The sequence below is a fragment of the Triturus cristatus genome, chromosome 4_1 (assembly GCF_964204655.1).
Source record: "Triturus cristatus chromosome 4_1, aTriCri1.1, whole genome shotgun sequence".
Lineage (NCBI taxonomy): Eukaryota > Metazoa > Chordata > Amphibia > Caudata > Salamandridae > Triturus > Triturus cristatus.
This window is the reverse complement of record NC_140585.1, coordinates 83126439-83197773: the sequence shown is the minus strand read 5'-3', so window position 1 is coordinate 83197773 and position 71335 is coordinate 83126439. Positions and strand designations below refer to the sequence as shown.

Below are 71335 nucleotides of genomic sequence, written 5' to 3'. Positions count from 1 at the left end.
AGAGTAAGGCAGAGCACGGCATGTTGGGTGACTCGATGGAGACTGGAGGAGGTGCACTTGGCGGTTGAAGGCAGGGAGAGGTGGGGGAGCGGGAGGGGAGTAGGGGTATAGGGTTCAGAGGTGGGGAAGGGAAGAGGTGGTCAAAGAGAGAGAGACAGGTGTCTTTGGCTTGGATCATGACAGTACCGTTGTTATAGAGTGAAATAGTGAGGGAGCCATTGAAACACGCAGAGGGGGAAATTTTTAGCTGTTTCCCATGAGGGATAGAGGAGGAGGATGTGACGTTAAGGGAATTGTAAAAACTGGTGGACCAAGAGGGGATGTCGTACGTGAAAAAAATGAGGTCGTTTTTGAGCCCCCCATAACGACCATTGTAAAACTGATCAACAAAAAGGGAATCAGGGAAACATTCAATGGTGTTATGCTTAAAACGTTTTGCTGCAGCTTTAGTCAGGTTAGAAAGGTAAATGATTTTGTAGCAATTAATTCCAGACTTAATTCGAGTGGTGGACATGTTGGGAAATTGTGGAGGAGGAGGGTGGTGGGGATATGAGAAGGGTGTTAAGGGATCTGAGCTATTGTGGAGTCAGGAAGGTGAGGCGATTAGGAACAGGTTGTTACATCAGAACAGGACTGATTCAACAAGATAGGGCTGTAGATGGAGTGGTGTAGGAGGAAAATCACTGTACTTAGCATCATCCTGTGACATAAACCACATTATGCATAATATCACAATAGGTGCCAAACGCAATCTACACTCAAGATAACAACAGTCTAATATTAGACACATACCTCCTAAGTATCTCCGACATTAGGGGCAAAAAGCCCAGGGTGGAACATAATCTGACTAGCATAAACCAAAGTATGCAAGACAACCTCCAAATCATAAAGAAAAACACAGTTAGAGGTAGCCAGAGCAGGGTCTGAGAATCATATTACATGAAATACATTTCCTAGCACCACAAATACACATTAGGGCCTGGCGCCCTACAGATCTCCCGGTCCCCCTGGTCAACTGGCCATCTCAAAGAGGTTCGAATGCCCTGTGTCCAGAATGTCTGGGCTGCTGCCAATGCAGCAAAAGACCAGGGTGCGTGCTTGCGCAAATCTAAACGTTGCAGCTGGCACTAAGTGCTGCGCAGCTGTGAAGAAATGGGGCAGGGAGTGCATCTCACTTCAAACTCAGACAGACTTACCCCCCAAACTAGGAGACAGGAGGAGGACAACTTTAGTCGTTTCACCTGTTGGGAGAGGATTTATCTGCCCTTAATGTCCCTTCAGGGCCCCAGTCTTGTGGTTGCTCCTTGCACGCCGTCTCTGTCACCTACGCCCCTCTTTCTTGCTAATGCAGGGTGGCTGACAGTGTTGATCCTCAGCGTTAGTTTTTGAGCTCTATTCTCCTCCGTTGGCTACTGGATCTTGGGTAGTGTTAGACGGACCGGGAGGGTCGGCCGAGGACAAGGGGAGAGGTCTCCGGGGAGAGCCGTCTCCAGCGATCGTACAGATGAGTAACTTCCCCCCCACAGATATACACCACACAAGGATAGGATTTAACGTTCTTTATAGGTGATTTCTTAAGGTACGATGAAATGGTACAAGGAGGTCTGGACTCAGGGATCCCCTCGATTCTAGTCTCTTGGTTTGGGAAAAGGGGGTAGCGGGACAGTCTGGTTACCAATCTGGTAGCTGAGATGGTATGGTGGATAGCTCACAATCCTCGAGCTCGGTGTTCTAGCTTGGACGGGCCGCGGCAGCGCCAGCAGGTCCCGGTGAAGGTGGTCGTTACACGGTCCGCGGCAGCGCCAGCAGGTCCCGATGAAGGTGGTCGTTACAACGGTCCGCGGCAGCGCCAGCAGGTCCCGATGAAGGTGGTCGTTACAACGGTCCGCGGCAGCGCCAGCAGGTCCCGACGAGGATGGATGATGCAGAAGGCCGCGGCAGCGCCAGCAGGCAGGACGATAATTCACAAGGCAGAGCTACGGCAGCGCCAGTAGTCCGTCAAGGTTGAGTTCTTCTCGGTGTCTCTCGACTCCAGGATACAACTGCCTTCCTGCTCTGGAGCTGCCCTAGTTATAGGTCTGGCGCCCTTTGATGTCCGGACCCTCGCACTTGGAGGTCGGGGATGAGGGAGTCCAGACACCCAGCAGGGGGTGGAGCCAGCGCCTGGGGGAGCTGAAGGGCGATCGGCACCTGGCGGGGGAGAGCCATCGACACTTCTTTCTCCCATTGACCTGCCAAGTGGTCCGTTCACCTCCTGGGTGGATGGTGGTGCCGGGATGTCGGGGCCGGGCCAGGCCCAGGGTTAGGGTCGAGCTGAGGCCACGCGGCCTCGTGGCGCAGTGTCCAAGATGGCGGCTGATCCGGCCGGGGGAGCCGGTAGTGGTTCGGCCCCATGATACATGGATGTCCGGGGGCAGGAGTTCCGTTGGGAGACGGGGTGCGGGTTGCCCTTGTGGGTAACACCTGGGAGTCCGGGGCTTGGGCCTTGTCATGCGGGGAGGGAGCAAGCCCTTCATGTGGCCTGTCCAACATGCGTCCCCCCCAGCTGAAGGCGGGGAGAGTCACCCATCCTCTTGGGGACTCTCCTCGTCGAGGCGGAAAAAGCGTGACAGGCCATCTGCGTTGGCGTGGTCTTGGCCCGGTCGATGTTCCACAGTGAAGTCCATCCCCTGCAGGGAGATGGACCAGCGCAATAGTTTTGGGTTTTCCCCCCGCATCTGCATTAGCCACTGCAGGGGTCGATGATCGGTTTGCACCCGGAAGTGGGTACCGAAGAGATAGGGCCGGAGCTTTTTGAGGGCCCACACTACTGCGAAGGCCTCCCTCTCGATTGTGCTCCAGCGCTGTTCTCGGGCCAGGAGGCGTCTGCTGATGAAGGCCACCGGCTGGACAAGACCCTCGGGGTTCAGCTGGGAGAGAACCGCCCCGATGCCGTGGTCGGAGGCGTCCGTTTGCACAATTAATTCCCGACTGTAATCGGGGGCCTGGAGCACAGGGGCGGTGCACAGGGCGGCTTTCAGCTTCTCGAAGGCCGCTTGACAGTCGGGGGTCCAGTTAATCTTCTTCGGGTGGTTTTTGGACGTGAGACCCGTGAGGGGCCCCACAATGCTGCCATAGTCCCTCACGAACCGCCGGTAGTAGCCGGTGAGGCCCAAGAAGGCTCGGACCTCGGTCTGCGTGACTGGGGGTTGCCAGGACTGGATGGCAGCGATTTTGAGTTGCAGAGGCGCCACCAGACCGCTTCCCACCTGGTGTCCGAGGTAGGTCACGGACCCCTGACCAATTTGGCACTTGCCGGCCTTGATTGTGAGGCCGGCCCGTTGGAGGGCTTGCAGGACCTCTCGGAGGTGGTGGAGGTGGTCGGACCAGTGGTGGCTGTATACAGCGATGTCGTCCAGGTAGGCGGCGCTGAACTCTTCGAGCCCCGCCAAGACCTGGTTCACTAGTCGCTGAAAAGTAGCTGGGGCATTCTTCATGCCGAAGGGCATGACCTTGAAGTGGTAGTGGCCATCGGGGGTAGAAAAGGCGGACCGTTCTTGGGCCCGGGGTGTGAGACCGATCTGCCAGTAGCCCGCTGTCAGGTCGAAGATGCTGAGGTAGCGGGCAGCCCCCATGCGGTCGATCAATTCATCCGCTCGGGGGATGGGATGAGCGTCGGTCCTGGTGACAGCATTCAAGCCCCAATAGTCGACGCAGAATCGGAGTTCAGGAGTGGTGCCGGGGGCAGCGGCTTTGGGGACCAGCACGACCGGGCTGGCCCAGGGGCTGTCCGAGGGCTCGATGACCCCGAGCGTGAGCATCTTGGACACTTCCTCTTGGATGCAGGCCCGCACCCGATCTGGTACGCGGTAGGCCCGGTGTCGGATAGGGGGACTGTCCCCAGTGTCCACGTCGTGCAAGCACCAGGGGGTGACCCCTGGGGTGAGGGAAAACAGAGTAGCAAACTGCAGCAGGAGGTCCCGGCAGCCTTGGCGTTGCTCTGGGGTGAGGGCATCGGAGAGCCGGACCCCGTCCACGGAACCGTCTTTCTCCTGAGTCTTCAGGAGATCAGGGAGAGGCTCGGAGTCTTCTTCCGCCCCACTGTCTGTAGCCATCAGGAGGCTGAGTTCCGAGCGCACAAAGTGGGGTTTGAGTCTGTTGGTGTGGAGGACCCGGAGGGGGTTCCGGGGAGACTCCATATCGATGAGATAGGTGACGGGGCTCTTGCGTTCGACCACTTTGAAGGGCCCCGTCCACTTGTCCTGCAAGGCACATGGTTCGGTGGGGGACATCACCCACACTTGTTGACCAGGTTCGAATTCGACGGAGGAGGCATTTTGATCGTACCATTTTTTCATGTCCTCCTGACTGGCCTCAAGATTCGCTTTTGCCATTTCCCTGAATCGCCGGGTCTGATTGCGTAGTGCCAGGAGGTACTTGAAGACGTCTGGAGGGGTCTTTAGGGGGGCCATCTCCCAACCTTCTTTGACTAGGCTGAGGGGCCCTCGCACAGGGTGCCCGTACAGGAGTTCGAAAGGGCTAAAACCGAGGGACTTCTGGGGAACTTCTCGATAGGCGAAGAGGAGGCACGGAAGTAGTACATCCCACTGGCGACGGAGGGGCTCTTCCAATCCCCCAATCATTCCCTTGAGTGTGCGGTTGAATCGCTCAACTAGTCCGTTCCCTTGAGGATGATAGGGGGTCGTGAATCGGTAGGTGACCCCGCACTGTTGCCAGAGGGACTTCATATATTTCGAGATAAAGTTTGTGCCTCGGTCGCTGACGACTTCTCGGGGGAAGCCCACCCGGGAGAAGATCCTCATTAAGGCCCGGCCGACCACCGGAGCTGTTACAGTTCGCAGGGGCACAGCCTCGGGGTAGCGGGTGGCGTGGTCCACCAGTACCAGGATGAACCGATGTCCTTGTGCTGTGCGGGGGTCCAGGGGCCCCACAATGTCTATTCCTACCCTCTCGAACGGGGTGGTGACCACTGGGAAGGGTTGCAGAGGTGCTTTGAGCTTGCGGCCGCTCTTCCCGCTGGCCTGGCACGTGGGGCAGGACCGGCAGTGGTTGAGGACGTCGTTTCGCATCCTCGGCCAGAAAAAGTGGGTCACCAGGCGACTGTAGGTTTTGTCCTGGCCCAGGTGTCCAGCCAGGGGGACATCGTGGGCCAAATTTAGCAGGAAGTCTCTGAAACGGAGGGGCACCACCAGCACTCGACTGGCCCCTAACTCCGCGATTCTCTGTTCACTGTATAACAGGTCGTTATCCCAATAGACCCAATGGGCTCCGGTGGAGTCCCCTGCGCTCTGGGCGATGGCTTGCTGGCGGAGTCCCTCGAGGGAGGGACAGGTCTTCTGCTCCTGGCGGAACTGTTCCTGGGTGGGCCCCCCTTCTTGACGCCACTGAGCCAGGCCGGGAAGGTCCTGGGGCTGGGCGACCCCTTCGGGGGTTGGCTCTGGGGGGTCGGTATAGTCGGTGTCCTCTACTGGAGCGATCGGGGGAGGAGGTGCAGGCCATTCTGGTTCTTCTGGTCAGGGGATGGCACGGGCGGCCATGGACCGGGTGGTTACGCACGCCCAGTCCGGGAGGCCCAGCATCCCCAGGTGCTCTCTTCTTTCGACGGCGGCCCACGGGGAACTCTCAAGATCATTCCCCAGGAGACAGTCCACGGGGGCATCATCCCGGACCGTCACCTTCAACATGCCGGAGACCCCTCCCCATTCGAAGGGGACGCAGGCCATCCGACATAGACTCTCAGAATTGTCGGCTGAGCGGACGGGGCAGAGAATGTTCGGCAGGATCTGCTCTGGTTTTACCAGGTGACAGCGGACGGCCGTCACACTGGCCCCTGTGTCACGTAGGGCTTCGGCCCGGCGCCCATTAATGTTCACCCACTGGCTATATTTTCTGGTGTTGGCGGGTAGGGGAGCCCGCGGGACCATGTCTTTTCCCCCTAGGCACGCTAGAACCATGGCGGCCGGTTCCCACTCTTGTTGGGCCTGCTCATATTCTTCTTGTTCCTCGGAGATTTGTTCTCCCCCCAGGGCGGCGGCAGCTACCTGGCGGGGTTTTGGCGTTTGGTTCTGCGGGCAGTTCGGGTCATTGGCGCAGTGGCCGACTCGCTGGCATCGGTGACACGTGACGTTGGCTAGGAACCCCGGGCGCATCGGGGGGTTGCCCCGGCCGGCCGGGGGCGGGGTGCTGGCCGCGGGAGTGGCCGGGACGGTGTCGCTCCCTCGCCCCTGGCCTCCTGCTCCTCCTCGGGGACGGTGCTGACCTTGGTTGTTCCGGTTTTGCTCGTGTGGCCCTCTCCGGCCCACTCGGGTGCTTTCCCACCGGTCAGCTTCGGCGGCGAGTTGCCGTGGGTCAGTCAATTTACTGTCGAGGAGGTGCTGCCTGAGCTCGACGAAGCAGTTGTTAGACAGGTGCTCCCACACCATGAGATTAAAAAGTTGCTCGTAGGTCGCTACGTGGCTTCCCTTGATCCAACCCTTGAAGGCTCGGCTGAAATAGTTGACATATTCCACCCACGTCGTACCCGGGATCCGGGTGCAGTCCCGAAACCTCTGGCGGTACATTTCGGGTGTGAGCCCATATCGGGTGAGGAGGGCAGCCTTCATGTGGTCATAGGATGACATCTGATGGTCTGGGAGCTGCAGTAGGGCATCGCGGCCTTCGTTGACGAACCTCCCCCATAGGCCGGCTCCCCAGTCACTCCGATCGATCCGGTGGGAGGTCATGGCGATCTCGTAGGCTTTGAACCACTGTTGTATGTCGTCCTCTCGGACATACTCTCGGACAACATCCTTGGGGATGTGGACTTTCTTTTCGGTTGCTCCCGGGGTGCGCGGTCGCTCGGGCACCTCCGGTTCTTTGTTCTGCTTCCGTAGTTCTATTTCTGCCAGTTTGCGCTCGTGTTCGAATGTTAGTCTTTTTTCTTCGAGCTCTCTCTGCCTCTGTTTTTCTTCCCGTTCTTCTCGGAGCCGCAGATGTTCTAGGTTCAGTTTTTGCTCGGCTAATTTTAGTTCACCGTCCATTTTGAGTCGTGCCATTTCCAACTCATGTAATCTGTTTTTTTCTCTTTCTTGGATCTCTTCCTGCGAGAGGCCCGTTCCTCGCTCCTCGGGAGCCGTGGCGTTCCTCTCCGATGCTGCACCGTTTTGGTCTGGGGATCCGGCGACCCCGGTTTCTGCCCCCGACTCAATGGCGTGCTTAAAATCGTCTTTGGTACTCAGGCCGGTGGTAGCAATGCCTAGTTCCATGCAGAATTGTTTCAGTTCACGATGGCTATACTCTTCCAATTTATCGATCTGGAATTTCTCGGTGGATCCGCTCTCTTTGGTTGACATCGTGGTTTTGTCGTGGGGTGAGCTACTCTCTGTACGATTACGCGTTGATTCGGATCGCGCCGCTGGCCACCAATGTTAGACGGACCGGGAGGGTCGGCCGAGGACAAGGGGAGAGGTCTCCGGGGAGAGCCGTCTCCAGCGATCGTACAGATGAGTAACTTCCCCCCCACAGATATACACCACACAAGGATAGGATTTAACGTTCTTTATAGGTGATTTCTTAAGGTACGATGAAATGGTACAAGGAGGTCTGGACTCAGGGGTCCCCTCGATTCTAGTCTCTTGGTTTGGGAAAAGGGGGTAGCGGGACAGTCTGGTTACCAATCTGGTAGCTGAGATGGTATGGTGGATAGCTCACAATCCTCGAGCTCGGTGTTCTAGCTTGGACGGGCCGCGGCAGCGCCAGCAGGTCCCGGTGAAGGTGGTCGTTACACGGTCCGCGGCAGCGCCAGCAGGTCCCGATGAAGGTGGTCGTTACAACGGTCCGCGGCAGCGCCAGCAGGTCCCGATGAAGGTGGTCGTTACAACGGTCCGCGGCAGCGCCAGCAGGTCCCGACGAGGATGGATGATGCAGAAGGCCGCGGCAGCGCCAGCAGGCAGGACGATAATTCACAAGGCAGAGCTACGGCAGCGCCAGTAGTCCGTCAAGGTTGAGTTCTTCTCGGTGTCTCTCGACTCCAGGATACAACTGCCTTCCTGCTCTGGAGCTGCCCTAGTTATAGGTCTGGCGCCCTTTGATGTCCGGACCCTCGCACTTGGAGGCCGGGGGGTCCGGGATGAGGGAGTCCAGACACCCAGCAGGGGGTGGAGCCAGCGCCTGGGGGAGCTGGAGGGCGATCGGCACCTGGCGGGGGAGAGCCATCGACACTTCTTTCTCCCATTGACCTGCCAAGTGGTCCGTTCACCTCCTGGGTGGATGGTGGTGCCGGGATGTCGGGGCCGGGCCAGGCCCAGGGTTAGGGTCGAGCTGAGGCCACGCGGCCTCGTGGCGCAGTGTCCAAGATGGCGGCTGATCCGGCTGGGGGAGCCGGTAGTGGTTCGGCCCCATGATACATGGATGTCCGGGGGCAGGAGTTCCGTTGGGAGACGGGGTGCGGGTTGCCCTTGTGGGTAACACCTGGGAGTCCGGGGCTTGGGCCTTGTCATGCGGGGAGGGAGCAAGCCCTTCATGTGGCCTGTCCAACAGGTAGATTAAGGGTGCTGCCCGGTTGAGGATTTGCTGCGCTCCTCTTTATACTGAGGGGTCTGACGCCCTAAGGGTCTTGGCGGCTTTCACTACCTCGTGTGTTTATCATCTTTTGGTTTGCGGCTTTTATGTAAACTCTTCGTTACCTCTGCTCCCAGCTGAACCGACCCTACATTAGTTTGCAGTGGATGGTTGCCGAGAGTAGCGCCGGCCTCTAGGCGCCCGTCGGCGCTGCTCATAATCCCAACAGTCAAAGGTAGGGATCCGGACTTGGTCCGACTTCTAAATCTGGATCCAGCCACTAACTCTACGAGCACGAGCTGCCGAAGGCGCTCCTGCAGCTGAAAACACCGCTTGAGAAGACCCCAGGGACACCATGTGCAGAAGAGGAGGATTGGAAAACCAGCTGCACTCCTCCGTTTGTAAAGCATGGATTGGGGTCAAAGGGAGGGAAGTTCAGCCCTCGGCTCCTTCCAGGTCGTGGAGAAGAGGAGGTCTGTGAATTCAGGGTACTCCTGAAAAACACACAGATCCCCCAGTAACAGTCTGCACCCCACAGATCTGATGACATCATTCGACCTCCCCTTCTCTAAACAGCTGTCATCTGTCCCTTCAGATGCGAGTTGGGGGACAGTTGATTCCTGATGTCTGTTCCAGACTTCTCAGGTGGAACATCAAGCATTGCTGGCGGCTGGTCTATCAAATCTGCTTCAGATGTGGGACCAGAGACACTTGAACCCAGCTGTCTCTTCCAGCAAGTGTGGTTGTGTGTGGCATACATGTCTCAAGCGGCACATGCCAGTGGCGGTGTCCTTACTGTGACGTCAGTGCCAGATGTCTGTTCCAAAATACCTGGGTTCCAGATGTCTGAGCTGTAATATCTCAGCAGTGATGTCAGTGAAATGATATTAAATTCCTGGCGTCTATACCAGAACTGTCTAGCGCGGTGTCTGATGTGGCGTACTGGATTAGTAAGGGCGGTTCTGGCCAATTCAGCGGCAGCCTCGGTTCTGTGGCCTCTAGTGTCTGACATCTGCCACAGAAGTGCCGTTCTTAGTTGCTGCTCGGATAAATGCCTGTGCTGTCATATTGTGCAATAAGTGAGCCCTGGTGTGGGTTGTAAAAGCCTTGTGGTGGGTGTGTGATGTAGAAGGGTGATTTGCGGGTATCTTTTGTTAAACATTTCCCATTTGATGCAGTTTCTAATGGGCCTGGTTTGCGGGGGACCATGTGCGCGCTGCAGCTGCGCATAAAAGACGCTACAAGTGTGGTGTGTTTGGTAGCGCTGTCCCAACTACCGCCGCTGGACCCTGCCCCTTTATTTTATATAGACGCATTACGTCATGCGCCAAAGTTCAGGGGTACGCCATGTGCGTAGGTGAACTGGACCGTCACCCCGCATGGCGAACATTACATTCCTCTTCACCTTAATTAAACACAACAACATCAAAAACAATCTGTTACCAGTTCAGGTTGAGTCCACTTCCGGATCCATGACGCAGATATCGGTCGCAGCCCCATACATGACTTGGGCTCTTCACACAAAGAAACCTGCAAGACGGTAGGAGGGGGCAGTATTACTCTGCAGATGGTATCGGGAGCGTTCTTCTCGGGCGGGAGCCAGAGAGGGGAAGCCCTCTTCCGGGACGCAGCCAGCCGGGGACCTCGGTGGGGAGCTGGATGGTTCTTCTTCAGGGCCTCTCCGTGGAGATGAGGGATCCCGGTCGGGCACTCTCGAGACAGCCACAGGGGCCGTCCCTTGGCGGGTTCCACCATCCTCCACCATCATCGGACTTGAACTTGCCTCCCCACTTCCCTGGACTGGGAGGGTAGGCGTTCCGGCATGAACTTTTTTGAAGAAAGATATATTCCTTGTAAGTTCTTCTGTTCCCCTCCGGGCAGTGATCGCCGTGCCTCTCCGGCGAGTTACTGTCCACAGGAACCGTTCAAACGGGAGGCAGAATTTGCTCCCTGGGTATCGGTCTTTGATGTACACCCTGTCTCCTTCACGGATGTTTGATGCTCTTGCTTTTTTGTTGAAGCTGGATTGGTCGTTAGTGTGGGTCCTTTTGGCTAGGACCTGAGCTCTGTCAATGGGGGAAAGAACCCAGTTCGGTTGATGGGGACTAGTGTCTGGTACTACTCGGCCCATGCTCGCAGGCCCCAGTGCTCGTTCTGTCGTGAGATGGGGAGTCAATCGGTATTCCCTCAGGAAGCTATATATGGCTCACTCTAGAGGCGCTTCTACTGCATGAGCAATGCGAATGACTTTGTTGAGGGTGCGCATGAACCGCTCAACTTCTCCGTTTGCTTGAGGCAGCACGGTGTCACTTTCCGATGGTGGATGCCCCAAGACTTGAGGTAGTCAGCAAACCCTTGGCCTTGAAATGTCGGCCCATTATCCGTCTTTACCACTTCAAAGATCCCATGGGTGGCAATGATCTTCTCCACTTTGGTGATCACTTCTACGGCGGTTTGGCCTCCTACGATTTCCACTTCAGGGTACTTTGTGTAATCATCTAGGACTACAGTGGAGAAGTGTGGCTCAATGGTTAGAGCGGCAGACCCTGATGCAGAGATCTGGCCCGGAACCAGGGTTCAATTCCCGCCTTGGCGGGTCTTGGGCTCAATTTCCTCAGACCTGACAATTCTCGCCTTGGTGACTACTCTAATTTATTTATTTATTTTGCGATTTGTAAAGCGCCTGGTGACCCGTAGGCATCCCCGCGCTGTAAATCTGTGGAGACCGAGAGAGGGGGAGAGGGGAAAAACTATTTGGGGAAAAGGAAGGTTTTTAGTTTTTTTCGAAAGAGGGCGTGACAGGGTTCCATACGCAAGCTGCGTGGAAGTGAGTTCCATCCTGCGGAAGCTTTGACCGAGAAGCGTCGACCACCGGTGCGAGCCTTCCTGAACTTAGGGACCGTGGCCAGATGTTCGCCGTCAGAGCGAAGGGGTCTGGGGGCTTTGTAGGGGACGACCATGTCTTTCAGGGCGGCTGGGCCAACACCGTTGACGAGTGTCTACTCTCTGGCGAACAGGAAGCCAGTGCAGAGCCATAAGAGCAGGCCTGGCTGAGGCTCTGGGTGGAAGGTTCATAATGAGCCTCGCCGCCGCATTTTGGATGCGTTGGAGTTTTGCCAAGGTGAATTCAGGTGCACCGAGGTAGATGGCGTTGCTATAGTCGAGCCGGGCTAAGATGAGCCCCTGAACCAGTAGTTTCCTGAATAGGGGGGGAGGAGTGGGAGGATCTTGCGAATAGATCGCAGGAGGCCAAAGCATGTTCCAGCTGTTTTGGCTGCCTGAGTCTTCATAGTGAGGTCAGGTTCCAGCCATACTCCTAGTGTTTTAATTTCTTTTTTTGGTGTAGGGATGTCACCAAAAGCGTCCGGCCAGACTGATGATGGGCTCGAAGTCCATTTATTGCCCAAGAGCATGATTTCGGTTTTTGCACCATTCAGCTTCAGGGAGGATTCGCACATCCAGGTGTGAATATCCTGGAGACAGTTCAATAGGCTGTCTGGGTGGTTATCCAGGTGGGAAAGAGAGACAACGAGTTGAGTGTCGTCTGCATAATTTACTATTTTTATCCCGTACGGGGTCACGACATCTTCAAGGGGGGCCATGTAAACATTAAACAGGGTGGGACTCATGGGTCCAACTCTGGGCAATAGCTTGCTTAATCTCCACAACGGCCCCAACAGTGCTGGGGATGCCTGGCTTCACCTTGGGGGTGCCCAGGAGTGGACATTTCACAGGGAAAGTCAGGAAGGGTTGCACAGCGGTATGAGTACAAGCGCCAGGACGCCCCATTGCTGGGGCAACAGTGCGCTATACAAGTACAAAATTTCTACAAGGGCGTAGCGTCCGTCTGGCAAATGCCCAAAATCAATGCTTACACACGTCCAAGGTCGTTGTGGATTGGCTTCTGTAATGACAGGTGTGGGTCGCTCTGGCTGGCCTGAGACCTAGCACCACTGGCATGTTCTGACAGCCTGCTCGACCATCGTGTCCATCTTTGGGAACCGCACTTTTGCTCTCAGACGACTTTTCATCTTCACAACGCCTTGGTGCCCTTGATGTGCTAGTTCCACTGCTTGCTGTGCCAGGCTTGACGGGATGACTAGTCGCGGACCTCTCAGGAGACATCCACTGCTGTCAGTGGACAGTTCTTCTTTGGCTCTCATTAGTGCCTCCAACGTGTCATTCGCTTATGATGTCCGTCTGGTCATGCTGGTCTGGATGGATCGCCAGTCATTTGCTCGAACTGCTGCGATGGCCAATTGCAAACACTCGTCATTTCTGGTGGCTTCAACTAGTGTTTCGATCGTCATTGGCATCGGCCGGGACCGTTCGTCCACAAAGCTGACATATTCCTCAGTGTCTTCGGCCTCCTCTTCTTCTGCTTTGGTCGCCACCCTCGGGTGCCTCGAGAGATAGCCTGCTGGGTTGTATGAACCGGGTTTGTAATCTACCCGGTAATCATATCCTTGCAGTTGGAGTATCCATTTTTCTATTCTCGGGGAGGGAGGGTTCGATGCGGACCCCTGAAAGGGAGGGATGAGAGGCTTGTGATCTGTGGAAACTGTAAATCGGTGGCCGTACACGTAGACGTGACAATGCCGACAGGCCCAGTGGATGGCGATAGCTTCCCTTTCAGTCTGCGAATAGCGCTGCTCGTTTTCCGTCAGGGAGCGGCTTGCATAGGCTACTGGGGTCCATTCTTCATTGCGTTGCTGTTGAGAGAGCACCGCTCCTAGCTCGTAGGGGCTGGCATCAACGGCAATGTTGGTAGGCCGGACTGGGTCAAAATATGACAGCGTAGTGTCTGCTGAGAGGGCTGCCTTGGTGTCTTTGAAAGCTCTGTCTTGGTCGGGACCCCATTGCCACGAGGTGGTAGTCTTCGTCAGTTCCCAGAGCGGCTTCGTGACGTTGGTCAGATCCGGGATTGAGTGTCCAGAGAAGTTCACCATCCCCAAGAAACTCCGAATCTCAGAGACGTTGGAGGGTGCTGGGGCGTCTTGAATGTCAGTATCTGGGGCGACTCCTTTGTCTGAGAACATGTATCTGAAGAAGCTGATTTTCTTCTACAGGAATTGGCACTTCTCTATATGCAACGTGAGACCTGCTTCTCGGATCCTTTGAAGGATGCTGCGGAGCCTTCTGTGGTGATCCTCCAGGGACGTGGCATAGACCAGCAGGTCATCGCTGACGTTGAGGACTTCCCTAATGGTGTTCTGAAACACCTCGGTGGCGCTCGAAATCCCAAAGTTGAGGAACTTGTATCTTCTCAGGCCTACGTGTCTGTCTGAGGTGGAATGCTATGCGTCGGTGTCTCAGCGCCACCGGTTGAACTGATTGGTCGATGTAGAGAGAGACCTCCTTCCCTTTTAGGCATCCTTTCCCTTGGATGACATAATCAAACTCTTCCATGATGGCCGATAATTCTTCTTCCTGGATGGCGAGGGCAAATGAGATTAGCCGCAGCTCTTCCGTTGCATAGCCACTGACCAGCATTCCGCTCCTCTTCTGTCATATACACCATGGTGGGGATGCTCATGTCTTGATGTCGAAGTTCGGTTTTGAAGCACCCCAGGAGCGGTATGGGCGTCTTCTGCCTATACGCAAAGACGCGGATCTTGGCCTCGCGTAACTGTGGACTTAGGTTTCTGTACACGTTGGCGGCAATTAGCTCTATTGAGACTCCGGTGTCTATAGTGGCCCGCACTTCTTGGTTGTGGATCTGGATGCGGCATTTTGGAAGCCTGCGCCTTTTCTGTGATGGTTGGTCCACTGCGAACACATAGTGAACAGGATAGTCTCCCGTATCGTCATCCATGTCTTCACTATCGGGCGTTACGCCTACTGCCTGAGCCGTTTCTTTCTGTTGCTTCGACGACCTGCACACAGCCGCAAAATGGTTTATCCTGCCACAGGCCGTGCACCTCTTCCCTTTCGCCGGGCAGTCTTGCATGCGGTGGGGTGTGCCTCTGCAGTATCTGCATTCTCTCCCCTTGTCCTGCAGACGCTTGCTTGGGGATCGGCGTGGTTTGGCCTTCACGACATTCGCCTGCTCAGTCTTGATCGGGCGGTGGAGCGCAGCCTCCATGTGCGATGCTCTGGCCTTCGCCAACTCCTTGGACCTTCCCATTGTGAGGATGTCAGCCAAGGGTTTGCCTGACTCCTGGAGAATGTTTTCTCTGAGCTTCAAGGAGAAACAGCCCGTATGATCTGGGCCCTGATTTCTTCCAGTTCATCCTGGAGGCCGCACGTGCTGGCCAGTTCCTTAAGGCGACCATGAAACGCATCTAACGACTCCTCCGCTTCTTGTTTAGCCTGGCGAAAGATGAACCTCTTGTAGTCCTTGTTCGCCATAGGCTCGAAGTGTGCATTTAGAGCGTTCAGCAATGCCACGTACGTGTTGGGTGTGGCCTATACTAGAGTCTTGTAAATTAGATGAATGTCCTTACCCCCTAAGCGTAGGAGCAGCGCCCGGCGCCTCTCGCAGGCGGTGCCCGCCCCTTCGAAGTAGAATTGAAGGCGCTCCGTCCAGTCCTTCCATTTCTGGGCCAGTGACGATGGAGCACCGTCCACCACAAATGGCTCGATGGCCGGGATCATCGCCATCAGGATGCGCTAAGTAGTGCGCCTCGCGGCACATGCACTGCCTCACCCCAGCAGAATAGGCAGCCACCTGACCGAGGGCAGAAGTGGCCTGATCCCACAAAGGCAACTCTGCCGTGTCACCTGCCAGGAAACACCTGCGGTGGACGCTCTCCAGGGGGCACACAGGACTGATCCGGCACGTGAGAAATGGCGTGGAGCCGGGGCCTTGGACTCTTGCAGCACCAGCATCGGGTGGCCTCCAGGGGGCGCACAGGGCCGAGGTGACGCCTGGGATGAGGCGTGGAGCCGGGGTAGCAGAACCCCTCTGTGTGGCAGCAGTCGTCACACCGTTGTGGCGCGCCGAGTAGTCAAACGCCAAGCGGCGAAGTAGCGTGCTTTTGCTACCGCCTAGTCACCAGTGTAATGGGACTGGTTTGCGGGGAACCATGTGCACGCTGCAGCTGTGCATAAAAGACGCTACACATGTGGTGTGTTCGGTAGCTCGGTCCCAACTACCGCCGCTGGGACCCGCCTCTTTATTTTATATAGACACATTACGTCATGCGTCAAAGTTCAGGAGTACGCCATGTGCGTAGGTGAACTGGACCGTCACCCTGCACGGCGAACATTACACAGTTCTCGCCCATCTGATGTCTGTTAAGGACACCTGTACTACAGAGCCTGTTGTGATAAACGTCAGATAAGAGACGTGTTGTGAACTCTTCCTGTAGCGTGACGTCACAACTAGCCTCCAGAGCATTGTCCCCACAGCTGACTCCCAGCTGTCAGGATGGCCGAGCGGTCTAAGGCGCCAGACTCAAGAGCTGTCTCTTCCCACCAGCTGGGTGTTCTGGTCACCGATTGGAGGCGTGGGTTCAAATCCCACTTCTGACAATATTACTGTCGGCGTGTGGGTATTGCGGGCCGGAAAGTCAGACGAGGAGGCCAAATATAGTGGGCTATAGTGTAGTTTTATTGAACAGAAGTTCCGTTTACACGGGGTGAGGGTGTAGAGGTAGCTGGGGAAGAGTCCCTCGTCGGGGTCGTCGGGGTCGGTACTTCCGGGACGTCTCCGTTCTTGATTGCAATCGGCGACAGTGAACAGGGCGGGTGCTCCTCGGAGGACCGAAAGAGAAAGAAAGAGGAGCCGTTAGTCCTGCAGGGACTCAGATGAAGATATTGTCCCCGAGACCAAAAGGTGAAGAGGAGGAAGCAGACCGTGTGGGAAAAGGGGCCAGAAGGGGGAAAGGCCAGGGGTTGGTACAGGAAGAAGGCTCGGAAAGGTACGTGAGACAAAGCTAGGTACACGGTGCAGGGTGCTATACACAATTTACAAGGTGGCTGAATGTGATTGTGAAGAGAGAGGGACGTTATATACAAGGGAGGGTTTCGTATGTACAAAGAGTACTTTAACAGACTGAGGGTTTGGTGGACGGTACTCACGCACTCTGCCGTAACTCTCCTCCGAGTTACGGCCGCTCTTCAGCTACCTCCGTGGGACTCCACCAGTCTTCCGACCACTCCTCGAGTTCTCCGCTTCCGTCTTCGTTTTCCGCGTTATCGCCAGCCGAGAGTTCCTGCCACGATCTTTCGACCCCTCCAGTCTCTTCGGATCCGCCTTTTCTGTGGGCGTCTGGTTGTAGGTGGGCGGGACTTCCGGGGCACCGGGCGACTCCTTCCGCTCCTTCGTCACTCCTGATTGGACCCTGAAAGAGAGAGAGGGGCGGGGATTCTGTTGTCACGGACGCTTTGGAGATCCTTCGGGTTTGTGGGTCCTGGAAGGGATAGCGCTGGAGAGGAGGCAATCCGGGCGGTGGGCGTGAGGGATCGGGGACCGGGGGGAAGGATCCGTCACAATTACCTTAGCAACTTGTTAATATTTGGGCAACATTTAGTTCCCATGTGCGTTTGTGTGGCATTCACTTGGGAGTAGTGCGCAGCAGCGGAGTCAGAGGAGTAAGAGCGTCTCCTAAAAATTAAGAAACAAGGCTAATACACCCAGGAGGTGAACCCTTGAACCTTTACTACTACCAAACCTATGATATAGAACGTCTGGTATACTTCATGTGGGGGAGGGCTGGGGCGGACATGAAATAGGGCATTTCATGATTGCTTAAGTGTGTCCGTAAGAAAGGAATTGGCCTGGGTGAAGACTCTAGTCTGCCAGAAGGGTTTGAAAATCTAGTAGCTCGCCTTTAACAAACAAATACCCCAATTTTGAGAGGCCTTCAACGTGCCCCTGACTAACCTGCCCTGAGCAAAACCATACTGTCTGAGTGGGGCTTGGATCCTCAAAACATAGACCCAGAAGTCTCCCCTGATTACAAGGACCAGCCCTTGACTAGGTGTAGTTCACTGGTTCCTATATATATTTATACATATATGAACACAGCGTTATGACCCACAGGTCAAAAGGTACCCCCATGGACAATAATCCGTTAGAACATAAAACCTTGAAGTATTAGACTAAGTAGTTACTCCATCTACTGCATGTGGCTACACTTTGCCCCCTTATATAAACTATAAATAAATAAGATAATAAACGTGCTGCGATCCAGGCCACGATACTTATACCTGGCAGGTCACCCCTAATTGGCTATCACATATATATTGCCCCAAGGTAGTCAGCTTGAACTAAAAACACTCCATTCCTAAGACGTTACGACTCTAATCAATTATATAACTATACCAAGTGAAAAAATCGTATTGCCCCAAGGTAGTCAACTTGAACTAAAAACACACCATTCCTAAGACTTTACGACTCTAATTAACTATATAACTACACCAATTGAAAAAATCGTAAAAGACTTGTACGTTTTTAAATCAGCACACATTAGGACCTAACCACATGGCAACTGGTAAAATACACTGATCCATGCCAGTACCATTAGAGACCATACTTGTCAATAAACCCCGACTCCCAAGGGCCCCTTACCAATATGTGCATACAAGAGAAGTCTCAACTCCTAATACGTCAACACAGTGCCATGATCCGATAATTTTCAGACCATAACAATAAATCACATCGCCTATACCACACACATTCTCTATATACGAACATCACATGTTTTCGTAAACTCACCATTCTAAGATGGCAGCCCCTCTTTGGGCCCTAAGGGGGGCAGCACAGACCACAGGCTAGCTTGTTGGTGTGAAAAAGGCCGCTTTGTTGGAAACAAGTGCACCTTACATAAAAACATACCTTGGCCTGTGCCGTACAAAACTAATCCTCACTAAATATAGCCTTCCTATCTGGCCCCCACCCCCTCCCCTAAAATTGTTTCCCTCCCCTGCAACAATCATAACACAACTTACAATTCCTAACTTTCCTACCCTACCTAACTAGGTAACTTCTTATGTCCTATCCCACCGTAACCATAGCTCAGTATATATTCCCAATGACCTAGGAAAAACACCACTCGAAAGTCGGAACTGCCGGCTTTCGACCCCCCCTTTAGGCCTCCTGACGCTTCGGGTACCTGCACACACCCAAGGCCCTGTCCAACGCCTTCTTCAGCTGAATAATATATAACTCCATACCATACCGAGAGAAATGCACCCCGTCTTCCCATAAAAAGTACCCTGCCGCATAGCGTAATTCCGGGTGTTCCATCCTTCCTATCCCTTCCCTGTCACAAAAAACCTGCATGTCCCTATTAATCTTCCGGCGTGCCCTATCTATGGCCGCCGGACGCTCAGCCCCCCTCCAAATTCTCCGTGGAATGAATTCTGACCAAATAACGTAGCAGCCTGACCACTGTGTCCGAATCTCCAGCAAATCCCTTCTCATTTGCTTCAATAACACCAGGCCTTTGCACTGCACCAAATCATTTTCCCTTAAATGTATGTCCAAAACATCAGGACACACTCCCCCCTTTACCGCCCTGTTCAGCACCGGAAAAATCTCATGCCATCTCATACCCCCCTGCCCCTGCCACTGACAGCGAAACAACCTAGGATCCAATTCTAAGTTAAGGTTCCTGCTCTTGTCCCATTCATATCGCTCCGCTCGCTTGACGAAAGAGTAGCCCAGGATGAGGATGGACAATCCGGCCACGTCCGGCCCCGCCACCGTACCTAGAAAGAGACACATGTCAGCACATGGGGCGGCTGGGAAAAGGGGCGGGGCGCGAGGGGCAGCCCGCTCGCCGTATAGATTGTCTTGCCAAACTTGGCCCCCCCATGGTCTGCTGGTACAGATCCAAATCGATCTCCCCCCATTTTGCCTCCGGATCCCAGGCCAAACGTGCCCGAAACTCCTCATCGTAATGCGACCACGCGTATCCCCCATAGGTAACCTGTGCCCTCCGGACCACGTCCATGTACTTAAAAAGGGCGACGGACCGTTCCGGGTATTTTTCGCAGTATACACAGGCGAAAATCAAAAACCCCGCGGACCAATTCTCTATATTCAGGGGCACCCTCGGACGCTTGGCTAACTCCTGTTCCTCCTCTTTGGACCCCTCCTTCGCCATCAGCTCCCTATGCAGGAGCTTCAGGATCTCCACGTAGCCCCCTTTCCAAATCTTTTCTTTAGTGGCCAACGACAAATGCGCCCCCAAAGGTTTCGTAATGCCCATATAGGGCAGCTTGCGCACCGGCAGCTCATGGCTCCCCTTCCCCTCCTTTCCGCCCTTCCCCTTATCCTCGTCTGGGGCCGCGGAGCCTCCCCCCGCCGAACCCGCGCCATCCGGTCCCACCCCCGCGTCGCACACGTACGTGCCCTTACTCAGACGCACCCCCCTCCCCCCCACATCCGTTCCGACCGAGACTCGGCTTGTGTCCCCACTCGAACCCCTCCCTGCCCCGTTCCCCGCCTTACCTGGCATCAAGGTCGGCGTCCGCACCATATCCCGTCGCCTCACCAGTGGAACAGGGGGGGCCGTCACTCTCGCTGCTTTGCTCCGACGGGGCACCTCCTGTAAGGTACTAGACAAGGCATTATTCCGCTCCCTCCTGCTCCTCCCCCCGCCCACGCTCACGTATTTCCCCGTCCTCTTCGCTCTCCTCCTCATAATCCAATGTCACTCCCCCATCCTCATAATCTACCCGAGGGTCCTGCCATAGGCCGCCCTCCGCGGGCTCCAGCCTGCTCAAACCAGCCCACTCCCTACACGTGTGTAACAGCTCACTAAGACCCACACTCTCCCTCTGCCGCTTGGTGTGACGCTCTTCGGGGTCCCGATCTGAGCGGACGGACCGCTGCCCCCGTCCCCCAGTGGCGGCCTCGACCCGTCGGGGTGGGGCTGACGGGGACTTACCACCCGCCTTTCGTGTACCACCGCTGCCAGGTCCCTCGCTGGAGCGCGACTGCCCGCATAAGGCAGAGCCGGCCCATCCCCTTGGCGGATTGGAGCCGCATGCAGCTCTCCCGAGCACCTCGCCAGCCTGTCCTGTGGAAACAAATAGGTGGAGTCCAACATGCCGGGGTTAAAGTGGCCCGCCACCGCCCCCCACCCTCCCGCATCCCCCCATGCTCCCCCGCCCCTCCCGACCCAGAATGAATGACCCACACGCCGCGAAGGAGTCGAGCGCCATGCCCCCACGTCCCACCCCCCGTCCCCAGCATCCCCCCGCCCCATCCCCCCACACCCTCCTCCCCCTCACTCCACTCCAGGGAATCCAATTCCCGCTGAACTGCCCCATCCCCCCCGGGCCGCACCCCGCCCCCCCACCCCACCCCCATCCCCCGATGGCCCTGCCATTACCCCCCAGGCCAACCCCCGTGCGCCCGCCCCTCCCCTCCCACCGACACCCTGCCTGACCCCCCGCGCGGCACCTCCAAGACAACCACCCTGCCTCTCCAAACCCACCCCCTCTCTGCCACTGCTACAAGCCCCCCGGCACCCACCTGTCCTGTGCCTCCTCCCCGGGCTCCGCAATCTTGCCACCCATGCAACCCCCCGCTGGCCGCAGGGCTCCCCTCCGCCCCCCCTCCTCCGAGCTCTCTATCAGTAATGGTGAGGACCCACCCCCACTACCCACTGCTGTGACTCCCCCCTCCCCCCCGCCGCAAGCCTTCATCCTGGTCGCCCTCTCCCCCTGCTTGCACTGCCTCTCCTGTCAAAGCCTGCCCCCCACGCACGTGGTGACCCCCCCACCCCCCACAAACTGCAACACTGGCCGTGGTGCCCCGCCCCGCCTCCCCCCCGCCGCCGCCGTGCCGGCGCCACCATCACCCCCATGCGGCCGCGCCCCCCCGCCGCCACCTGCTTCCCGGCACGCAGCAGGGGGGAGGCAGGGCGGGGCACCACGGCCAGTGTTGCAGTTTGTGGGGGGATCACCACATGCGTGGGGGCAGGCTTTGACAGGAGAGGCGGTGCAAGCAGGGGGAGAGGGCGACCAGGATGAAGGCTTGCGGCGGGGGGGAGGGGGGAGTCACAGCAGTGGGTAGTGGGGGTGGGTCCTCACCATTACTGATAGAGAGCTCGGAGGAGGGGGAGGGGGGACTAATTAGTGCCAGTTGGGGGGCCTAGGCTAAGGTAGGAGGCAGCGCGACAGTTTTTGTGCCTCTCCCACCCTCCCCTTTTATTCATTTAGTTGCCCATCACTTTGGGTTAGCTTCCCGGGTTATCACGGGGTTTCCTTTACCTATTGGCAGATTTGGACGGGATTGAGGCAGGCAGGAAGGGTTAGGGCAGGCAGAATAGCTTAGGACAGAGGGAAAACAGAGGACAGAGGAATGAGGCAGGAGGTAGGAAGGGGGACAAACTAAGGGGTTGGAGTCGAGGTTCAAGGTGGGGGAAAATTCATGGCAATATGGGGGAAAAATTCATGGGGGATCAAGATGGGGAAAAAGTCATGGGGGATCAAGATGGGGAAAAAGTCATGGGGGATCGATACGGGGGAAAATTCATGGGGGATCAATATGGGGAAATTTCAGTGGGGATATTTCATGTGGGGTTACATGCAAATTCATTGATTGTATTATTGTATTGAATTGTCGTTGCTGAAATAAAAGCGACCTTTTAACCCCCACCGGTCTGCGATGTGATTCATTGCCCGAAGGAAACTGCTGATGTTTGACATTTCTTCGTGTGTCCACTAGCGCACCTGTCTTCTTTTAACCACAACACACGCGCTTAAAGAATGGAACTGCCAGCACTTTGATGTTCCCTATAATTCATAACTCTGTATGCGTTCACTCACCTTTAGGTTTTGTGGCATCGTGGTGTACTTTTGTTCCCATGGCAACGTTAGTTACAGGAACACAACGCTACACACGGAGAATGAAACTGTAAAATGACTGCTTGACGTCTCGTCGTGACGTTTCATGTTGCGCTATGTTGCTGGATGACGTTCCCACCCTGGCAACAAGGAAAGATTTCTTCAAGACGCTGTTATATAAACAAAAGAGAATACTTTACAACGACGCTGGACACACAACGTCAAAAATGGAGCGTGCTGCTTCTCCGCTGGTATCTGCGGAGATTCTAATACATCAACAGAAAGAAATATGTCTTGGGGAAGAGCGGATCAGCACAGAGACACTGGAAATTCCCTCGCAGCAGCAGGCAGTCAAACGTGCAGGCAGAAACGAATGAATCGGTACTCACAGGCAAAACGGAAGTTTCACTCCGCAACAGACTCATGGTAGAAGCCCTTGATACTGGTTTCCTCTTTTTCTTTCTCCGTTTTTTGGTTTTCTTTTTGCTTGTAATTCTCTCCTTTTTTTTTTTTTGGCAACAACTGTGGCGAGTGACATTAAAAGTACTTCGCTTTGATCTAAATGACTTATCACTGGGACTCCAAGCTTGCTCATGACAGCCATACTTCAAGTGCTAGCACACCGGGGCTCGATATATGCCCCTGAGCAACATCACTGCTCACGATAGCACCTCACAGGGGTCAAAGCCACGATATTACAAGGGACACCGGGCCCTCCTTACAGCTGGATCTGGCACTCTTGGATTTGGGACGACCGTTATTAGGGTCACGGATGGGGCAAAGTGCCAGATAACTTTGAACGCACTGGTGCGGCGAAGTGCCAGATAACTTTGAACGCATGCTTTTATTTTATGTAAACAAGTATTTTACCTTTGAATTTCCTTTGACTTCCGCTACTGTTTCTTAGAATGTGTTATCTTTGCATTTCAGCTTTCGTTAGGTGGCACACGCAGGTTCTTGATCCCATCCTCGTCGCCAATGTAGAAATCAATGAATGTCTCATAGACAGGTCTTGTAGTACGTTGTTTATTCTTCAAGTTACAACTTAGTAAGTTCCAATGTAAACCCCACCAGGAGCAGCCTCCTGGCTGCTCAGCCGATCTTCTCCAACTGCCACCCTTCAAGTACAAACATCCATAACATTCCAAATGACATCATATAGCTAGAGAATCGGGCAGAGAAGCAGGGCAAGCGAGATGCATTACGTAAGAAGCAGATTACTACACTCTCCTTGGATGTCTCTGTAAAATTGACCTTTTGTACAACGTTTTTTTCCTGAATTTCTGGCCTGAATTTTGACCCTTTGGCCTCAATATTTTTACAGTCCTGTCCAGAATTTGCCTCCATCAGGTGGTCACCCTATTCCAGGCCTCTCGTCCCTCCATTGCTGCTCTCTTCTCCCTCCAGGCCTCTCGTCCCTCCCCTGCTGCTCTCTCCCCCCTCCAGGCCTTTAGTCCCTCCCTTGCTGCTCTCTTCTCCCTCTAGGCCTCTCGTCCCTCCCTTGCTGCCCCCTCTCCCTCCAGGCCTCTCGTCCCTCCCTTGCTGCTCTCTTCTCCCTCCAGGCCTCTCATCCCTCCCTTGCTGCTCTCTTCTCCCTCCAGGCCTCTCATCCCTCCCTTGCTGCTCTCTTCTCCCTCCAGGCCTCTCGTCCCTCCCTTGCTGCTCTCTTCTCCCTCCAGGCCTCTCATCCCTCCCTTGCTGCTCTCTTCTCCCTCCAGGCCTCTCGTTCCTCCCTTGCTGCTCTCTTCTCCCTCCAGGCCTTTAGTCCCTCCATTGCTGCTCTCTTCTCCCTCCAGGCCTCTCGTCCCTCCCTTGCTGCTCTCTTCTCCCTCCAGGCCTCTCGTCCCTCCCTTGCTGCCCCCTCTCCCTCCAGGCCTCTCGTCCCTCCCTTGCTGCTCTCTTCTCCCTCCAGGCCTCTCATCCCTCCCTTGCTGCTCTCTTCTCCCTCCAGGCCTCTCATCCCTCCCTTGCTGCTCTCTTCTCCCTCCAGGCCTCTCGTTCCTCCCTTGCTGCTCTCTTCTCCCTCCAGGCCTTTAGTCCCTCCATTGCTGCTCTCTGCTCCCTCCAGGCCTCTCATCCCTCCCTTGCTGCTCTCTTCTCCCTCCAGGCCTCTCGTCCCTCCCCTGCTGCCCGCTCTCCCTCCAGGCCTCTCGTCCCTCCCTTGCTGCTCTCTTCTCCCTCCAGGCCTCTCGTCCCTCCCTTGCTGCCCCCTCTCCCTCCAGGCCTCTCGTCCCTCCCCTGCTGCCCCCTCTCCCTCCAGGCCTCTCGTCCCTCCCCTGCTGCCCCCTCTCCCTCCAGGCCTCTAGTCCCTCACCTGCTGCTCTCTTCTCCCTCTAGGCCTCTGGTCCCTCCCCCCTCCAGGCCTCTAGTCCCTCGCCTGCTGCTCTCTCCTCCCTCCTCTAGTCCCTCCCCTGCTGCTCCCCTCTCCCTCCAGGCCTCTAGTCCCTCACCTGCTGCTCACTTCTCCCTCTAGGCCTCTGGTCCCTCCCCCCTCCAGGCCTCTAGTCCCTCGCCTGCTGCTCTCTCCTCCCTCCTCTAGTCCCTCCCCCGCTGCTCTCTTCTCCCTCCAGGATTCTCGTCCCTCCCTCGCTCTCCTCCCTCCAGGCTTCTCGTCCCTCGCCTGCTGCTCTCTTCTCCCTCCAGGCGTCTCTCCCGCCGCCCCCTTCTCCCTCCAGCCCTCTCGTCCTTCCCTCGCTGCCCTCTTCTTCCTCCAGGTCTCTCCCCTTTCTCGCTGCTATCCTCTCCCTCCAGGGCTCCCATCCCCCTCTTCTCCCTCCAGGCATCTCCCTTCCCTTGTTGCTCTTCTCCCTCAAGGCCTCTAGTCCCTCCCTGTTTCTCTCCACCCTCTGGCCCCGCCCTCGTTGCTAGGTGCTCCAGGTGTAAACACAGGAGCCCAGAGGGAGGACGCGGCTTGCGTGAGGACGGGCGCCAGAGAGTGAGTGAAGCGTGCGCAGGGGGGCCCTAGGGCAGGTAAGTCAGAAGGGCCGGTTCGTGGCTGGGATTGGTCAGAGGGGGCAGGGGCAGCTCTGGGGCTGCCAGCGGGCTCGGCTACTTCGGGCTTTTTAGTCACCAGCCGTTTCCTAGCTGGGGGTTTGAACCCTCAATCACAAGTGTAAAGGCGAAACTGCAAGTCCCAGAATGCAACTCGCAGTTTACAACGGGCCACAGCTGGTTGGAGGTCCTCTCCACTGTGCAGAACTGGCCTGTTTGGCTCCATGACTGAGTCCGGTCTGCAGAAGATCAAGTGTCAATGAGAATATACTTGGTCCTACTCCCCCCCCCCCCCTGCACATTTATGGGAGCGGCTCATGTAGCAAAAAATCAGAGCTTTGGAAATGTTTCTTTTTTCCGCCCAATGAGAGGCGTAGAGACCATTGTACACGTGCTGATTCACCTGTCGGTGCATTATCACTATTAACTATTCCAGGGTTAGGGTTCAGACAGCAGAGCTACCCTCGACTCTACAGATGTAACGGGCTAGGGTTCAGACAGCAGAGCTACCCTCGGCTGCACAGATGTAAAGGGCTAGGGTTCAGACAGCAGAGCTACCCTCGGCTGCACAGATGTAAAGGGCTAGGGTTCAGACAGCAGAGCTACCTCGGCTGCACAAATGTAAAGAGCTAGGGTTCAGACAGCAGAGCTACCCTCGGCTGCACAGATGTAAAGGGCTAGGGTTTAGACAGCAGAGCTACCTCGGTTGCACAGATGTAAAGGGCTAGGGTTCAGACAGCAGAGCTACCCTCGGCTGCACAGATGTAAAGGGCTAGGGTTCAGACAGCAGAGCTACCCTCGGCTGCACAGATGTAAAGGGCTAAGGTTCAGACAGCAGAGCTACCCTCGGCTGCACAGATGTAAAGGGCTAGGGTTCAGACAGCAGAGCTACCCTCGGCTGCACAGATGTAAAGGGCTAGGGTTCAGACAGCAGAGCTACCCTCGGCTGCACAGATGTAAAGGGCTAGGGTTCAGACAGCAGAGCTACCCTCGGCTGCACAGATGTAAAGGGCTAGGGTTCAGACAGTAGAGCTACCCTCGGCTGCACAGGTGTAAAGGGCTAGGGTTCAGACAGCAGAGCTACCTCGGCTGCACAGATGTAAAGGGCTAGGGTTTAGACAGCAGAGCTACCTCGGCTGCACAGATGTAAAGGGCTAGGGTTTAGACAGCAGAGCTACTCTCGGTTGCACAGATGTAAAGGGTTAGGGTTTAGAGAGCAGAGCTACCCTCGGTTGCACAGATGTAAAAGGGTTAGGGTTTAGACAGCAGAGCTACCCTCGGTTGCACAGATGTTAAAGGGTTAGGCTTCACACAGCAGAACTACCCTCGACTGCACAAATGTAAAGGGCTAGGGTTTAGACAGCAGAGCTACCCTCGGTTGCACAGATGTAAAGGGCTAGGGTTTAGACAGCAGAGCTACCCTCGGTTGCACAGATGTAAAGGGTTAGGGTTTAGAGAGCAGAGCTACCCTCGGTTGCACAGATGTAAAGGGTTAGGCTTCACACAGCAGAGCTACCCTCGACTGCACAAATGTAAAGGGCTAGGGTTTAGACAGCAGAGCTACCCTCGGTTGCACAGATGTTAATGGGTTAGGGTTCAGACAGCAGAGCTACCTCGGCTGCACAGATGTAAAGGGCTAGGGTTTAGACAGCAGAGCTAGCCTCGGTTGCACAGATGTAAAGGGTTAGGGTTTAGACAGCAGAGCTACCTCGGCTGCACAGATGTAAAGGGCTAGGGTTTAGACAGCAGAGCTACCCTCGGTTGCACAGATGTAAAGGGCTAGGGTTTAGACAGCAGAGCTACTCTCGGTTGCACAGATGTAAAGGGTTAGGGTTTAGAGAGCAGAGCTACCCTCGGTTGCACAGATGTAAAGGGTTAGGCTTCACACAGCAGAGCTACCCTCGACTGCACAAATGTAAAGGGCTAGGGTTTAGACAGCAGAGCTACCCTCGGTTGCACAGATGTTAATGGGTTAGGGTTCAGACAGCAGAGCTACCCTCGGTTGCACAGATGTAAAGGGCTAGGGTTTAGACAGCAGAGCTACCCTCGGTTGCACAGATGTAAAGGGTTAGGGTTTAGAGAGCAGAGCTACCCGCGGTTGCACAGATGTAAAGGGTTAGGCTTCACACAGCAAAGCTACCCTCGACTGCACAAATGTAAAGGGCTAGGGTTTAGACAGCAGAGTAACCCTCGGTTGCACAGATGTTAATGGGTTAGGGTTCAGACAGCAGAGCTACCCTCGTCTGCACAGATGTAAAGGGTCAGACTTCACTCAGCAGAGCGACCTTCGTCTGCACAGATGTAAAGGGCTAGGGTTTAGAGAGCAGAGCTACCCTCGACTGCACAGATGTAAAGGGTTAGGGTTCAGACAGCAGAGCTACCCTCGACTCCACAGATGTAAAGGGTTTGGGTTCACACAGCAGAGCTACCCTCGACTGCACAGATGTAAAGGGCTAGGATTTAGCAGCAGAGCTACCCTCGACCGCACAGATGTAGGAGGCTTATGCATGAGACAGCAGAGCTACCCTCAGCTGCACAGTAGAGTTACCCCTCGACTGCGCGTATGTAAGAGGCTTAGGCCTCATACAGCAGAACTACCCCTCGACTGCACAGATGTAACAGGCTTAGTTACCAGACAGCAGAGATACCCCTGGACTGCATAAAAGAGCTATCCCTCATCTGCACAGATGTAACAGGCTAAGGATTCAGACAGCAGAGCTACCCGTCGACTGCACAGATGTAACAGGCTAAGGATTCAGACATTAGAGCTACCCCTCGACTGCACAGATGTAACAGGCTTAGTTACCAGACAGCAGAGCTACCCATCGACCGCACAGATGTAAGAGGCTTAGGCTTCCGACAGTTTAGCTACTCCTCGACTGCACAGTTGTAAGAGGTTTAGGCTTCAGACAGCAGAGCTACCCCTCGACTGCCCTGGTATAAGAGGCTTCAGACAGCAGAGCAACCCCTCGACTGCACAGATGTAACAGGCTTAGGCGTCAGACAGCAGAGCTACCCTCGACTCCACAGAACAGCTTCCCCTCGACTGCACAGATGTAACGGGCTTAGGTTTCAGACTGCAGAGCTACCCCTCAACTGCACAGATGTAACAGGCTTAGGCGTCAGACAGCAGAGCTACCCCTAGACTGCACAGATGTAACAGGCTTAGGCGTCAGACAGCAGAGCTAAACCTAGACTGCACAGATAAAACAGGCTTAGGCGTCAGACAGCAGAGCTACCCTCGACTCCACAGAACAGCTACCTCTCGACTGCACAGATGTAACGGGCTTAGGTGTCAGACAGCAGAGCTACCCCTAGACTGCACAGCAGAGCTACCCCTCGACTGCACAGATGTAACAGGCTTAGGCGTCAGACAGCAGAGCTACCCCTCGACTGCACAGATGTAACAGGCTTAGGTGTCAGGCAGCAGAGCTAACCCTCGACTGCACAGATATAGCAGGCTTAGGCGTCAGACAGCAGAGCTACCCCTCGACTGCACAGAAGAACTACAGCTCGACTGCACAGATGTAAGAGGCTTAGGCTTCAGACAGCAGAGCTACCCCTCGACTGCCCTGATATAAGAGGCTTCAGACAGCAGAGCTACGCCTCGACTGCACAGATGTAACAGGCTTAGGTTTCAGACTGCAGAGCTACCCCTCAACTGCACAGATGTAAGAGGCTTCAGACAGAAGAGCTACCCCTCTATTTCACAGATGTAAGAGGCTTAGGCTTCAGACTGCAGAGGTACCCTCGACTGCACATTTGTAAGAGACTTCAGTTTCAGACAGCAGAGATACACCTCGACTACACAGATGTAACAGGCCTAGGCCTCAGACAGCAGAGCTACTCCAAGGCCTCACAGATGTAACAGGCTTAGTTACCAGACAGCAGAGCTACCCCTCGACTGCACAGAAGAACTACCGCTCGACTGCACAGATGTAAGAGGCTTAGGCTTCAGACAGCAGAGCCACCCCTCGACTGCCCTGATATAAGAGGCTTCAGACAGCAGAGCTACCCCTCGACTCCACAGATGTAACAGGCTTAGGCGTCAGACAGCAGAGCTACCCTCGACTCCACAGAACAGCTTCCCCTCGACTGCACAGATGTAACGGGCTTAGGCCTCAGACAGCAAAGCTACCCTAAGGCCTCACAGATGTAACAGGCTTAGGCTTCAGACAGCAGACCTGTCTCTTGATTGCACACAAACAACAGGCTCAAGACACAAACTGACGAGCCATCCGGAACTTCAGTTAAGTCCTTACTAGACTTAACTGTAGTAAAAAATAAAAATTTAAAAAATGCGAATTATGAGTCAAGAAGTCAAAGATGCCCAGACTGCAATGTTTTTCATTTATAGCTTCAATATTTGAAGCCTCAGAGATATCTGGAGGGTTTTCCTACAGTATCTTCCTCGGGGGGGGGGGGGGGGAGGGGGAGGGGGATGAGCTTCCATTGCCCTCTCAGAAAACTGCAAATAGGACGTACTCCTCCTCGCCCCTCACAAGATGATAGCCATTGTCGTAGGTGGCATTTACTACCAGCTCTTTGGTTTGCGCATGGAAGTATCGAGACTTCCACATGGAGCATTCTAGCTATATGTTTCCCCTCTACCCGGAGCTGTGGCAGGAGCTCTGCATAGGGCGTTGCCTTACAGTTACATAACGAAGTGTTTTATTATGACCTTTTCTCAACATGCACCGAGCAGCTGCGCTGCTGCTGTGAGCCTAGAGTACTTTCAGATGAACTCACCTGCCTGGCCATTGCTGCCATAAGAAAGGTCTAGTACTGGTCTAACGCCGCCACCTAGAGGTGCGCTGAAGTATCACATCGTGGCCAGAAAGAGGATTTTCAATCAATCCAGTGGGACTTGTAAAGTGCGGCTCCTCACCCGTGAGGGTATCCGGGCGCTGGCTGCGGGTTGCAGTCGATGGGCCAGATCTTGATTCTCTTCCTGAAGCCAGTCAGCGAGGGTGATGTGCGGAGGGGGAGGGCGTTTCAGGACTTGGCGGCGAGGTGGGCGAAGGAGCATCCTCCGGTGCGGCAGATGCATGGTGTCTGTGTGGAAGTTCAGCCGGTGCAGGTATGCCGGTCCTTGGTCATGGAGGGCTTTTTGTAGAGGTTCAGGTCAGTAGTTTGAGCTGGCATCTCTTTCCTGGATGCCAGTGCTGCTGCGCTCTGACTCATCTGGAGTCTTCTCATGAGTTCGCTGGCGGTGCCTGCATAGTGTGTTGCTATAGTCCAGGCGGCTGGCCATGACGGCCGCATCACTGTATTCCTGGTACCGAGGGCTAGCGATTTGAAGATTCTGAAGAGCATGCGGGGAGTGTGGAAGCAGGCTGAGGAGGTGGCGTTGACCTGTCGTGTCATGGAGAGCTCACTGTCCAGGATGATGCTGAGTTTGCGAGCGTGGTCTTTCGGTGTGGGGGTGGGTCCGAGTTCCGATGGCCACCAGGTGTGTTTCCAAGGGGAGGTGTAGCGGCGGAAATCAGCACTTTGGCTTTGTCCGTGTTGAGCTTCAGGCAGTTGTCCTCCATCCTGGCGGAGACGTTTCTCATGCAGTTGTGGAAGCTGGACTTTGTCGTGGTGGGGTTAGCTGAGAGCGAGAGGACGTCGTCGGTGTAGGAAATTATGTTGATTAGGTGGGTTCTGACGATGTTTACTAGCAGAGTCATGTAGATGTTGCATAGGGTTGGACTGAGGGATGAACCGTGTGGGACGTCGCTGATGGTGCGATTAGACTGTGTGGTGTAGGAAGGAAGGCGGATTCTGTGGGTACACCCTGTGAGCAAAGATACCATCCATCTAAGTGCGTCGTCTTCGATTCTGATCTGGCATAGTCGTTTGATGAGTGTGTGGTGGGAGACGGTGTCAAAGACTGAGGAGAGGTCGCGAAGGATCAGGTGGCCGGGGATTCTCCTCTGTCGAGTGCGGGTGTTCTCTGTCGTGGCGATCAGGGCCATCTTGGTGCTGCGGTTGACTCTGAATCTTGATTGGGAGGGGTCTTTTAGGATGTTTCTCTCCAGGTGTCTGGTGATTTGGAGGTTGATGGCCTGCTCCAGGACATTGGTGGGAAACTGAAGCAGTGAGATGGGGCGGGAGTTCTGGAGATGCTGAGGTCTGCGGAGGTTATGTTGAGGAGGGTTCTGACCTCTGAGTGTTTCCAGGCGTCGAGAAAGGTGGCTGAGGTGATGGAGGTGTTGAGGATGGTGGCGAGCTGGTGGCTGATCTTGTTGCTTCTGAGGTTGAAGAGTTGATGAGGCATGGGTTGAATGATGCTCCAGAGTGGATGGAGTTCATTAATGCAGTTGTGTTTGGTGTGCTGAGCTGTTTCCATGTGTGACCTGGTGGTAACTGGCAATCTTCTGAGCATCAGATTGTCCGCAGTAACACTAACCTTGTATCTTGCCAGCTGAGGTGAAAAAACGATATCCAGGGAAGGGAAGGGTGTAAGAGGGGAATAAAGATTTCACCCAGAAGAAATATGGAGCATGGTGGAAAATGTAATTTAAAACATTATTTATTATATTGGATTACTACTTTTATATAGTGCTTACTACTCTGTGTTGGGTTGCTGAAGCACTTGCCCACATGGGTGCATGCTACACCATGGAGGGTGTGTGGTTGGAAGTGTGCTGTCTTTGTTTTGATCCTGTGTTGGAAGTGTTTCCATGTTGAATGTGATGACTTCGAGGTGTGGGTAATATGTTACAGGATGCAATGCTTATCAGTGTGATGGGTGAAGAGGTGTGAGAGATGGGCAGACAGTTTGTGGTTTTCAGTAAACTGGTAGTTTTCAACAGCTCTTCAGGCCCCTTTATGGTGTTTTTTTTATGATCATAGTACACTTAGCCGGTTACTGCACTGGGATGTCCTTCCTTCTAAATATTTATAAGTCACCCCCTAAGTAGGCCTTATTGCCCACAAGTAGGTCTGGGCAAAATGTTAATTACATCAGAGTAGTCAGAGTAATTTTGATAATTTTGTGGCGCAAAATTACTGGAAATTATGCAATTACACTTGCTCGCATAATTTTTTGAGTAATGTAGGGTAAAAATGCCTACTCAAGAGTACTGTAACGGAGCGCGAGCGGCTGCTGGCTACTCCTGCTCATGTTCTGTTGCATTTAATGCAATTTGCCTTACGCAAAATTCATTCTCTGGTTCATTTTTGAGGGTTACGCTGCTCACATAATTCTGTATAATCTCATGTAATTTTGCTGTAGCTTCACATAATTATGTTACAGCAAGTTACGCAAATAATGTCCACCCTTTCTCCTAAGGCAGGGTATATGCAGTGTATTTAAAAGTAGGACATGTGAACGTTTAATGCTAAGCTTGTCCTTACAGCGAAAAAGGCCCAAAACATACTTTTCTGTGTCAAAATTAGCTGTTCAATTGGAAAAAGTGGGTTACTTTATTACATTTAATAATGCTAATTTTGGTTAGGAAAGAGCTAGAAATATAATTCTAAGATCCATTTTAATAGTTATTAAAAATCCAATATAATGGTGTAATTGAATTTTTAATAACTATTACGGAAAAGGCACTTTTAGAACTCTACCCTTTCCTGCCTAAAACTTTTGCCGGCCCATTTGCATGAGCTCCAACTGTCACCTGGTAGCTGAATAGTCCCTTTGATATGGTATGGAACACTTCCAGAGCAGCACAAAGGGCTTGTGTGCGGAGAGGTGTTGTTGTTCCCTTGACTGGATTGCCTGTGGACTGTACCCTGGACCTTGATCAACTTCAAAGGCAAATGTTATCAACTTGGCAGTCCCTTCCTTTGTTCCTCCAGTAAGGCAGGCACCAATCCCAGTGGGAGAGGATCTGCCCCTAGACCTAGTTTAGAGTTACCATAGAGGTGGGGTTGCTCATTTCCCTGACCTCACCTCTGGGTTGGGCACACAGACTCTGCACAAGGTGAGAAGGATTTTAGTAGAGAGGGGCACTGTGAGATTATTTGCTGTAGGGCACACAGGAAATGCTTAAAAAGTGGGTAGGATTACCCCTTGAAATGTCACCCTATTAGTTCGGGAGGGACTAGTAGTCACTCACAAGGTGGTGCCAGCAATAAAAGTAGTATTCCCACTACCCTCCTCAGAACACTTGCTGCAACTGTGGAAGATCAGAAGAAGACTGTATCTGCTGTCTGAGACCAGAGAAGAACTTGGATGACAGGTGCTGTTACTGAGGTCTTGCAACCCTGGGCTGTATCAAAGTGCAGTGCTCCTAACATCCTGAGAAACCTCGGACTTAGAAACTTTTTGGCTCCAAAGACCCCTGGAGGAGTGGAACAAACCTGCCATTCAAATTTGACGAAGGTGTGTTGTCTTTGTCCTGAAGAATCAGGTTTCCCCTGCTAGGAGCTTTCCCACAGCAGCAGATCCAATTCAGCGAGACCTTGTGAAGAAGTCTTCGGCCTCATGGAGCCCTCTCCAGCTACAGTTGAAGAACCAGAACCTTTTGGACCTGGCGGCGCAGGGTACGCCTTAATCTCCTGGGTTCACCTGCTCAGCTACACAGAGACACAGGACACTCTGTTAGGCGTTAGAAGATCAGATTTATTAGCTGCAGCTAGTACAGTTGCCCCAGAAGTACACAAGGTAGGTTCTCAGGAGACTGCCACTTCACTCTGTGGCGCACAATCTTTTATAGAACATAGATAACTTATACATTAACCAAGTATACTCCCAGCAAATACAAGAAGGAGCCAATAAGGAAAGTTGAAAAATAAGACAGAACCAATAGGAGAGATTTGAAAACAGAAGTGTCAGATGACTCGAAGATACCTCTCCTCCAACTGTGTTTGTCACCCCTCCCTCAAACTAATTCATTAACGGATTTATAACTAACTTGCAGGTGGTGAGATACGTTTGTGTGTGTTGGAGGACAGTTGTGAAACGAGAGAATGCTAGCAGAGGACAGTGAAGGCCAGGCGATAAGATAAAGTCGGAAAAGAATAGTGTGAACCAACAGATAGTTGAGACGGGAATTAGAAAAACCAGACAGGGATTAGTGTACTCGGCTAAACCTAACACAGCGTTGCAAATAGAGGCAGAAGGACAATTTCTGACACGAAGCTGCAGAAAAAGCTGAATAGACTTTGCTCGCCGTGCTGCCTGAGGGATGGCAACACAAAATGGCGGCGGAGCACAAGATGGCGGGTCGATTCGATCACGATCGAAAATCGAAGTTCCTCAGACCCTCCTTTTGCCAGAACTCAGGCAAGGTAGACTCATGTTAATCTGAGTCAATGTTGATAGCCATGAGATCATCGAGCTGTTGCTGTAACATCATTCTTATGTTTTCTGTTCTTGGCGATTTGGGCTTAGGGATGCACATGGTAGCACATAGGTCACAGATGGCGGGACCACAGTGCATTCAAAGGCAGCAGGAGAAAATAATGGTCAAAATTATTCAGAGAAATGTCAATGCTTTCCAACCCCATTTAGACATTAGTCCCCAAAACCACTCCGAAAAGGACCAATCTCCTTCGTCCTGGTGAATCGACTCAGAGATTATATGCAACTTGGAGATAGCTTGGTATACTGTCGGAGCGTCATTAGGTATGAAAATACAGCAACTTGACCCGATCAATTTGCACACTCCACCACGATCTGCGAGAACAAAGTCTAAGGCAACTCGATTTTGTAAGGTCATAAGACGGTCCGCCTGTAGTTCTGCCGTGATATTACTTAAGGCTCCTACAGTGATGTCTATTGTGGTTTCTACGACACGGACTAGTTGCCTTATATTTCTGCTATTGGCCATTGGACCCCAAAAAGGAAGAAATCCTTTAAGGAAATCTCCTCCCTCTTGTCCTGCTGTGTCTTTCGAATCAATAATCCCTCTGCCATATCTGTTTCGATGATAGTTTGCAGAAGCGGTGTATGTAGGGGGAAGAAGGAAAGCTATATAACAGGTGCCAGAAAAACCCGTGGGTAACCATGTGTAAGCTTTATTATAGCAAATGAAATAGGTACCTTGAGATGGCACTAGAGGAGGCGAGTTCTGAGAGGAATAAACGTACGTGTGGGAACAGTTATTTCTTTGTATGGTGTCAGAAGAGCGATCATTAATTTGCAGACAGAAATTTCCCTGATGAGGAATCGTCCAAATGGGCGGAGATTTTCTTTGTTTGATTTTATCACTAAGACTAGAGACATAATGGGTGACGTTCCAGTTTGTATACGCTTTTCTTTCATCAATGGAAATCCTACTATTTTCCATGATTTTAGCCATCGCTACCATTCCCTTAATTAATGAGCCATGACTAAAATCTGGACCACCAATATGTGAACTAATGGAGCGTTTGAACTTACTTTGGTAGGCATTAGAGAAAATAACAAAATAAGCCCAAGCGGAACCCTCATAAGAGAACGGGAGAACCAAATATGGCATTCCTTTCTCTGTGGTATGTGGCATAAGACCACACACCCAACAGTCAGTCGTATTGACCACTAACTGGTGTTGATGCAACAACTGGACAAAGGAATTGTTGTAGTATTCAGCTCTTCTAATGAGTTCATGTTGGGGAAGGGTATGAAAGAGATGTGGAGAGACAGTAGAAGAAGACGAAGAGGAAGAAGGAGAGACAACTTTTTGCTGCAGAGCATAAACAATCCAACCCATAAACGCTAAAACAATACACAATAATATAATAACACATAAGGTTATATTAAAACGATTGTACATTGATTTACAGGATTCTTTCTTCATTTTATCTTTTCCCTCTCTTTTGTCTGGTGTAGTTTCCATCGTTCTAATGAATGCTCACGGCAATCTTCCTCGATCACTCAATTATGATTGTCTGCCGTCCTATGACACTGCAAGTCCTGCAGGCCTATTGCCACTATTCAGGTCACAATTAAGACTCCTACCGTGACCCTGCAACCGGGACAGAATACTACACAAGAGAGAAAAATCTTACGTGTTCTTTTGTCTAGGTCTCAGGTGGTATCGTTTCTTTACGGGAACCTTTTGATTTTGAAACAATGTTCGTGGATTGGTTGTATCTAATCGACGATGCGATGGTAGTGCTTCCTGTAAAATATCGTCGTCCTCTTTCTCAGACAGTGTCCCATTCAGGCGTGCATCACTAAAGGGTACGAATCGTGGAACCTTCTCGCTCTCAAAGTCACCAATGCCCCTACGCACCCATTGATCGTAAGGTAAGGGCAAAGGCACTTTATTGCAATGCACGCCGTGAATCCAATTATTCTTTCCCTCGACTTTAACTGCTGTTCTCGTGGTGAGCAAGACCATTCGGGGCTCCCTCCATCTGGGCTCCAAATTTCTCGTTTTCTGAAAGTTTTTGATGCAGACCCAGTCACCTGATCGGATGGAAGCCTCTGGTAAAGCACTCTGAACCTGTTGATGGAGAACACGCAATTTAGTCGTGAGATCATGCAAGTAATCAATCAACATTGGATATGGCAAGTCTGAGTATTTCTTAGGGCGAGGTACTCCCCATACATTAGCCGGGCATCCAAAAACCACTTCGTAAGGGCTAAGTCCCAAACGAGAGTGTACTGCAGTTCTGGTGGATAGTAGAGCTAATGGCAAAGCATCGGGCCAATTGAGTCCTGTACTAGCCTGAATCTTCGCTAATTTCAACTTCAATGTACCGTTGTAGCATTCTACTAAACCCGCTGATTGTGGATTATTTGCCGCATGGAACTTTTGTTTGATACCAAGACCCGCACAAACTTTCTGCATGACTTGGCCAACAAATTCGCTCCCATTGTCACTCCAGACAATGCGCGGCAAAGCAAACCTGGGGAAAAATTCTTTCAAAGAATTTTGGCTGTGGATAAGGCTGTGTTGTCTTTTAGAGGGTATGCGTCTATCCATCTTAAAAAGGCGCATACTACCACCAGGACATATTTGAGGTTGTTCCATCGCTCCATATGAATATAGTTGATCTGCAACACCTCAAATGGATATGTCGGAGGAGCAAAGTGACCTGCTGGAGTTGGGGTTCCCTTTCCCGGATTGTACATCAAACAAACAATACAATGTTTCACTACATTGTCTGCACATTTTGGGATTCTGTCATTTTGCCATACTGGAGCCAGAAGTTTGCATATACCTTTCGCACTTAAGTGGGCTGGACCATGCGCCATAGTGACCACTGGAAGCACGTAGGCATCTGGTAATAGCCAACGTTGGTGTTCAGATAATTCCACCCAACAACCCATCTCATCTAACATTCCTGTACTTTCTCTCCACATGCTCAACTCTTTCTCTGAAGCCTCGTTCTGAATCGATCGTACACTTTCCACTGTATCCTCATATATTCCTCTTTCTCTAACCCAATTTGCAGGACCCGCCACATACATTCGACTTGTTGCATCTCTCGCTGTCTTTTTCGCTACCTCGTCTGCGAATGCATTTCCTCGACCAACATCATCCGTAATCTTTTTGTGTGCACTACACTTCACAATCGCTATTTGGGTGGGTAAGGCAGGTGATTCAAGGAGATCAGTCACTAACTGACCATGTTGTATTTTGGTGCCATGTGAAGTGAGGAATCCCCTTTCCTGCCAAAGACGCCCAAAGTTGAACGCTACACCAAAGGCATATTGGCTGTCGGTGTACACGTTCACTCTCTTCTCTTTTGACAAGACACATGCTCTTGTTAAAGCTATCAATTCAGCTGCTTGGGCTGAATTATGCCTAATACGTGCTGTTTCCACAACTGTTTGCAAAGTAGTTACAGCATAGGCTGAAACTGTATCCCCATTAGGCATTTTAAAACAAGAACCATCTACCCATAGAGTTCCATCTGGGTTCTCTAGCGGTGTGTTTTTCAAATCAATTCTTCCTTTAGTCTCTTCCTCAGTACGAAAGAAACAATCATGTTGCTCCTCAACACTTTTCTCATCTGTAAGAGGCAACAGAGTGGCTGGATTTAGGGTATTACATCGTTTGATGTGTACGTGACTAGCCAACAGTGTCAGCTCGTATCCAGTTAGACGAGCGCTCGTAAGATGCTGTGTTTTCGTTCCATTTAGTAAGGTGTCCACTGCATGTGGTACCATGACAATGAGAGTGTTATCCAACACTACTCCAGCAGACTGTCGGATAGAAATTGCTACTGCTGCTGTCGCTTTGAGGCAACTGGGCAATGCTTTAGCTACTGGGTCTAACGTAGCTGAGAAATAGGCACATGGCCGCTGTTAGTCTCCAAATCGCTGTGTTAAAACTGACAACGCACAACCTTCTCTCTCGTGAACATAAAGCGTAAAGGGCTTACTGTAATCAGGAGTACCCAATACAGGAGCGGAACACAGAGCAGTACGTAAATCGGCAAAACTCTTTTGGCACTCATCAGTCCATGGAAGGGGATGAGGCGTATCTTTCAAAGTGAGGGCCAACAGAGGTTTGGCTATCAGAGAGAAGTTAGGGATCCATTGCCTACAATGAGAGGTGATACCCAGAAAGGCACGTACCTCCCTTTGTGTGGATGGCACAGACATTTGCGTAATCGCTTGAATTCGTTCTGGCGTTAATCGTTGTCCCTCCTTTGATAAGAGATGACCCAAGTAGGTAACCTCTCTACGAACGTATTGTAGTTTGGAGGGTGAACCCTTATGATTCAGATTAAACAAATGGCGTAACAATGCAACAGTGACATTTTTGCAGATCTCTTCTGAATCAGCAGCTATTAACAAGTCATCCATATACTGGATAAGAGCAGTGCCAGACGGCAAATGAAAAGTATCAAGATGACTTTTTAAAGCTTGACTGTAAATAGAGGAACTTTCACAATAGCCTTGAGGTGCGCGCTTAAACCGGAAGCTTCGGCCTCCAAGAGAGAAACCAAAAATATCCCTACTCTCTTCTGCAATGGGAATACTAAAGAAGGCATTCTTTAGATCAATAACAGAAAACCAGGTCGCTGTAGAAGGTATCATTGTCAACAAAGCAGTAATATCTGATACTACGGGAAACTGTGGTACAACAATTTTGTTTACCTCCCGGAGATCAATCACAAAACGATATACAGGTGGTTGAGAAGGATCAGTGCGTTTAAGAACAGGAAGAATAGGACTATTGCATGTGTTACCTCTCGTTTCTTCAACCACACCCTTCTGAATCAAGTCATGAATGATTTCCAAAAGCGCTTTTTCACCTTCAGTGGAAATCCTGTACTGTGGAATGCGTGGCAATTCAACGTTAGGCTTAAGAGTGACAACATAAGGTGGAATCTCAAGACAACCCACATCGTTCGGACCCGTGGCCCAAAACGTTGCTGGAAGAGAAAGCAATTCAGGTGGAAACTGATCTTTGGACAAATACATTGGAGAAGTCAGTTTCCGTCCCAAGGTAAGATGTACACCAGAAGGAGAACAATATATCGTAGCATGCATTCTTTTCAATAGATCTAAGCCCAACAGATTCTCACCGCAACCATTCATCAAAAGAAGTGGAGCTTCCAAGTCATAAGGGCCAATTGTAATAGGCAAAGGGCAAGAAACTGGGTTACGAACAGGGGCGCCAGAGAATCCTACAGAAACATTTGTTCAGCCGGACAAAGGTGCCCCAGGGAGTTTGGAATGAATGATAGAACTTCTCATCACCCCAGTATCTAGAAGAAATGGCTCTGAAACACCCATTGTAGTAACGTTAACATAAGATCCATTCTGATCTACTGGAACCGACACAACTCCCTTACTTTGTCCATGGCTGTCCTAGTTAGCATGAAGACTCTCATTTCCGTTTTCAACATAATAATCTTCATTATAATATTGCGTAGACCTAATATTTTGCTGATCAAAACAGTTCACAGAATTGGGAGAAGGAAGGGCACGCTGTTCTTGAGTCAACACACCTCGACCTCTACCTCTGTTTGCTGACTGGAGGCCAGCACGACCTCGTGGAGCAGATAACGCTCCATTGCGCTGTAATAAAACCGGACAACTATTCTTAAAATGACCTTCCTCTCTACAATAGGCACATTGATTAGGTCCTAACAAAGGTCGCGGAATATGTGATTCAGGTTTTTGATACAACCTCTGAAACTGCGGAGGCTGTTGAAACTGAGGCTGAACATAGCGAGGAGGATAAGCTTGTTGCAAGAGAACCTTCGTTTTTAATTCTTTCGTCTTTTTCTCTTGCTTCTCCTTCTCTTCTTTGTCTCTATTCTCATAATATTGTGCAGTAGCCAATATCTGGGCAGAAGAAGAAACAGCCCATGAACTCTCAGAGTCTTTCAATTTGTGTGACAGCTCGGGAAGCAAATTAAATACGAATTTGTCCACAAATAATCGCTGTCCACCCTCTGTAGCCATATCCTGACCACTGTGATTGATAAATGTCTCCTCAAAACGAGTAAAGAAATCAGAGACACTCTCGTCTTTCTTCTGTTTGCATGCTGTTAATTTATCCCAGTTAACTCTCAATGCAGGCATCATAGTTTTCATTAATGTAATGATTCTACCAGGGAGTTCCGTAATCAAAGCTTCAGGCTTTGCACCACCCACTTGGTCTCTATCTGTGGTGGTTATAACATCCCAAGTAGCACCTAATTCCTGTGCGTGATTCTCTTTGCGAATCTTAGCCCATATTGTCTGTGGGACTACATTTCCCATTAACATGTCGATATCAGCTAAATTCATGATGCAAGCAACAACTGTCTGCGATAATTCTTTGCAATAACCTGCAGGGTTCTTACGAGGATCTGGTAAAGTCTGCTTAAGAGCCAAGACTTCAGATCGTTTCCATGGAACATGTACCCATATACGCTGAAAATGAGCAGGAATAAATGGATTAGCACCTACTGCTGCAACCTCTTCCTTCCATACTGGAGGAACCTCTCTCATGGGATAGCTTTTTAATGTCGGTCTAACCGACGGATCAGAATCAAGGAAAGTCTGAGAGAATAACAAGGACCTATAAGAAATAAGTGTCCTTACAGCTTTCTCAACCTTAGATCCCACAATAAGCCCTTTATCAAAATCAGCCTGAACATCCAACAGGTCTTGTGGGATCGGGCTCGAGTTCACATCTTCCCATTCCTTAATGAGAGTATCGCACATTACATTAAAAACATATCTCTGCGAAGGCGCATTCCATTGTGAGAAAGTAGGCATAATATCGGACACACTGTATTGAGGACCCTTCTTGATCCATTTACGTGCGAGAGAGTCTAGCCTTTCTCGTTCTTCAAAATCTGGAAACTGACTACGAGACTGTCTTCGAGCAAAGGCCGGAGACACACTTAAAGCTCCAAAGAAAGGAGATAGAATACCAGTGACAGTGTCTGTGAGACGTTTACGCACAGACGGAGAATTAGACATGAGAATTGGAGACAAAGTATTAGGAGAACTGACAGGAGGAGAAACGATAATTGCAGGAGGAGCAGAAGGCGAAGGAGATCCAAGATCAGGAGATGAGAGCAAAGAAGTTGAAGTTAATGGTAACACTGGCGGAGGCGGTAATACTGGAGGAGGCAAATGCGGAAGAGCCGGAACAAGCGGAGGTACAGCTGGCGGCTGAACAGGCTGTAACAATTGGGGTGCGTTAGCACTTTGTGCATAGGGTGGAGGCAACCTCAATAAATGGGACATTAGGGGATCTTCTTCTATATCTTTCTTGTTTTCAGAAGGGGAAACAGGCAACACCGGATAGCATTTATCTATCGCCATGCGATGCTGTCTCACTGAAATTTCAGTCGCATTATCAACTTCATCATCTTTGAATTGTTGAGCAGCCTGTATAATCGTCATACCCTGTGCTTTCCTATCTCATTTTGCTTGCTTAATTTCTTTCTGTTTGGCTTCCTTACGCCAAAGGCGAAGAGAGTCAAACATTGCCGGCCGGGCTTTTCTTTTGAATAGGACTACTTCCAAATTATCTAGCACATCGGGATCAAAGCTACCATTTTCTGGCCATTTTAAAACACCATCTTTCTTCGTGTATCGGGTCCATGTCTCGTTAAAGGCAATGGGGCCAATACAATGTTTCGAAAAGAGCTCATATGTGGGAGTTCCAACCGAAGGATTCGGACAAGAGTCCTCAAGTCGGGAATCCCTATTACAACCAAAGCAACCAAATTTTCCAAACTTAGTCAGACCAGGCATCTCGCGATTTTACCTGGCTGTTCACAAACTTCAAGGGAGTAAAACTCAGTTTACGCAGCACAAATGCACTTACCCTCGGTTTCGATTATTGCAATATTCGAAGACTAAGGACTACAAATACTAAGAAAACAAAGGACAAACATTTTGGGCGCGACCCACGAAGACACTTAACTAAGGACGTCTTCTCACGCCAACAGAGGCCCGTCTATCATCTCGCCTTACCATACATCATCAAAGAAAGGGCCAAGGCAGGGCAGCAGTCAGGGCAGCGGTCGTTAGTAGCTGTCAGGAAGGAGTAACCGCGCTGCAAAAGACCTTCGGACCACTTTCGACATACAGGGGTCGCTTGAGGTGGCTCGCGAACCCTCCGGAATTTTCTTGCGGGGTTCCTCACGACCTTCAGGCAGAACCGGTACCACTGAAGCCGCCCCACGTTGGACGCCAGTTGAAGAACCAGAACCTTTTGGACCTGGCGGCGCAGGGTACGCCTTAATCACCTGGGTTCACCTGCTCAGCTACACAGAGACACGGGACACTCTGTTAGGCGTTAGAAGATCAGATTTATTAGCTGCAGCTAGTACAGTTGTCCCAGAAGTACACAAGGTAGGTTCTCAGGAGACTGCCACTTCACTCTGTGGCGCACAATCTTTTATAGAACATAGATAACTTATACATTAACCAAGTATACTCCCGGCAAATACAAGAAGGAGCCAATAAGGAAAGTTGAAAAATAAGACAGAACCAATAGGAGAGATTTTAAAACAGAAGTGTCAGATGACTCGAAGATACCTCTCCTCCAACTGTGTTTGTCACCCCTCCCTCAAACTAATTCATTAACGGATTTATAACTAACTTGCAGGTGGCGAGATACGTTTGTGTGTGTTGGAGGACAGTTGTGAAACGAGAGAATGCTAGCAGAGGACAGTGAAGGCCAGACGATAAGATAAAGTCGGAAAAGAATAGTGTGAACCAACAGATAGTTGAGACGGGAATTAGAAAAATCAGACAGGGATTAGTGTACTCGGCTAAACCTAACACAGCTTTGCAAATAGAGGCAGAAGGACAATTTCTGACACGAAGCTGCAGAAAAAGCAGAATAGACTTTGCTCGCCGTGCTGCCTGAGGGATGGCAACACAAAATGGCGGCGGAGCACAAAATGGCAGGTCGATTCGATCACGATCGAAAATCGAAGTTCCTCACAGTCTGCAACCTTGCCCAGCCGGAGGAATCCAAGCCCCAAAAATGTGAATAAGTAAAAATGTAGAAATCATCACGGGTGAAGGCTCCAGAAGTATCAGACCAGTGTATGACCTTCTCTGGGTGAAAAATTCAAATTCCTCCCTCTGAGAGCTTTCTCAGTTAAAGTCGACAGCTTCACAGAGACCCCGTCTAGCAGCTATCTGGCGAAGTGGAGCCTGCTTGTGCCGTAGCCTGCTGCCTTGCCCTTCTGAGGATGTTTGACTTTCATTTCAGAGACTTAGTACAAAGATAAACTTTCCAACTGGGTCAAAATTGGTTTCTGTGTCCAACCCGCCCTCCATCGCAGTTGGCCTTAAATCGCACCTAGGTACCAGTCAAGCACAACCAGAAGATGGCAGTTCGAGGTTAGCGCTTTTTGGTGCCATTTTTAATTTAAACTTTAAAAGTTCATCACTATGGTTCCATTTATTGGATTTTTCTCATTTTGGTGTCATTGTATTTTTTTTAATTGTCTTCTTTTTCTTGTTGTGTTTTCACTTTATTACACTTTTGTTACTTCATAAATACTTTACACATTGCCTCTAGGTTAATCCTGTCTGCTCTGTGCCGTAGCTTCCAAGGGGTTGAGCGCAGTTTTATTTAGTGACCCTAGTGCTTCACCCTGACAAAGGTGCTGACTCCCCCAAATAATACTCCAGTCTCTTACAGAACGCAGTAACGAGTGTTGTAAGCGCAGAGAAGCACTGTGGGACCCAGAAGACACCGGGGAATACCATGCCAGCTAAGGAGATGTAATGCATGAACCCATTATATTCTAAGAGCAGGAGACAAAAGGGAATAATATGAATCATAAATGAACAGGGAAATGCATTTCGAATAGGGAACGAAACAAAGTTGTGGGACGCAAACAGGGACAAACTTAGTGGGAGCAGGAGCCATACAGCACACGCACATTGCCAGGCGCCATCTTGCTAGTTCACACTCCTTTAATTGGAACCTGTCGCCAACGTGCCTCCAGCCCTGACCCAGCTCTGTCTACCTCTGACCTCTTGTAGGTATGTGTGGGCCACTTGCCAAGAGCTTGTGCCCCGTAATTTTCAAACTTTGCCTGAGTTTCATGGGAGTCCACAGCATATTCGTATGTTCTCTCTCCGGCATCTCCCTTCTTGGTGAAATCCTGACGAGTCTCAGTTGAGGAGCTGGCGTGCCTGGGCTGTTGCTGGGTCTGGGTGTCTCCAGTGGAAGTCCAGGCTGATCTGTAGAGTATCACAAGCCTCCAGCTGTCAGGTGTGCACTGTCTGTGCCTTAGATGTGGGAGTGAGGGCGTCTGGGTATGAGTGGATGAGGGTACAAGCTGTGTTTTGTGAGCGTGCAATGCATCTAGGATGTGATGCATGATGATGTCACCCATCTTAGGTGTGTGAATGATTGCAGGGTGGACGTTGATGAGCGTGAGCTGGGGCCTGTGGGATGATGTGTGTGGTAATAAGCGGTGTGTAAATGAGGTTGTTTAGGTTATGTCTCTGCGGTGTGTATGTCCGCATGGTGTGGGAGTGGACAGTGCTGTATGGATCATGAAGTACATGGTGCAGACTGATTATCTGGAGGGGCAGAGGTTCTGGTCCTTGGTAACTACTATCTCAGAGAGGCAGTAGAGCATTCAAGCAATTAGTCAGTCCAGTTTGAGGGCTGGTCTCTGAAGGTAGCGGAGCCTCACGCATAGCCACTCTGCAGAAGCTCTGCCTAGCCATGCCTGGCGTGGGTTCAGGGTCCCAATATCATCCCTGGAATGAGGGCTACCCCTGTGAGCCCAGAACTTTCAGAAGTGTCTCACACTTTGGGGCCCCAATCGTTAGACGATAAGATGTGCCTCACCTCTCCCGTTCAGTGCCCCGTGTAGGTGTAGTCGCCTCTCGGGATGAAAACTGCTTTTCGGAAAGGTGCGAGTAGACCCTCCCAGAAGGGAGTGGTGAAAGAGGCATTGCTCTCCCTTTCACAAATCTTAAAGGGGCCTTCTAGTGAATGATGTCACAATACACCTCAAAACAGCTGCACTCATCCAACAAAGCAACATTCTAGAATGCCTCTCACACATCTTAAAGGGGCCATCTTTTTGTTGAAAGCCATCTTGTTTATGGCATCATAATACACCTCAAAAACAGCAAAAGATACCTTTCTGTGTCAAAGTTGGCTGGTCAATTGGAAAAAGTGGGTTACTTTTATTACATTTAATATTACTATTTTTGGTTAGAAAAGAGCTAGAAATATAATTCTAAGACTCACCCAACAAAGCAACATTCTAGAATGCCTCTCACAAATCTTAATGGCGCCATCTTGTTTATGGCATCATAATACACCTCAAAAACAGCCGACCTCATCCAACAAAGCAACATTCTAGAATGCCTCTCACAAATCTTAATGGCGCCATCTTGTTTATGGCATCATAATACACTTCAAAAACAGCCGACCTCATCCAACAAAGCAACATTCTAGAATGCCTCTCACAAATCTTAATGGCGCTATCTTGTTTATGGCATCATAATACACCTCAAAAACAGCCGACCTCATCCAACAAAGCAACATTCTAGAATGCCTGTTCTTGGTAATTGTTAGCGATGCAGCCATGAACAAGGAGACTGTGGTACGTCATACTCTATGGTTAAAGTCAACTCTATGTCACCTATTGTGTCATAAGGGTTCTGAGATGGTATGTTGGGTTGGAACTGACCAAGGGTGGTTTTCAGTGGTCTCCTGGGAGCTGTTGAGTTGGAAGCCAAATAAACGTGTATTGAGCACAGCTTGTTTGTGTATTAACACTACAAAAATTGTCGACAAGTTGGTTTCGTGTATCTCTCCACTGGATGGGCCCTTTAATACTTCTATTCAGAACACAGAGATCCCAATGGCAAAAGAAACTCCACTATGGCCCTACGACCATGCAGCGGTGTAGCGCATGTGAAGGACCTATTTTAACATGCCTCCCAGCCCATGTGCATAAAGAGATCGCGCCCCCTGGACTGGTTTAAGATAGGGGTGCCTGACTTCATAATTCAGCTGGCAAAGTTAGTCAACTTTACAAGTTCATGAAGTTTCAAAGTTTACCATAACTGCAAGGCTTCACTTTTACAGTAAAAAATGTGAGCAACTTTCCAAATAGCAAATATGGTTTGGTCGCTTTTTTTAACCACTCAAATTATTTTTGAGGGGTTTCAGACGTTGTTTTTGGAAGTTCACTAACATCAGAAAGTATTTTTTTAAAAACCTTCAAGACGTTGACCAAAGCCAACTACACTAGGATTAGAATCTCCGTCTTCAGGCCCATCCTAGGCATCCGGCTGCTCTGTAATTCCAGTGGAGTTTCTAATCTAGCGCTCTGATGTGGGTTAGACAATGTCTAGCGCTTCCGTAAATAAATTATGAAAACTTGGATGGATGTCTCGCCTTGAACACTTTCTTTCTTCTTCTCCTCTCCCACAGGAATGGAAGGGGCCGCGCGGAACCCGGAGACGATAGACAGAGTCCGACTCCCTTCTTCTGCACGAAACATGTCAATTTTCAGGGTGAGGAGAGACATGGGTCATGCCAGGGGGAGGGGATATAAAGGGAGAACTGAATGAGTCTTAAGTATGGTGACGATATCTAGTCCGGCGCATCATCTTCTTCCTTCTTTAACCTTCCTGGTCCCCCATCTCCTCATCTCCAGGGGCTGCGGCCTGGACAGAAGCGCTACTTATACAGCACTATGCAGGTGTATGACGCTTTACCCGACCGGGAGCTCATGTACCACCGGTACGCCCACAACTTGCAACGCCAGAACCTAGGTAAGTGACCCGAGGTAAGGGACCATGAAGAACGTAACCTGTGCTTCTAAGCGCTATCCGAAACCCTAGGAATATTTACCGTGTGCAGAATCCAACCCGCTCCAGATCCGAGGGGCACTTTGCTCTAGTTTCAGGTTTTGACCACCCCCCCACCAAACAACAGAGGAGCATTATTTCTACAGTAGTGTAAAGCAAGCTGACCAAAAGGCAGACCATTCCGCAGCAGTCAAGAAAACCATTAGGGAGGAGAGAGAAGCACAAGAGAACAAGAGAAACACAGCAGACCTCGGGCCTTGGCCTGACCTTGAGGGTGTGCAGCACCACCTGTGGTCTCCTCCACTCTCAGCCCAGAAGAGCCAGCACACAAGAGGGTCTCAAAGGGGGAAAGACTCGGGGCACTGGCCTCCAGGAGGAGAGGGGTTCACTCAAGCATTGCAGGTTCTGGCCCCAAACTCCTCAACATATGTGCACTTCTCCTTTATCTGGCAGCCTCCAGAGGCATTCTGGTACTTGTGGTTTTCAACGTTCTGAGACTAATACTGTTAAACTGCGAGGGAGAGGGGAGACAGGGTTCCACACAGTCACAATGAAATCCACAAGTAAGTTTCTAAAAAAGTTTTGTAAATGTTGTTAACTATGAACAGGAAATATATTATCAGAAAAAGAGGCGTTCCATGGGCGTTGCAGTAGGTGTTCTCACGTAACACCCATGGATTTTGACGCATTCTCTGATTTACCTCGAAGGCGTCAAAAGCCTATGCCTCCCCTCCGGTGGCTTAAGAGGTTTTTTTGTGAGGAAAATGTGTCCTCCCCCACAAAAACAACCTGATTTCAATGCAGGCACCTTTGCACCATGGTGCAAGGGTGCCTGCATTGTCGCTAGACAGCCAATTGTGCGCCAGCGCAAAGGGAAGGACAGGGATGCGTCGTACTGCTGTAAATACGACACACCCTTCACTTTCCTTATTGGCGCGGCGCAGCAAGCTGCCTTGTGTTGCGTCAATCCCTTATAGATATATATCGCAATGATTGCAGGTTCTGGCTGCAGACTCCGCAGCGCACTAGCCTCATTCTGTACTGGGCAGCGCTGCTGGCCCCCCAAGCGTTATGGTGTTTGTAGTCAAATACTGTTAAAGAGGGGAAATAGGGGTCACAGTGCAACAAAGAGTGCCCAGGACAGAGAGGGCTGGAGAGTCCCGGTTGATGGTGTATACCCAGGAGGGGCAGTAGGCATAAGTAAGTGCCACACTGTCGCTGCCAAATCCCAAAAAGGTAATTTTAAATACATTTTTGTAAATAAATACTTCTGAGCTAGGTCTTCATTATACGATCCACGTGTAAACCAATTCAGTAGTATTGCACCTATAGAACACTGCAATTACCGGTTGTGGCATTACCACCCCACTACTTGGAATGTACAGATTACTTGCTGGTAATCTTCATTACTCCAAGTCCTAGTCTTCCTCGTCCCTATCCTCTTATTGCCCTCACACCCTTATCTCCTTCCCAGAATACCTGGACATGTTTCTTTCATTGGGTCTAGCCTGGGCAGCGCATGCGCTGGTCTGCGAGCCATGCTGTATTGGAGTATGGTCTTGAAGCCCCGTCCACTCTCTGCCCATATTTTTCATTGGCTTGTGTTATTGTCCTTCCTAAATGCTGACTTCTGATTTGTTAATAGGCTTGTTAGTCCCTCCTTAGTACCGCCTTGTCGTCTTTTGTAACCTCCCATCAGGACTGGACCTTTTACGTGTATCCTTTCGAAATAGCCTGCATTAGCCCTTTCGGAGAACTCTTTGCCTAATTAAATTCAAAGAGCACTGGTGGGACGCCAGCTTTAGCAATGGCGGCTGTGTTTTTTTAATTGGTATTTGCAGCGCACTATACGCGCTTTCACTTAATGGGGTCCGCTGATATATCATGGGTGATATGCCTATTGCTTCCCTGGGATGAGCCCCGCAGGTACATTATCCTTATTATGAGTATAGAAATAATTATCAGGAAATCCTTAGGAAGTTTTCTCCCAATTTAGTGTAGCCTGTATTGCTATATTAATATCTACATCAGCCTACTGCAACAACCTCACTTTGTACTAGTGTTTGTGCAGCTACTTCAGCTGCACAGTGTAGGAAGCTGGCTCTGTATATACTATACCAAAGTAAGGTATAGTGTGCACAGAGTCCAGTGGATCCCCTAAGACTAAAGTATATAACACACAGGCAAGGAATTATTACACACACTCAATGACTAAATCCGAGAAAAAATTGTTTGCAAAAATATTATTTTTTTAATATTTATTTCTTAGAACCAAATATACTTTATTGCTGTAAAATACGTTTATTACTGTTTTTCAATATCAAAAGTGGACACTGCATTTTTCAGTCAATACAGTGTTATCCTATGGGGGGAAACACAATCTGCAATTTTCAGGTAAGTAAGCAATTTACAGTATTGAGATTTAGGATGAAGAATCAGTACCAGGCAAGGTTCAAGTAAGTGACCTCACTTCAGCGGCACAAGGGCGGCCAGGTGCCAAGGTCAAACTCGTGTGCTGGTGCCAATGCTATCCAATGGAGAAAGGCGGCAATCAATGTGATACTACATACAGGTAAGTAGAACAGTCTTGGAACCCAATCTCTGGGGGTTAAAGTAAGCACAGGAGGGGCCACAAGGCAGCACCAAACTTACACCTTCAGTGGCAATGGGGCGGCCAGGTGCAGAGAGCCAACACAGCATCGGGTATCCAATGTAAACCAATGGGGAATCTTGGAATAGGAAAAAGGCTGCAGGCTCAGGCCAGGAGGCCAATCGATGGACACCTACAGCTGCACAGGTAAGCTGGGATGTTCTAGAGCGCTGGGACACCATCACTAAATCTTCCCAGGGCCTTTAGGTGCAGGGGTGTCTTTTGGTGTCGGAAGTCAGCTTACCAGTGCTGTCGTCATGTACAGGCTGCAGGCGTCAATGTGGAGTCCGGCAGAGGTCAACCCATGAGGGACTCTTTCTCAGGATCACTGGGGAACCTTTTCTGGACTGGTGGGCCTCTTGGACTTGGGCCATGGGTGTCGGTTGCAGAGGTTCCACAGGCAGAGATTTGGTCATTAAAGTTGTTTTTCTTCTGGACAGGTTCACTGTCCATGTGAAATCAGGAGTATTTGTAGAAGGCAGTAAATCCTCCCAGGGTTCTGGAGGTCTCTTATCTGCACTCTTCTTCAGCAGGGTCTTTGAGGGCTGCAGTCCGGCTGGTAAGGCTGGGGACAAGTCAATTGGTGTCTTCGGTCTTCGTTGCTGCATGCCTCTTCTTTGTCCTCTTGTTCGTAGGTTGTCAATAATCTGAGGATTAAGGTTCAGGGGGGCTCCTAAATACTCAATATATGGGCATTATAGGGGTTAGAAGGTAGTAGCCAATGGGCTACTTACCTTTAGGGTGACTACACCCTTCGTATGTCCCCTCCCTCTGGGGAGGGGACATACCCCACACCCTATTGGCTAAAATACTCCAAACAATAAGGAGAATTTTCAAAGGAGGGGGTCTCTTTAGCTCAGGACACCTTTGGGGTGATCCTGGCTGAGAGGGGATACACCTCTCCTGCTTACTAACTTTCCCGCCAACCTTGCCGCCAAAAGTGAGGCTCGGTCAGGGGGGTGAGCATCTCTATTAGAGGCCCCAGTTAAAAACGGAAACTGGAAGCCTTAATTATATATTTGAACACATAAAGTAGAATTGTTAGACCTGGCACCTTGGCGTGAGTTCCCCTTCCACTTTTTGATGGTGTGCCTCGACTGTTTTGCTGGTGTTGTCCGCTCAGGGCACTGCGCCACGGCTAATCCGTGCCGCGGTGCAAGTGCTCCCTAAGTAAAGTGTACCTGTAATTGATGTCCATGATTGGGTTATTGGATTCACTGTCAGTCCCCAGTAAAGTGCACCAGGGGTGCCAGGGCTTGTGAATGCCAATGCTGCTGGTGGGCTTGCAGCGCTGGTTGCGCCACCCACGGAAGCGGCCTTGTAAAGTGTGTCTAGGGCCTGCCACCGCAGACCCTGTGCGCGGTCCGGGACCGTCGCGCTGACTGCGCAAGTGCCCCCACTTGCCAGTCCCTAAACCTTCCCTTACCTACATATTAGCCACCCCTCTGGTAGGCCCAAGGGCAGGGTGCATTGTAGGCATAAGGTAGGACATGCCCTGATGTGTGTGGCATGTCTTAGTAGTGAATTACAGCCATTTTCGTTCTTCACTATTGAAGGCTACCTGCTCTCCATAGGCCAGAATGGGCTGCTGGGATCACGCCAACGCTGTGACCCCAGTGGACTCAGAGAGCATGGTAGAAGTGTCAAGTTTAGTATGCCTGAACTCAGGATGATAAAATACTTCTTGTAGTCAAGTTTATTTTAATATCCTGGGTTTGTAAATACTACTTTTAGAAAGTTAGTATTTACTGACCTGACCATCTCAGTCCGCCTCTGCTGTATGTGTGTGTGTTCTGCCCAGCAACAGTAAGGAGCAGGGTTGGGGAATCCCCAGAGACAGGTTGGCTGCCAGGTGGTGGGTAGAGAGATTACACCTGGATGGGTGGGAGGAGTACACCTTGACTCTTGAATAGACCTGTGCTCTGCCACCACAAAGCCGGCGCCACCCCCTGTGGGGCGGCTGATGTCTCTGCCCTGCTGCTGAAAGGAAAGAGCAGAGTCACCATAACAAAGTGCTCCAGAACTGGACTGAGCCAGGCCTAGGCCCCCTGGCGCTACAGAACAAAAGAATCATGGTATAAAAGTAGGAGCCTGGCTCCTAAGAAATCAGAATCCTGTTTACCACAAAGAACCTCTGCCCGACTAGAAGGAGAAGAAGACGCTGGAGGAGCTGGCCTGCTGCTTGCCTTGCTGAGGAAGGAGAGGAAGAGACTTACTGAAAAGACTTTGCTACTTTGTGCTTGAACATTCTCCAAGGGCTTGATCTGAGCTTGCCCCCTGAACTGAACCCCAGGAACAGTGGGTTCTTTGTGCTTCTTGCTCGTCCTCCAATTCGAGCCGTGTGTGCATCCCGCTGGAAAAGAGACTGCGCCCCTCATCGCCCCTCCTAGGGCCGTGACACCCAGAAGCTCGCCTGCCTCCAACCCGTGAGAGCCCCGCTCCGTCCCGAGCCGCTCTCTGTTCCCGGGCCAGGCCGCCTGCATCCCTGTCACCGCCTGCCATTGGAGTGCGCTGAACGCGCTATCACCCCTCCTGCCGGAAGCCGTCCGACGACTGTGATCTACGCCGGGTCATCCAGCTGCACTGACCGTGCCCTGTGACCCCGCTTCGCTATCCCCGGACATCTCAGGCCGCGCCGCCCCCGCTGTGGAGACCCTCCTGCACCGCCGTGCTAAAGGGTCGCTGGCCGCGCCTGCCTACGTGCCCACACCTGCTGATTGAGGACCCAAGAACACTTCCCAAGCTGAGAGTCGCACCGACCTGTGCCGACTCTCCTAATCACGAAAGAAGTCCAGTATCGGGCTCGGGGCCCGCAACGCCTTATTTCCCCGTTCGCAGGAACCGATCTCTGTGAGTACTGGAACTACAAGTAAAGAGACTACGAACTATCCATTTGAAACTACGAACCAAGAACATTTGCCTGCTGTATAACCTGGTGGCCTAGCGAAAACGTTATTGGTCTTGTGATAAGTCTGCTGAGATATATATACCTTATTTTTACATAAAGAATCGTATTTTTATATATATCCAAGTCTGGTGTCCGTTTCTGGGGGGATTGATGTATTTACTGTGTGTATGATTGTAAGTGCTTAACCAACAACGCCTGAGGAATCGCCTTGGCTGCTCACGCCACGCACCTAGAGGGTGAGCAAGGGTCATTCGCGAGGGGTTATCCTGCGCCCTGACGTGGAGGAGAGGGTTCCTGCTTGACACAAGGGCAACCTTGCGCCAACCAGAGATCCCCGACTCTAACATTGGTGGCAGCGGTTGGGATTTCGGATTTGCACTTGTGATTTGCATACAGTGAATTATTAATCACCAGATAGTGAGAGCAGACCAAATAACGCAGCCACAGGTTTTCATTTTTGGAACTTTGTTGAGACATCTGCCATTACTGCAACCATGCCTGGCTCACACTCCGCTGGAAGAGCGCTCTCTGTGATTTCTGGAATCGATGAGGTGGATTGGGAGAGACTGGAAGGCTACTCGATGGAGCAATTGAAAGGCTACAGTGTAAAATTCCGAGTCCCCCATGCTGGATTCAAGAGGAAGACCCAGTACACCAAGGCGTTGAGAGCCTGGAAGGAGTCAAGAGACCCACGGAATGCGGGGGACATCGTTCCACCCGACAACCTTGAGGAGCCCAGCAGAGTCCGGTCGCCAGAGGAGCTGGCAGACAGGGCAGCCGACAGGGCACATGCAATGGAGATGGCAAAGTTGGCAGGACAAATGGAAATGGAAAAGCAGAAGTTGGCCCTGGAGGCACAACAACGCCAAATGGATCATGATATCAGATTGAAGGAGTTGGAGCTGAAGGCGAAAAGTTTGGACACCACTCCTTCTGGTGGCAGCACTCCACCAGCGCAGGTAGAGTCCAAGGTGTACATCCCCAAAGATGTAGTAAAGGAGTATTTCAGAAAGGATGACATAGGGCAGTGGTTTAGGGCCTACGAGGTGGCCATGTCCTCACACCGGGTCCCTGAGAAAGACTGGGGAGCGGGGTTGTGGGGAAGGTTCCTTGCTGAAGGGCGTGACACACTGTTAGATTTACCCTTAGATCTCCAAACCTCATACCCCCATATGAAGGAAGCGTTAATGACCAGGTATGGGTTAACTCCGGAGCTATATCGACAGAGGTTCAGGGAGACCAAGAAGATCCCTGAGAGTACGTATGTGGAATATGTGACCTTTTTCTGCAGAGCGCTGGATGGTTGGGTGAAGGGTAGCAAAGTGAACGATTATCAAGGGCTGCTTGATTTAATTGCATGGGAGCACTTGTCCAGTCAATGTTTTCCTGAGCTACGCCAGCACCTGATTGATAGCAAGCTGTCCAACCCGAGGAAGCTTGCTGAGGAGGCGGACCGCTGGCTCAGCACCAGGGTCCACAAGGGTCAAGTGGGAGATTCCGCCAAAGGTGGGCAGGGTCCCCAGCAGAAGAGTGGGGGGGACAAGGGTAAACAGAAGGGGTTCCAAAAAGGCCCCCAAAGTAATTCCCAAGGGAACCAGCAGAAGGGTTCTCAGCCTCCCCCAACCCCGCAGCAGAACGGGGCCCCGACAGGTAGACCTGTTCCAAAGGGGCCCTTCAATTGTTATAAGTGTGGTGATCCGGGTCACATTGCCTCTGATCCTAAGTGTCGCCTGTTTGGTAAGACCGCACCCACTGGTGCTCCCCCCCGGCAAGTAGCTAGTGTTAACTTTGGGGAGGAAGTAGCAGTCCAGGAGGGTGGGGGTCCCGGGCAGATGACCCTAGTCTCGCTAGGAGACAGTGAGATGGTCCCTGTAACCTACCTACCCTCTAACACTAAGAAATATGGGCAGGTGGTGACCATCAATGGAAAGAAGGTTGAGGCTCTTAGAGATACAGGAGCCAGCGTGACCTCGGTGAGGCAACACCTGGTGTCTCAAGAGCAGATTGTACCCAATGCCTACTGTAGGGTTGTCAATGCTGACAACGTAGAGAGTCGTTGTCCAATGGCTCAAGTTCCCTTTGAGTGGGGGGAGGTCTCTGGTACTCTACAAGTCGCTGTGAGAACTGACATGCCTGTAGACTGTCTGCTAGGGAACGACCTGGAGAGTTCCCCTTGGGAAAAGGTGGAGAAGACCACGCATCTGAGGATGGTGGGTCTACCCGACTGGGCGTGCGTGACCACCCGGTCCATGGCAGCCAGTAGGGGTGTTGAGAGGGTCCTGGAGCCTGAGGGAGAGGTCCAGGAACCGGCCTTAGGGAGAAGGCGCAGGAGGCGCGGGAAACCGGCCCCCGAAGTTCCCACGGCCCAGGAGGAAGTAGACCCTGAGGGGGATACTCTGGAGCCTACCGGGGAACAGATTGCCGAACTGGGAGATCTGCCTGAGCTGACCCATTGGCAGCAAGAAGGAGGTCCCTCCAGGGAAGAATTCTGCAGGGAGCAGAAAGAATGCCCTTCTCTCGTGGGTATGCGGCAGCAGGCTGCAGACCAGGCCAACGGTGTTCAGGCCAAAACACACTACGTGTACTGGGAGAGTGACCTCCTGTATTCCGAGCCTAAGGCTGCTGAACCTGGGTCAGCCCGTGTGCTGGTGGTACCCCAGAAGTTCAGAACCTTCCTACTGGGGCTGGCTCATGATGTGCCGTTAGCAGGACATTTGGGGATGGACAAGACCTATGACAGGCTTGTCACCCACTTTTACTGGCCCCAAATGCACAAGAATTCCGATTCCTACTGCAGAACCTGTCAGACTTGCCAGGCAAGTGGTAAGAGCGGAGGGAAGCACAAGGCTCCTCTGCAACCTTTCCCTGTGGTCGGTACACCATTCCAACGAGTGGGTATTGATATTGTGGGGCCTCTGGATCCCAAGACAGCCCTGGGCAACAGGTTCATCCTGGTCTTGGTGGACCATGCCACCCGGTACCCTGAAGCCATCCCTCTGAGGACAGTGACGGCCCCCGTGGTGGGACGGGCACTGATGGGAATTTTCTCCCGAGTGGGATTCCCTCTAGAGGTGGTGAGCGACAGGGGGACCAATTTCATATCCACGTATATGAAATCCCTGTGGAAGGAGTGTGGGGTAACGTACAAGTTCACCACTCCTTACCATCCCCAAGGAAATGGGTTGGTTGAGAGATTCAACCGAACCCTCAAAGGCATGATCATGGGCCTGGACGGTCCAATGAGGCGTAAGTGGGACGTCCTCTTGCCATGCCTGCTCTTCGCTTACCGAGAGGTGCCACAGAAGTCTCTAGGGTTCAGCCCCTTTGAGCTTCTGTATGGTCACCCGGTAAGAGGACCTCTGAGTTTGGTAAAGGAAGGCTGGGAGCAATCTCCCAGGAAACCTCCCCAGAATGTATATAGTTACATGCTGGCCTTCCGAAACCAGACTCGGCGTTTCAGGCAACTTGCTGAGGCAAATCTGGAAGCCAGCCAGGAGGAGATGAAGCGGTGGTACGACCGGAATGCCACTCTGGTAGAGCTTCAACCTGGACAAAAGGTGTGGGTCTTGGCCCCAGTGGAGCCTTGTGCACTTCAGGATAAGTGGACAGGTCCATTTGAGGTTGTGGAGCGCAAAAGTCCTATCACCTACTTGGTGGACATGCAGACTCCCAGGAACCCTTTGAGGGTCCTACATGTTAACCGCCTTAAGCCCCACTTAGAGAGGACCGAAGTGGGCATGCTGCTGGCCACTGATGATGGAATGGAAGAGGAGACCGAGCCTCTTCCTGACCTCTTAGTGGCCTCTGAGAAAGATGGGTCAGTGGATGGAGTTAACCTCTCACCCACCCTGACGCCCGAACAACAGGAAGATTGCCGCCACTTGCTGGGACAATTTTCCGACCGATTCTCCCTGGTTCCTGGTGTCACAGATTGGTGCGTCCATGAGGTGGACACAGGAGACAGCTTACCTGTAAAGCACAAGGCTTACCGGGTAACTGACAGGGTCAGAGCTTGCATTAAGGAGGAGGTCTCCAAAATGCTTGCGCTAGGGGTGGTTGAGTCCTCCAGCAGTCCTTGGTCCAGCCCCGTGGTCTTGGTCCCAAAGGCTGCTGCGCCGGGAGCCACACCTGAACTCCGGTTCTGTGTGGACTACAGAGGACTCAATTCAGTCACGAAGACTGACGCGCACCCCATCCCCAGAGCTGATGAGCTCATTGATCGGCTGGGGGCTGCCCGGTTCCTCAGTACGTTTGATCTAACGTCTGGGTACTGGCAGATCGCCTTGACCGATGGGGCCAAAGAGAGGTCCGCATTCTCTACACCAGATGGGCACTTCCAGTTCCGAGTCATGCCATTTGGGATGAAGAATGCCCCTGCCACCTTTCAGAGGTTGGTCAACCAGGTACTGGTTGGGCTGGATGCGTTCAGTGCCGCCTACCTGGATGACATCGCGGTGTTCAGTGCCACCTGGCCTGAACACCTGCGCCACCTCTGGGAAGTGTTGATGGCGCTGCGCCGAGCAGGCCTCACGATCAAGGCAAGCAAGTGCCAGATCGGGCAGGGTTCCGTGGTGTACTTGGGACACCAAGTGGGGAGTGGCAAGGTGGCACCCTTGCAACCCAAAATTGAGACCATCCTGGCTTGGGAACCCCCCAAGACGCAGACCGCAGTGAGGGCCTTCCTGGGGCTCACTGGGTACTACAGGAGGTTTGTCAAGGGCTATGGAACGATCGTTGCCCCCTTGACAGAGCTGACTTCGAAGAAGCAGCCCAGGAACGTGATTTGGACTGACACCTGTCAGAAAGCTTTCGACACCCTGAAGACGGCCATGTGCACGGCGCCCGTGCTCTTGGCCCCTGACTTCTCCAAGGAATTCCTAGTCCAGACAGACGCTTCAGAGCATGGTGTAGGGGCTGTTCTTTCACAGATGACTGAGGAGGGCTGGGACCAACCCGTAGCCTTCATCAGTAGAAGGTTACTTCCACGGGAAAGTAGGTGGAGTGCAATTGAGCGAGAAGCATTTGCTGTGGTCTGGGCGCTGAAGAAGCTAAGACCCTACTTGTTTGGGTCTCACTTCCGGGTTCAGACGGACCACAGGCCCCTCAGATGGTTGATGCAAATGAGGGGTGAAAACCCGAAGCTGTTGAGGTGGTCCATCTCCCTACAGGGTATGGACTTTACGGTGGAACACCGTCCGGGTACAGATCACGCCAACGCTGACGGTCTGTCCAGGTATTTCCGCCTTAGTGACGAGGAACCCCCTGGGCAAGGGTAGTTCTCCCCACATTTCAGCTGGAGGGGACACGTGTTAGACCTGGCACCTTGGCGTGAGTTCCCCTTCCACTTTTTGATGGTGTGCCTCGACTGTTTTGCTGGTGTTGTCCGCTCAGGGCACTGCGCCACGGCTAATCCGTGCCGCGGTGCAAGTGCTCCCTAAGTAAAGTGTACCTGTAATTGATGTCCATGATTGGGTTATTGGATTCACTGTCAGTCCCCAGTAAAGTGCACCAGGGGTGCCAGGGCTTGTGAATGCCAATGCTGCTGGTGGGCTTGCAGCGCTGGTTGCGCCACCCACGGAAGCGGCCTTGTAAAGTGTGTCTAGGGCCTGCCACCGCAGACCCTGTGCGCGGTCCGGGACCGTCGCGCTGACTGCGCAAGTGCCCCCACTTGCCAGTCCCTAAACCTTCCCTTACCTACATATTAGCCACCCCTCTGGTAGGCCCAAGGGCAGGGTGCATTGTAGGCATAAGGTAGGACATGCCCTGATGTGTGTGGCATGTCTTAGTAGTGAATTACAGCCATTTTCGTTCTTCACTATTGAAGGCTACCTGCTCTCCATAGGCCAGAATGGGCTGCTGGGATCACGCCAACGCTGTGACCCCAGTGGACTCAGAGAGCATGGTAGAAGTGTCAAGTTTAGTATGCCTGAACTCAGGATGATAAAATACTTCTTGTAGTCAAGTTTATTTTAATATCCTGGGTTTGTAAATACTACTTTTAGAAAGTTAGTATTTACTGACCTGACCATCTCAGTCCGCCTCTGCTGTATGTGTGTGTGTTCTGCCCAGCAACAGTAAGGAGCAGGGTTGGGGAATCCCCAGAGACAGGTTGGCTGCCAGGTGGTGGGTAGAGAGATTACACCTGGATGGGTGGGAGGAGTACACCTTGACTCTTGAATAGACCTGTGCTCTGCCACCACAAAGCCGGCGCCACCCCCTGTGGGGCGGCTGATGTCTCTGCCCTGCTGCTGAAAGGAAAGAGCAGAGTCACCATAACAAAGTGCTCCAGAACTGGACTGAGCCAGGCCTAGGCCCCCTGGCGCTACAGAACAAAAGAATCATGGTATAAAAGTAGGAGCCTGGCTCCTAAGAAATCAGAATCCTGTTTACCACAAAGAACCTCTGCCCGACTAGAAGGAGAAGAAGACGCTGGAGGAGCTGGCCTGCTGCTTGCCTTGCTGAGGAAGGAGAGGAAGAGACTTACTGAAAAGACTTTGCTACTTTGTGCTTGAACATTCTCCAAGGGCTTGATCTGAGCTTGCCCCCTGAACTGAACCCCAGGAACAGTGGGTTCTTTGTGCTTCTTGCTCGTCCTCCAATTCGAGCCGTGTGTGCATCCCGCTGGAAAAGAGACTGCGCCCCTCATCGCCCCTCCTAGGGCCGTGACACCCAGAAGCTCGCCTGCCTCCAACCCGTGAGAGCCCCGCTCCGTCCCGAGCCGCTCTCTGTTCCCGGGCCAGGCCGCCTGCATCCCTGTCACCGCCTGCCATTGGAGTGCGCTGAACGCGCTATCACCCCTCCTGCCGGAAGCCGTCCGACGACTGTGATCTACGCCGGGTCATCCAGCTGCACTGACCGTGCCCTGTGACCCCGCTTCGCTATCCCCGGACATCTCAGGCCGCGCCGCCCCCGCTGTGGAGACCCTCCTGCACCGCCGTGCTAAAGGGTCGCTGGCCGCGCCTGCCTACGTGCCCACACCTGCTGATTGAGGACCCAAGAACACTTCCCAAGCTGAGAGTCGCACCGACCTGTGCCGACTCTCCTAATCACGAAAGAAGTCCAGTATCGGGCTCGGGGCCCGCAACGCCTTATTTCCCCGTTCGCAGGAACCGATCTCTGTGAGTACTGGAACTACAAGTAAAGAGACTACGAACTATCCATTTGAAACTACGAACCAAGAACATTTGCCTGCTGTATAACCTGGTGGCCTAGCGAAAACGTTATTGGTCTTGTGATAAGTCTGCTGAGATATATATACCTTATTTTTACATAAAGAATCGTATTTTTATATATATCCAAGTCTGGTGTCCGTTTCTGGGGGGATTGATGTATTTACTGTGTGTATGATTGTAAGTGCTTAACCAACAACGCCTGAGGAATCGCCTTGGCTGCTCACGCCACGCACCTAGAGGGTGAGCAAGGGTCATTCGCGAGGGGTTATCCTGCGCCCTGACGTGGAGGAGAGGGTTCCTGCTTGACACAAGGGCAACCTTGCGCCAACCAGAGATCCCCGACTCTAACATGAATCCAGCGCTATCAATGCAAAAACTAATGGATCAGCGTTCAGAAAAGCTAATAATTAGGGGTGTGCAAAATTTGTGTAAACTGCTTATGTATAATTACACAATCTTTTAGTAAAATCATAGGTAATTATCTGAAATCCGAATTTATCAAAATGCATTCTTGCATTCATTTTTTACATGGGCATGCATTCATTTTTTACATGGGCATGCATTCATTTTTTACATGGGCATGCATTCATTTTTTACATGGGCATGCATTCATTTTTTACATGGGCATGCATTTCGCTGTAGAAGGAGTGCAAAAACCGAAGCACCACAAACAGCCATTCACGCTCTGTTGTTTTTATGCATTTGTTGTACATTTTAGTGCAATTCTCCAAAATAAGCCAGTGTAATATAAATTTCACCCAGGCTTACTAATAATATAGCTTGAATTTGAGATATTTGTGCAGTGAAGTCCCATAATGTTTAAGTATACGTCTTAGCGCTTGAAACTCTCCATCTTGGAACACACCTTCTATTGTGGCACAGGCAGGAGAAGATGTCTGTTTAGTAACAGCTGCAGGCTGCGCAGAGCCATCCACACAGAACACACAGATATACTTGTGTATGGGAAGTATATGAGGAGAATTACTTAATATTGTAAGACTTCCTGATTTTTCAATGTGGGATCCAGCTCAAATTGTACTTCAGTGAACATCTGTATCAAGGCTTATTGTACCCAGAGGATGTAGTGCACATACATTAGTAATAGTAGCTTTAGTAGCTGCCTCCAATATCAGTATAAAAGACATTGCTATTATCTTTTTTTCCCTGGACGAGGGGGTCTCTCCTTCAAAATGCAATGTGTGCTGGCGTGAGAGTTTCTTCTGTAGGAGTTGAGTATATATGTGATTTATACACAATGCAGGTTGTTTATCCCTCAATGTATAATGCATAGGTGTAGCCTGAAGTGCTAGAAACCACTTGAATGTTTAAGTTTCTTATGGTCTGAAGATTTTTTGTTTCTAACATATCTGCGTGTAACCGGCTAGGTATACCTGTTCGCCTCAGACCCATTTTCTTTCTAGCCAATCCATGTCATATTTTAACCCAATCAGCGCAATGTGGCTGAAATGCTCTTCCACATTTCAACATTTTCTTTAGTGCCCACGGACCACAGCCTACTCTTAAAAAATGCAAAGGTAGCTTTTCCTTTTTATTTTTGAAAGGCATCCCGTTTTCCTTTAAGTCTGCATTGCAAAAAAATATTGCTTTATTTAAAAAGCAATCACAGACATGGTGGTCTGCTGACCTCAGCAGGCCACCATTCATGTGATTGTAGCCATTCCCAATGGGTCGCAAATTGAGACCTGCCTCGTGCATATTGATGAGGCAGGTCCATTTGTGACCCATTGGGAATCGCAAACAGTGCGTGAGCCACTGTTGTGCTTAACTGTTTGTGATTTCCTAATTGCGAATCACAAAAATGTGCAAATAGGAATGCACAAACTGACTTTTTTTTGTACATCTTACCCCTTGTGCTGCATGCATCTAGTGCCTTATCAGCTGTTGGCTGAAACATCCTATAACTGATGTACGCTGTTACCTCTATCCCTTGTATGTAGCGATGCTGTCGCACTCAGAGGCCCAGGCCCCCTACCTCTTGTCTCTAGACTTGTCTACCTTACCTGTTGTCTCTAGAGTTTTCTACCTTACCTGTTGTCTCGACTTTTCTACCTTACCTGTTGTCTCTAGACTCATCTATCTTATCTGTTGTCTCTAGAGTCTTCTACCTTACCCGTTGTCTCTAGTCCCTTCAACCTTACCTGTTGTCTCTAGAGTCCTCCACCTTACCTGTTGACTCTAGACTCTTAAGCTTTACCTTTTGTCTCTAGACTTGTCTACCTTACCTGTTGTCTCTAGACTCTCCTACCTTAGCTGTTGTCTCTAGACCCCTCCACTTTATCTGTTGTCTCTACTCTTCAACCTTACCTGTTGTCTCTAGACTTGTCTACCTTACCTGTTGTCTCTAGACCTGTCTACCTTACCTGTTGTCTCTAGACTCTTCCATCTTCCCTGTTAACTCTAGAGCCTTACGCTTTACCTTTTGTCTCTAGGCTTGTCCACCTTACCTGTTGTCTCTGGACCCTTATACCTCACCTGTTGTCTCTTGATTCTTCTACCTTACCTGTTGTCTCTAGATTCTTCTACCTTACCTGTTGTCTCTAATCCCTTCCAACTTACCTGTTTTCTCTAGACTCATCCACCTTACCTGTTGACTCCAGACCCTTATGCTTTACTTCTTGTCTACCTTACCTGTTGTCTCTAGACTTGTTTACCTTACCTGTTGCCTCTAGGCTCTCCTACCTTGCTGTTTTGTCTAGACCCTACCACCTTACCTGTTGACTCTAGACTCTTCTACCTTACCTGTTGCCTCTAGACTCTTCTACCTTACCTGTTGTCTCTAGACTTTTCCACTTACCTGTTGCTTTTAGACCCTAATGCTTTACCTTTTGTCTCTAGACTTGTCCACCTTACCTGTTGTCTCTGGACCCTTATACCTCACCTGTTGTCTCTAGACCCTTCTACCATACCTGTTGTCTCTAGACTCTTCTACCTTACCTGTTGTCTCTAGACTTTTCCACCTTACCTGTTGTCTCTGGACCCTTATACCTCACCTGTTGTCTTGGGGGTAAGTGTGAATTGTGCTGCCGCTACCCCTGGAGGAGCCGTAATTGCTGTTGCCGCCACCGCTGAGGCTGAGGAAGGTTACCGCTCGGGACTCCAGCTTCCAGGAGTCCGTGCGTGCTCACAGCTGCATCGAGGTCCGCCCACCCGCCTACAAACATTTAAAAGACCTCGCGGAACCCGCTGGCGCGGGTCCCGCTTCGTCCTTGGGGGCAAGTGTGAATTGTGCTGCCGCTACCCCTGGAGGAGCCGTAATTGCTGTTGCCGCCACCGCTGAGGCTGAGGAAGGTTACCGCACGGGACTCCAGCTTCCAGGAGTCCGTGCGTGCTCACAGCTGCATCGAGGTCCGCCCACCCGCCTATTGGTTTCTGCCCCTTCATATATCCTCATTTACCGCAGCGCGGGACGCGCGCGGGACGCCCAGGACGAAGCCCGGACAAAGGGCGGACAGTCTGTGACAGTCCGGGACAGGAGGGGGCTGGAGGAGGTTGGGCCGGACCCAGTAGGGTGGGTGTAGCCCCAAGGTAGTCAACCATTTTGGTTGCCCCGGTAAGATTGTTGTGTTCCCCATTGTCATATTTATTACTGTGACCATCAGTGGTCAGCCATTAGTTTAAGAGGGGGTGTGGTAGCGGGATCGCGTTTAAACGTCACTGCATGGTATCCCGCCAGTCTGTCAGTTGTACTAGGTAACTGGATTAATAAGGCCGTTTGATTGAGTTTACTATGTCTAAAGCGAAAAACGCTATTGCGACGGCCACCTTGGACAATTATCTGGTTAAAATGGTGGATAAAATCAACCAAGAGCGCCGAAAATCACTGGGGCGTGTGGAGTCCCTTGATATTACCCCCCCTCCATCTATTTTATCTAACTCTCCCATGGCCGTTAATAAATCCAACCACTTGGATAGCCCCATTTTGGCGGTGCTTCCAGATCAAGTCCGTTCAGATGGTTTAAAACCTGGGGCTGCTACTGACCTAGAATCAAGTCTGGTTGGACAGCCAGATCCATCGTTATCTTGTTTAACGGCCACGAGATCGCAGAGAATTCCACGGGCATGTAGGATTAATAACAAGATTGCCCAACCAAAGCGGGGGACGAAACGTTCAAATAAGAGAGTGGATTTACCATTAACCAGTGCTGTGGGTGACCCTAATCTAGTAACGGTCTCTACTTCGGCCACTTTAGATGGTGAGCTATTCGATCTCCTAATCTGTACCCTAGAAGCCAAGTTTGACTTGATTGTCAAACCCCTATTGATTAAGCTTGATTTGGTTAATGCAGAAGTAGTTAGATTGGGAGGGATGTTGGAATCATTTACTAATCCCAGTATAGGTCACCTAGTTAAGGATAAGGAAGTCAGAGGCCATATTCCCAAGAGTGTTAGTGAGATCACCCCTACGGTTATGTCTAATACTTCTATGTCTGGGGGTCTTTGTGAGAAGGTACCCATTGTGTCTAATCCCCCGTTGAGAACAGGTCGAAATTCTTTGTCTAACTTAGCCTCAGGGAACCAGGTGGCACCTAGTATTGGAAAAGCCAAAATTAATGTCAACTCACACCCTGATTTACCACCGGACTGTGCACCTTATGTGGCAGTACTAACCAATGTCCCCCCAGATAGAGAGACCGGTTACAATAATACATATAGTGAATCCCATGCCTCTTTGAAAAATAAGACTATGGACTGGCTTCATCGGGAGTGTGGTTTCCCAGTAGCCCTAGCAGACGATATTTTAAGTACCAGAAGAATTAATTGGATAGGTAGCTCGCGCAAGAACTGTGATGGCGATTGTATAGCTGTTAATTTTCGAAACCCTCAACTCACCTCCACCGTTCTGAGAAGAGGTACTTCCCTCCCCTACCGAGACCATGGGATTTCCCTTCGTCCCCTAGGCTATTTTTATAGGCATTTATATAATCAGCCTAATTCCGACTATATTAGGGCGGGGGTAAGAGATTCAAACCTGCATACTACCTTTAATGTTGCTATGTCCAATAGATTCCAGTCTCTGAGTGGACTGGACTCCAACGACTGACTGGGTCCTGTCCAGAAGAACCCAAGGGATGAAGCTGTTTCCTTAGGAGGTGGGGGAGGCGATGTAATATTGGGGGTTTCTGACCTTGTGGGACCAAGTACCAACTGTAGCCCTACTGTTGATCCCATTAATGACAACAGACGCTGTGAAGATGGGAGGTTGGTTCCTGACGATCGGGGTGGATATTCTTCCCTTACTAGTGTCCCTCATGGTCACAGCGGACCAATTTTATTGAGTTCTACGTCTCTAACCCCCGGTTATGCTCAATTGTTAGTTGGAATGTAGCAGGTCTCTCATCTAAGGATGCCTGCTTGGGTTGGTTGGAGTTTATTAACGCTTTTAACCTCTTCTATGCCCATGACGAGAGAGTCTCGTCATGGAGCGCGGTTGCGCTGTGCCCATGACGAGACTATCTCGTCATGGACCCCGCCCGCTAATACAATGCCCGGCACAGGAGGGGGAAAGGGCGGGGCACTGAAGGGGTTAATATTATTTGTTTCCAAGAGACCTGGTGTACCGATCCAATCAATTATAATGGGTTTGCTTCATATCAATTACCAGCTGTGGTGTCACCCTTGGGTAGGGCAAAGGGTGGGCTCCTGGTTTTGATCTCAGTGGAAGTTCCCATTATTGTTAAAAAACATGTATTGGTTGGGGTCCATTCCCAGATTCTATGGCTTTGTCAGGAGCACGGGAGAAATATTCTTTTAATAAACTTTTATAATAATATATTTGACAGTAATAGGCACCTGGTAGTGCTAGCTCTTGAGACCGCATTGGCTGACATCATAATGGAGTCTGATATTGATTTTGATTATATTTGGGTGGGAGATTTTAATACTGCTGTTTGTCCCCTTTCCTCTCATAGGGTCTGTGGATCTAATGATAGCTTAGGAGATGATGATCCCCATTTCCCCCACAACAACTATGGGGATGCTTTGAAAAAAAACTTGACCACTTATGATCTGGAAATTTTGGTTAACGCGAAAAATGCCTCTGGAGAAATAATCCCTACTTTTACGGGAAGGAATGCAAACACTGTAATAGATTTTATTTGCATATCCTCTAGTCTTAGTTCATGGTGTTTGACCCCTGTGGTTGTGGATAACGCGCTCAGCAATCACAATTGTATCACCATTGAGACATTCCTCTGGAAGGAGAAGGATGGCCCTAACATTTGTACCATTCTTAATATTGAACCGTATCGACCGAATGTAACCAGAATTAGATGGAAAGGGGATAAAGCGGAGCTTGTGTCAAATTCCATTGTCTCAAGTTGTTTGATAGATCTCACTACCATTTTAGAAAGTGAGGAGGTTACCGATGAAATTGTGCATAATTTTACTAACATCAACCATATTATAGATAACAAATTTACCAAACATGGAAAGGCCAAGTCATTTAAACAAAAGGGGTGGTTTGACCATGCTAGTACCATTGCACTTAAGGGGCTTAAAGCCGCTTTGGTTGTCAAGCCAAGAGATATTAGCGTGGTTAGAGATCTTAGAGCCACCTATCAGGCTGCAGTCAAACGCAGGAAGTCCGAATTAAGGCAGGAGGCCTGGGACAAACTAGATCAGGCAGCGGCTACTTCAGATTCCTCTTTATTTTGGGATACGGTTAACTGCCCGTTCCTAAAGGATGATAAGATGCCCGAACTGACGGCTAACGTCAGTGAGGGAAACTGGGTTTCCCACTTCTCTGTGATCTTCGATTCAGAAAGACAGAGGGGTGCGCATGAAGATGGTTGGCCTATCATCCCTCTGAATATCTCTATAGCCGAAGTACACGGAAGTATCATCTTAAGCAACGGTGGGAAGGCCCAGGGGCCCGATGGGGTGCCAATAGATTAGTCCCTGAGCTGTGGGGCCCGTTGTTAACAAATGTTTTTAACGCTGCAGTATGCAATGGAGTCCCATCTACTTGGGAGGAATCCATCATTATCCCTATTTATAAGAAGGGAGACAGGGGTGACGTGAAGAATTATCGCCCAATCTCCCTTCTTGATTCCTCCGTGAAAATCATGAGTAGGGTGCTCCTGGTCGGGTTGGAAGAGTGGGCCGATTCTAATAATATTCTGGCCAATTGCCAATACGGTTTTAGGAAGGGTCGAGGGACCATTGAACAATGTCTCAACCTCGACCTCCTAATTGGGAAAAATACGAGGGCCAAGAAAGGCTCTCTCTATCTCTGCTTTGCAGATTTGAGCAGCGCCTTCCACATGGTGGACCATAGTATTTTATGGGCCAAACTGCTTGATTTGGGGGGCACCTGAGGGCATTGTTTATTTCCTGGCACGACTTTATTCCAACCTTAGTACCAGTGTTCGATATGGACCGGGAGGGGAGCGTACCTCCAAGTTTAAGATTGGGCGTGGTATAAGACAAGGGTGTGTCCTTGCCCCCCTACTCTTTACCCTTTTTATTAATGAAGTCGATTCTGCCCTAAAGATGGTGGCGGCAGATGCCCCGAAAATCAATGATTTTAACGTCCCGGTATTACTTTACGCGGACGATGCCGTGATTCTGTCCAGGACACCTATTGGCCTACAACGTCTGATGGACAAGTTTTCTCTGTTCATCAAGGACAGAAAGCTGCTGATTAATAAATCCAAAACCCACATCATGGAATGTGGTTTGGGGCGTAATAAACCCCATTCCTATTTCATTGATGGGCATAAGGTGCAAACGGTGAACTCCTTTAACTATCTTGGCATCAATTTTACTAAGAACGGCTGCTGGTCGAGTGAGATTACCTATGTCCGGGCCAAGATGGCTAAATGTGCACATGGGGTGTTCAAGTTTGCTAGTAAAATTGGGGATAAACGGATTAAAGACATGTTAACAATTTATCAAATGAGATGTCTTTCGATTGCCCTCTTTGGTGCTGGGGTTTGGGGTCACTACTCGGCCCGGAGTCTCCAAGTGGAGGAAAATCTCTTTCTTAAGAGACTTTTGTGTCTGCCCATATCTGCCTCTAACGATCTGGCGCATAAAGAGCTTGGGATTCAACACCTCTCAGACCAAATTACCTTAAGACCATTAACGTTATGGCACGCCATCTGGTCGAAGGAAGAGACTTCCCTAAATAGAACTATTATCCAAGACTGTTTATTAACCGATGACCACTTGAAGATTCCCTGGATTAAATTTGTTGTCAATAGTTTTTTAGAGATCTACGGATTTGATATCAGAAAGGACATGTATGCTGCTTCTAGTTTGTCTAAGGGTGAGATGAGGACCATCTTTATGAGTCATAAATCTGAGAGGCGGGAGAGGATTGGTGGCAATTCTTCTACTTGTATGCTCTATGGAAGATATAGTGAGACTGTGGGCTACCAACCCTATTTGAGTTATGTTACTAGAGCTTCCCACCAGTTTGTTTTAACCAGATTAAGGTTGGGGATTGTGCACCATTTGGTGGCCTTCCCCTGTATTAAAAAATATCCGATTGGCCCATGTCCATGTGATCATTCATCCGCACAAAGCACTATGCACTTTTTATTGTTATGTAAATTCTATGGTAACTTTCGTTCAGCTTTCTTAAAACCTATTTTTATGAAGTATGGAATCCGAAATATTCATGATTCTATGAAGCTGTTTTTTAATCCTAACCCTGATGTCTGTTTTTTTACTGCTACTTTTCTCCTACAAGCTGTTAAAGCAAGGACTAGCATGATATTTTAACCGTTTTTTAATCCTGGATTATGTACTGTATATTTAACTTATGGTTATTATGATTCTGTTTTTGATGTTTGTATGTATGTGCTTTTATGGACTTTGTGTTTAAGCTCCGAATAAAGCCTTATGAAATGAAAATGAAAAAATGACTCTTCTACCTTACCTGTTGTCTCTAGATCCTTACGCTTTACCTTTTGTCTCTAGACTTATCCACCTCACCTGTTGTCTCTGGACCCTTATACCTCACCTGTTGTCTGTTGACTCTTCTACCTTACCCGTTGTCTCTAGACTCTTCTACCTTACCTGTTGTTTCTAGACTCTTCCACCGTACCTGTTGTCTCTAGACTTTTCCACCTTACCTGTTGACTCTTAACCCTTACACGTTACCTGTTGTCTCTGGACCCTTCCACCTTACCTGTTGTCTCTGGACCCTTCCACCTTACCTGTTGTCTCTAGACTCTTCCACCTTACCTGTTGTCTCTAGACCCGTCTATTTTACCTGTTAGCTCTAGACCCTTCCACCTTACCTGTTGTCTCTAGACCCTTCTACCTTACCTGTTGTCTCTAGACCCTTCCACCTTACCTGTTGTCTCTAGACCCTTCTACCTTACCTGTTGCCTCTAGACCCTTCCACCATACCTGTCATCTCTAGACCCTCGAAGCTTACCTGTCGTCTCTAGCCCAACCCACCTTACCTCTCATCTCTAGACCCTTCCACCTTACCTCTCATCTCTAGACCCTCCCACCTTACCTGTCATCTCTAGACCCTCCCACCTTACCTGTCATCTCTATACCCTTCTCCCTTACCTGTTGTCCCTAGACCCTTCTCCCTTACCTGTTGTCTCTAGACCCTTCTCCCTTACCTGTTGTCTCTACGCCCTTCTAACCGAATTCGCGGTAGTGTAGATTATGAAAAAGGTTCCATTTTGCGCATGTGTAAATTAGAAAATGATTTCCACATGAGAAAGGCAATCTGTGCACACAAAGTTCGCTCCAGAGCACACAGATTTCGCCCCCACAACACATTGTAATCAGAGGGGGGCCTTGGATCTGACAAGATGTAGAATCCAAAGCATTCCTGAGTCACAGAGCGATGCATGCAATGCGTGCACACAAAGATACAGCTGCTGCAAGGTCCCCTGGTGAGGTGCGTGGCCAGTAAGCAGAGGTAACTCCAATCCTGGCTGCCCATCCATTTGTAACACAGGGTTTTAAGAGGTTACACTGCACAGCACCAGCCGGATTTTGATGCTGGAGTTCATCAAAACACTTTTATTATCCAGTGACCTGCGTGCTTCCCAGCAGGATGGGGGGGGGGGCACAAGCTAAAGATATGGCCAAACCAGTTATCCTATCCACAACAGAAACCCCTGGGTTTGCAACAGAAAAGGCATAAAGGAGAGCTGGTCGTGGTAGGCATCCCTTTAAAGGCGGGTTTCCCTGCCCCACCAGAGGGGGCATGCCCCATCATTGAAATGGACCAGTCCTCTCCCATTACAACAGCCAGGAGCAGCTCTGATGGCGCAGAGGCGGTGACGCTGCCGCCGATGGGGTGCGACAGGCTGTGCACTGATCTGTGTCCAGAAGCGCTTCGAGGCGCTGTCCTCCAGCGCACTCGTTTAGTCGGGGATGGTCTTGCTTCATTAACCTTGTGTGTTTCTCGCTCCTTGGTCCAGGTTACATCACGTATGAGGATGCGGCGCGCTGCATGTCTGTTCTGATGAGACCAGAGAAGGACCCCGTCACCTCCAAAGGCACCAGAGACGAGAGGACAAGCAGGAGATGAAGTGTCAGAAACCATCCTGGGACGGGCTCACGTCAGGGGAGTTTCTAACCCTCGTCCTAATAGAGGGTCCCAACAGCATCTTTAAACGGAGCCACTCGCGAACCTACTGCCCCCGCCCGCTGAAAAAGAGTCTTTGGAAACTTCAGACTTCTTTTGGTCCCAACTTTTCTAAGCTATAAAACAAGAACTGTGCTGCAAATGTCTCACATAAAATGTAATTCGTGCATTCTGCGAAGACTTCTTTTCAGCTGAGATAACAACAGATGTGGGAAACAGGAGCAGCGAGTAATTGAGGAAGCAGAGGTCTGAGATGCCATTTTATTAGCTGTGGCTGACAGGGCTGATATTACACTTTTGCATAGGATGGAACTATTTTTTTGCACAAGGTAAATTACATTTTGTTCTGTGGAAACATAAATGGAAAGTTACTACTTTCAAATCTTGTACATCTTCCCTTTCACAGCCTTTAGTAAAACCCCTATGTATTGTGCTCGACACAGTCCTTACTTTAGGTGGGCGAGGGGCGAGCCAGTGAAAGCTCGAGCCAAAATCTGGCTCTGGCTCAGCTCGAGGTCCTGTTGCAACCTCGAGCCCATAACGAGCCGAGCTTTCATGTGGCTTCTGCCTGCCTGCCTCTACACAGGATGTGGCCTTG

General features: G+C 50.8%; 1 protein-coding gene across 2 annotated transcripts; it reads left to right on the top strand.

The window, feature by feature from the left end:
- The first annotated feature begins 25168 nt into the window (after window positions 1–25168).
- FAM216B (family with sequence similarity 216 member B) lies at window positions 25169–71111 on the top strand. Of its 2 annotated transcripts, none has more exons than XM_085651688.1 (4): window positions 25169–25257; window positions 47043–47125; window positions 47269–47386; window positions 70571–71111. In XM_085651688.1, the coding sequence occupies exons 2-4, from the start codon at window positions 47045–47047 to the stop codon at window positions 70678–70680; spliced, it is 309 nt and encodes a 102-aa protein (XP_085507814.1). In that variant the 5' UTR covers window positions 25169–25257; window positions 47043–47044; the 3' UTR covers window positions 70681–71111. The 2 variants fall into 2 exon arrangements, with proteins under 2 accessions (XP_085507814.1, XP_085507815.1); XM_085651689.1 differs by having other exon boundaries at window positions 25170–25222.
- The last annotated feature ends 224 nt before the right edge of the window (window positions 71112–71335 follow it).

Bases quoted from the DNA above. Each gene is read 5' to 3' on its own strand.
- FAM216B (XM_085651688.1), top strand. From the start codon at position 47,045: ATGGAAGGGGCCGCGCGGAACCCGGAGACGATAGACAGAGTCCGACTC. The intron at 47,126-47,268 runs GTGAGGAGAGAC...CCTCATCTCCAG, and splicing joins GAAACATGTCAATTTTCAGG to GGGCTGCGGCCTGGACAGAA. The intron at 47,387-70,570 runs GTAAGTGACCCG...TCCTTGGTCCAG, and splicing joins CTTGCAACGCCAGAACCTAG to GTTACATCACGTATGAGGAT.